At 35.9% G+C, this 71034-nt stretch overlaps 10 protein-coding genes and 2 pseudogenes across 12 annotated transcripts; 8 read left to right on the top strand and 4 right to left on the bottom strand.

Moving 5' to 3' along the window:
- The first annotated feature begins 292 nt into the window (after nt 1-292).
- Nucleotides 293-3617, top strand: LOC125187751 (mRNA-decapping enzyme-like protein). 2 transcript variants are annotated; one of them, XM_048084385.1, is made up of 8 exons: nt 293-544; nt 653-693; nt 863-912; nt 1260-1404; nt 1990-2046; nt 2118-2241; nt 2783-3250; nt 3396-3617. In XM_048084385.1, exons 1-8 carry the CDS (start codon nt 386-388, stop codon nt 3453-3455), a joined length of 1104 nt encoding a protein of 367 aa, XP_047940342.1. In that variant the 5' UTR covers nt 293-385; the 3' UTR covers nt 3456-3617. The 2 variants fall into 2 exon arrangements, with proteins under 2 accessions (XP_047940342.1, XP_047940343.1); XM_048084386.1 differs by having other exon boundaries at nt 2118-2205.
- A 237-nt stretch (nt 3618-3854) lies between these two features.
- On the bottom strand, nt 3855-8725 carry LOC125187750 (nicalin-1-like). The gene is made up of 14 exons (XM_048084384.1): nt 8382-8725; nt 7561-7727; nt 7161-7264; nt 7018-7084; nt 6795-6887; nt 6556-6720; nt 6333-6473; nt 6171-6248; nt 5636-5748; nt 5476-5536; nt 5206-5373; nt 4875-4976; nt 4415-4504; nt 3855-4203 (listed from the first exon to the last, which is right to left on the bottom strand). Exons 1-14 carry the CDS (start codon nt 8674-8676, stop codon nt 4141-4143), a joined length of 1707 nt encoding a protein of 568 aa, XP_047940341.1. The 5' UTR covers nt 8677-8725; the 3' UTR covers nt 3855-4140.
- A 318-nt stretch (nt 8726-9043) lies between these two features.
- Nucleotides 9044-11998, bottom strand: LOC125186943. 2 transcript variants are annotated; one of them, XM_048083430.1, is made up of 9 exons: nt 11813-11998; nt 11548-11729; nt 11187-11282; nt 10987-11043; nt 10666-10746; nt 10237-10271; nt 9992-10081; nt 9758-9914; nt 9044-9627 (listed from the first exon to the last, which is right to left on the bottom strand). In XM_048083430.1, the coding sequence occupies exons 1-9, from the start codon at nt 11934-11936 to the stop codon at nt 9508-9510; spliced, it is 942 nt and encodes a 313-aa protein (XP_047939387.1). In that variant the 5' UTR covers nt 11937-11998; the 3' UTR covers nt 9044-9507. The 2 variants fall into 2 exon arrangements, with proteins under 2 accessions (XP_047939387.1, XP_047939386.1); XM_048083429.1 differs by having other exon boundaries at nt 11548-11732.
- A 1798-nt stretch (nt 11999-13796) lies between these two features.
- On the top strand, nt 13797-15032 carry LOC125187254 (photosystem I subunit O-like). The gene is made up of 4 exons (XM_048083809.1): nt 13797-13954; nt 14365-14437; nt 14534-14713; nt 14808-15032. The coding sequence occupies exons 1-4, from the start codon at nt 13864-13866 to the stop codon at nt 14896-14898; spliced, it is 435 nt and encodes a 144-aa protein (XP_047939766.1). The 5' UTR covers nt 13797-13863; the 3' UTR covers nt 14899-15032.
- Nucleotides 15033-17986: 2954 nt separating this feature from the next.
- On the top strand, nt 17987-18451 carry LOC125189491 (germin-like protein 8-11). The gene has a single exon (XM_048086763.1). The coding sequence runs from the start codon at nt 17987-17989 to the stop codon at nt 18449-18451; it is 465 nt and encodes a 154-aa protein (XP_047942720.1).
- A 249-nt stretch (nt 18452-18700) lies between these two features.
- On the top strand, nt 18701-19564 carry LOC125189492. The gene has a single exon (XM_048086764.1). It carries the CDS (start codon nt 18701-18703, stop codon nt 19562-19564), a length of 864 nt encoding a protein of 287 aa, XP_047942721.1.
- A 12495-nt stretch (nt 19565-32059) lies between these two features.
- Nucleotides 32060-33868, top strand: LOC125188645 (xyloglucan galactosyltransferase XLT2). Its single transcript, XM_048085618.1, has one exon. The coding sequence runs from the start codon at nt 32177-32179 to the stop codon at nt 33650-33652; it is 1476 nt and encodes a 491-aa protein (XP_047941575.1). The 5' UTR covers nt 32060-32176; the 3' UTR covers nt 33653-33868.
- Nucleotides 33869-37305: 3437 nt separating this feature from the next.
- Nucleotides 37306-42000, top strand: LOC125189493 (annotated as a pseudogene).
- A 796-nt stretch (nt 42001-42796) lies between these two features.
- LOC125189494 (alpha-L-fucosidase 1-like) lies at nt 42797-43692 on the bottom strand (the record flags this gene model as incomplete). Its single annotated transcript, XM_048086766.1, has 1 exon — nt 42797-43692. A coding segment is annotated over one exon (753 nt), but the record flags the coding sequence as incomplete, so codon positions are not given.
- On the bottom strand, nt 43673-44962 carry LOC125187671 (annotated as a pseudogene).
- An 8971-nt stretch (nt 44963-53933) lies between these two features.
- On the top strand, nt 53934-56684 carry LOC125190591 (3-ketoacyl-CoA synthase 6-like). The gene is made up of 2 exons (XM_048087921.1): nt 53934-54935; nt 56065-56684. The coding sequence occupies exons 1-2, from the start codon at nt 53982-53984 to the stop codon at nt 56530-56532; spliced, it is 1422 nt and encodes a 473-aa protein (XP_047943878.1). The 5' UTR covers nt 53934-53981; the 3' UTR covers nt 56533-56684.
- Nucleotides 56685-63218: 6534 nt separating this feature from the next.
- LOC125188584 (subtilisin-like protease SBT1.3) lies at nt 63219-65878 on the top strand. Its single transcript, XM_048085522.1, has one exon. It carries the CDS (start codon nt 63417-63419, stop codon nt 65760-65762), a length of 2346 nt encoding a protein of 781 aa, XP_047941479.1. The 5' UTR covers nt 63219-63416; the 3' UTR covers nt 65763-65878.
- Nucleotides 65879-71034: the final 5156 nt, after the last annotated feature.

Consider the following 71034-nt stretch of genomic DNA (forward strand, 5'->3'; position numbering starts at 1 on the left):
GTGACTCTTAATCGGGGACAGAGGGAGTATATTTTTGTAACTACTATACTTTTATTTAACTAAAATTAATTAATAAATTTAAAACAATTTCGTTAATATAGCAAAATGGATAATAATGTAAGAAAATCTTCTAATGTAATTTTTTTTATAAACATTTACAAAATATTTGTGTTATGGAATAAGGAGAAAACTCAAATTGGAAAAAAAAAATAAAAATAGCGGAATGACCGATATACCCCTAACCCAACTTAACCGACTTTAACAAAGCCTGCTAATTGAGAAAATCTATTTTCACAAGAGTAGAATTTAGCTCTGCTGCAAAAAATAATCTAGGGCTCTCTCTCTCTCTACACACGCAAGGAGGAGTGAGATAGTCCCTGAAACGATGTCGCAGAACGGCAAATTGATGCCCAATCTCGACGAGAAGACCACCAAAGTCCTCAATCTCACGGTGCTGCAGCGGATCGATCCCTTCGTGGAGGAGATTCTCATCACCGCCGCACACGTCACCTTCTACGAATTCAACATCGACACTAGCCAATGGGTACGCTGTCTGAATACATTACTCCAGCAGCTCTTCAATTTGATGATTCGTTTAGGTTAGGGGTTTCTGTGTTGTTAATTTTTGTGATTGTGGATTTTGTGTTGGCAGAGTCGGAAGGATGTGGAGGGTTCGCTTTTTGTCGTTAAGAGGTGAGGCGTTCGTTGTTTCAGTTCCGTTTCCATTTTCTGGTAGATTGAATTGATTTAATAGGGTATTTGAATGAAATTTGTTGTTTTTTTTGTGTTGGTTGGGGGATTTTGTGAGTTTGTTGTTTAATTCTGCTTGTTATTTGATGTTTGGGGTTTTTTGTTTGTTCAGGAATACCCAGCCTAGGTTCCAGTTCATAGTAATGAACCGTCGAAATACTGGTTAGTCACTGATTTTATCTCATTCTGTAATTACTTGGGGTGCAGAGGGGGGGTTTTTGCTTCTAGTCTTTTAAAAATATCTTTAATCTTGGTTTTAGATCTGTATGCTTATATATTAGTACTAAGTTTTTTGATGTATAACAAATTGGACTAGTTGTGTTTTCAGAATTAGAGTTCTCAATATCATGCTATACAAGAGTGATTGACAAATATAGGATCTCCATTTATACGATTCAGTGACCTGTCTGATAAATAATCTTGTAGTAATATTATGCAATAGTTTAACTTTTTAAGCTTACCATAGCTATATTTGGATGCTTAAGGCCTGTATTTTCTGTTTTAAGCAGATAATCTGGTGGAGAATCTCTTGGGAGATTTTGAGTATGAAGTCCAGGTTCCATATCTTCTATATCGAAATGCTTCACAAGAAGTAAATGGAATCTGGTTTTACAATGCACGTGAATGTGAAGAGGTTGCGAATTTGTTTAGCAGGTGTGATATCAAATACTATTTGCTAGTGTTTTTGTTTGCATCTGTTACTGTGTAACTCCATAGAGTATGGTTAACATGCTAACTTATAAATATTTGTTCTGGTTTTATTATGAAAGGAACTATGTAGCTGTCTTGGGACATTTATCTAACTGTTTTTAGTTATATGCTTATTATGGATTGTCTTGTAATATTGTCTCATCACTAACTTGGAGTACAGTGCGACTAGCCCACATGCGTGTATTTTCTTAATGGTATTGAACAGTAGCTTATTCCCCCTGTACTTATTTGGTTAGTGTAGTAACTAAATGGAAAAAATGAGAAATTATTAGATTAGAGTATTGATTTAGGAGCATGTTGTTGGAAAATGCCGTTTCAAAAATTTGTTGACTCTAAGGCTCTTTACCATGAAATGTTTACATTATATATATGTTCTCCTGCGCGAGAAATGCACTCTAGTGTTGATGCATGTGTATGGGTTAGGGGAAAGTTTTATTGGCTCATGTTGCCCATTCCTCAGGGCTCAGGGTGACTATTTTCTTATCTTTGTCTGCCTTATCATGTTAATGCTCTGTTTCCTTTTTCTAGGATACTTAATGCATATTCAAAGGTGCCTACAAAGTCCAAAGTATCTTCTGTGAAAAGGTAATTCATGTTTATCTGTTCAATTCCTATTGACCATTGAGGTGCCTACTAAGTCCAAAGTATCTTCTCAGTGAATTTGAAGAACTAGAAGCAGTTCCAACACTGGCAGTAATGGATGGTCCCTTGGAGCCAACATCTTCCAATGCTAATGCAACAGAGGTTTCTGAGGATCCTTCTTTTACAAACTTCTTCAGTGTACGTTTTCTTTATCTTTATAAATTCCCAATGTTTGCTGAGTTTTGAGCATTGGGAAATAGGGATTAGTTTAGACTTAATGAGTAAGCAATTTAACACATTTCTTTTTGTTGTGTCTTTGATTAAAAGATGTGAGAGAACTAGTTTTAACCATGAAATACTTCAAACATATTTCCGTATGTCTTTCAACATGTAAGCGAGCTAGCAGCATCTTCTAACCAGGTAGGTGTAGACAGTGTAGTTGAGAGATAATTTTATTTTAAATTGGGGACATTTGTTTTATTTTAAATCTCAAATTAGTCTCTTTAGAATATTTTCAAGTTTTATGATTCTTTGGTCAACATAACTCGCCACTCGGGATCAAGAATCCCTCTGTAGTGATACAAAATTGAGAGTTAATTCTTCATATAATTTAAAGACTAATCTTCTAATTATATATTTAGTTTCAGTATTAGAGATAATTTACCTAACAGTTATTGAAATGACCCATGTGTTGAAACATATGGGGATAAACTTGACTGTGGAAGTTATAAATTTGCAGAACACTATGAACATAGGATCTGCTCCAAATACAGCAATTTCAGGACAGCCTTTCAACCCTTCAGCAACTGCTATTCCCACATCCCATCCACAGAATGTTACTCTGCCCACTTTGGCAACTGCTCAGCCACCATCTAATTTATCTGCTTCTACCCCTATAATGTCTATTCTTGAAAATACTGAACGTACCACATCACAACGCTCAACTGATCTGGTGAAACCATCAACCTTTTTCGGACCTCCCCCTTCCTCTTCTGGACTGGTAATACCTCCCGTATCATCAACGGTGCCAACTGCACCTCCATTGAATCCTCAAGGAAATTTACAGAGACCTTATGGTGCGCCATTACTCCAGCCATTTCCACCACCAACACCCCCACAATCACTCACTCCAACTACTCCTACACCAAATTACGGGCCAGTTATCAGCAGAGAAAAGGTTCGGGATGCACTTCAATTGCTTGTTCAGGTATGCATTACGATTCACAGATCTCTTTTTACTAGCAAAGTTCTTCCATGTGCCTTGTAGATTATATCTGCAACAATACTATAGTGGAGGGGGTTTTTGTCTGTTCCCTTCTAACACCCGAATGGTCGGGTATTTGTGCTCGCAGGACAATCAATTCATCGACATGGTTTACAGAGCGATGCTTAGTTCACACCAACAGTCATGATATAAGTCTGCTGCTTGAATTTCCATATCCTGCCTTAATATCAGTAGAAGGAAAGTGTACAAGTCGTTGTTCATTATGTAGTTTTGAACGTACCATAAATGTTCCTATACAATCCTTGTATAGAGCTTGCGTTATTTAATAGCAGTATACTAGTTGTTTTTATGCGCTACTTCCTTTTTACATCGTCTCGTTTTCACATTTTGATCAATACTTATTACCTTTGTTAGCTCCCAAAATTGATTCCAACCATGTTAAGTCAAAAATGTTGGTCTTAAGAACGTTGGTTTTGATAACGAGTGATTGCTCGTTTCCAACCGTTACTTCCCAACTTGAGAATGGCACACTTCCAAAGTCTTAGAACTTGTAGTGATGAAATAGTTTGGTGTTAAAAAAGAAAAATAACATGAAAAATATCTGCTCCATTTGCATCAAAATAGTCTAAAACAAAAATATTGAGCACAAAGTTGTTACATGCGAGCTCCTGGATTTCTGTGTGAACAAAAAATTTCTACCTTAGTAGTCTATCCCCTAAAAGAAACGATTGAGGGACGAATTAATGAGGGATGCAAAATATGCCGGATTGCTCTAAGGCGTGAACCGTGGAGTGAGCTCTGCAGCTCCTGTCTGAGATCTATGCCGCATTAATCAAACTATGAAAGGAACAAACTGCCGGGATTTAACCAAGTTAAACTGACTTCACTTTGCGGGAGGTGGGGCGACGGAATAGACTGATCAGATCATCAAGACCCTGCGGAAAATATATGAAATCAAATCAAATCAAATCGAGAGCGAGCCCAAATCTACAACAATCTGACAAGGTAAGCAAACGAAATTAGTTTAACCCAAGATATGGTCGTGTTTCTTGTTATCATTCGAGTTATGTCGATTTGTGCTCTATTTTGTGTCAGATGTCTTCGAATTATAAGATGTTTGGGTGGAGAAAGACGAGGCTGGCTTACCCTTGTAGTTATAACCAAAAAACTGAATAGAGTAATAAGGTAAGACCCGAGAACCAGCAGCAGAAGTAAGTCGAATGTCACACTTGCAACCTGCAACAAGGAGAGTAATTATGATCAGCAGATTTTCACAGAAATAGAAAAGAACATCGTATAATGCGGGGACTGGGAATGCTGCCTATAAAGTGACTTAGGATGCTATGTGCACAACTGGTCACGGGACTATAAATGCTATGTTTGGAGGCAGAAGTTCCCGATGAAAGTAAGTACCGTAAAAATGGAACATGGATGGCAACAAATGTTCTTTTGCTTGCAATATTAACCAACATAGGAAGACATGACCTCAAGAGAGAAGAAAATAACAAGAATCGGGAGAAGAAAGTTCCAAAGTGGCGGTGTGGTTTTTCAATAGTGATGATCAATATGGATTAGTGAATGAGATTCCAGACTTTCAGATTGGCACCTGATAGATGTGTAAGCTGCCGCTTGTTGAGTCGTAAAAAGTAAACATCCCATCAAGTACTTCATGTTGCACTCTCACGTCAGCAGTGTGATCTTCCAATTCCTATCAGAAATTTTTGAGCAGCAGTTATAAGTGGATGTCCTATAAGAAAGGACACGATACCAACAAAAGTACAAACGACAATTTGCAAGGAACAATGCAACCATGAACTGCTCTTTGAAGTAGAAAAATATACACCACTAGTTCTGATTAGTTGATGAAAACAATTGAAAATACAGATCATGTGTGTTTGACAAGGAGTCAATGTAAATTAGACTAGAGTGATATATACCTTTTTCAGTGCCATGATAAGAGGATCATTCTTGGAAAGGAATGGAGCCACTCGAGGTGTTGTTGACAAATATAGTAACCATGAACGTATGTAAGAAGGATTTACTGCTAAGCTACTATCATCTGCAAATACATCAATGTTTTTGCCCTCCTGGCCATAAATATGCCTCTGTTAATGAGAAATAAACATTTGTGAGAGAACTGAGAAAATATTACAATCACCTCAATAGAAAAATAAAATTCAAGCAAAAACTAGCTACAAGGGTCTTACTGCAAGACTTTCAGCAACTAATTTTGCACTTCTGATTATTGAATCTTCATCAACAGAATTCCTGCAGAGGTGACCAGGGTTGACTATAGAATGATTCATACAAAAAGGAGTTTTAAATTCAAAAAGAAAAATAAGTGATTCTCATTCCTCGAGTAACAACCTGGTATCTGACAGACCTCCAACACTTTCTAGAAAATCAGGTGCAACAGAAAGCTCAGACAGTGTAGCTGCAGTAACTCTCAGCCTCGAAAATTGTTCATGCTCCCACGCAACCTAGAATCATAAACAGCTTGAGCATATAAAACCTCGGAAATTGAGATGAATAGAGAAACAGATCAGCAAAATAATTCATCTTTTAAAGATAAAGACAAGCCTCTTGTGTCCTACTGCTCACTGAAACATAGCAGTCAAACTCATAAAAAAGCACAAAATTACTAATTAAGATTTTACACCCATCACACAAAAAATAGAAGTATAAAAGGTGCAAGTTAATTGACCAGCCACAAGGCAATATCAGGAATGTTTAAGCTGACACAAGAAAAAAGCACACTTCATCTTAGAACACTACAAACAATTTTTTAGATCATTGTCTGAATAAATAAAAGGCTAGTCAAATATAACTCACATAGACAAGTCTTATAATATTTTCAGTACGCATATTTAAAATCTTGCAGTTTGGATCTGATGTTACCTACCCGAGGATTAGAAATGTTAATCTTCTTGTGCTTCAGCCCAACTTTAATCCCAAGTTCTTTAGACACACTAGAGAAACCCTGCAACAGTGCATTTGTAAATAATGCAGGAAGCACTTGAGCAAAGAACAGCTGTTAATCCCTGTCTTATTCTTAGAGCCATACCTCAAATATTTGTTTAATGTAGGCATTCTCTGGAGGCTTAGACACATGGAGATATAACTCATTGTGGATAGAACCAATGCTATTCAAGCAAATAGAATAATCAATTGTCTCACGCAAGCGTTGATCCAACCCATGGAGCCACTAAAACGGTGAGGTAAAATGTCAGAATATTATAACAATGATCCAAGTGTATAAAAAAGGGAATAAGGGGAGAAGTAAGCACCTTATGAGTCCCATTGTAGTTATAAGGCCCTCCAGATGTCAGTGCAAAGAGTAAATTATACCTTCCTCTTGTCTTAGGATTTGAATATAAAATTGAGAACAATCTAGCTATTTCTAGGAGTGCTACAACACCACTTCCATTGCTGTCACTTCCCACAGATAATCCCTGTTAGCATAGAGATGCATAATTAGATACCGAGCTTCGAGCAACAATCCGATTTAAGTAGGAAAGAGATTTACTGGTGCGGCCCCAAATGTATCGTATGATGCCACTACAGCTATGGTAGGAAGTTGATTTGAATCTCCATCAGCTCTCAATCCTGGCAGCCAACCCTGAAAAAGTAAATATTTGAAAAGCTTACAAATAAGTTGAAGTCACAAGGGTAGCTCAAAGACACATCAAACAAGCCACCAAGTTCATGCCCTAGATACCCCAATATAAAATATCAGGAAAAACTAGAACCTGGATATTTGATACAGTTGGAGACACAATTTTCTTAGGTTCAGGTGCAGCAACAACAAGCTTGTATCTGAAACATGTTAATAAAGGAATCAGCTACGATAAGATTATTTGAAAAGGATTCCCCAACAAATATATCAACTAACCCGCCAGTTGTGGCAGTCGCCAGCTGACCAGTAGCATCATTCTTCTTGACATCAGCTAGGACAGCATTGACATGGTCATCCTCAAAACCGAAGTACACAGGATACTGAAAATTGTGATAATTATAATCAGGCAACAGATAATTGCTGAAAATTAGAAAGTAATTTATTAAACATTAAATCAATTAATCAAATAACAAATAGCTACAAACATGTTAGCAAGAAGCTAAGCATGTGATAGAAAACCTCCCTGGCCTTTCAGACACAAATTTATTTTGTATGTACAAGCTAAACTGAAACTTCATTTTCTTCCATCGAATGAAGAAGTAGAGAGATGAAAAACATGAATTTGATCAAATAAATACATGTTACATAAGTACATCAAGTAATCTATTTCACTCACAGGGATGCTTGCATGTATAAGCAACCGTTCCAGATCAAGCAACACTTCCTTAATGCCTACCGCAGGAGCATGACCTGCTTCATCCTTGCCACCTAACATCTGTGGATTGAGAACCTGGGGGAGTAGAAGCAATAAACCACCTAATGGCTTCTTCTCCTCAATATATTCTGCAATGATAAGTACAAATAAAGAAATAGGTTACAGCAGTATGATTAACGAATCAACTGCAGAAGTAATTGTACATTTTTGGCGAGGATTGTGATAAACACAACCAATACTAAAGCATGTGTGGTTATTCAGTTACAATGTGCTGGAGAAAAGGAGCTAATGCGCCATTTAGGAATTGAGATTTCAAGTAGATTTAGTCAAGTAAGAAAACAAAATAGTTAAGTAAAAATGAATTCAACTAAACTGCAGTTTCATCCTAAACTAACGCCTAGAACTTCCAGATTTTCTGGATTGTTCAAGTATTCAATCACTAATGAATGTGTGGTTATCCAGTTACAATGTGCTAGAGAAAAGGAGCTAATGCGCCATTTAGGAATTGAGATTTCAAGTAGATTTAGTCAAGTAAGAAAACAAAATAGTTAAGTAAAAATGAATTCAACTAAACTGCAATTTCATCCTAAACTAACGCCTAGAACTTCCAGCTTTTCTGGATTGTTCAAGTATTCAATCAACTAAATCATCCAAAACATACAACCACATAATTCCACCGAGAACAACAATTCTGAATTCCATAACCTCGAAAATAGAGCATAACTGCTTCGTAATGAATAGAAAAACAAGCAAAAAAGCACGAAATGCAGGAAATTAGCGACCTCTGATGAAAGTGAGATTCAAATCGCGGACGGGGAGTATTAGGACGGTGCGCGAGAGATCGGCAGCTGCGCCAGCTGCGGCGGAGGAAGAGAAGAGAGAAGACGCGGCGTGGTGGTTGAGAGCGGCTAGTCTGGATCCAAACGGCACGCCGGCCAGATCGTACTGCACGAGGCGGTAGACGTCTACGACGGCGATGGCGTCACAGAGCTCGGCGCACGCCATGACTATAATCAGCAGCGCAATTGCCGACGAGTACACCGGCTCCACCAACGCCGACGACTGAGATTTCGCCATTGGTAGAGGTTTTGGAGCTTTGATCTGAAAGAGTGTGGGAAGTCTCTAGTCTATTTAGTCTTTATGTGTGTGTTGTGGGAGAGATTTTTTTTGCCATTAATATTTATTAATATGAAATTATTAATTATGCGAGCTCTAATGTTGTTATTATCAGTATTTATTACTCCTCAATCATCAATTTTACTAATTAAATTTAGAGTTCCTTTGGTAAGTTCTCTGCCGCTAATGATAACCTGAAAAAAAAAAATATTACTCTCTCCGTTCCTAGAAAGATGACCCATTTCTCTGCGAGTTACCTATGCTTCTTTGAATGCAATAAGTTCTAGTAGTAAGTTTCAAGAAAATTGCCTTCTACAAACAAACCAACTAGTAGTAAAAATAGACTTTTCTGTTGGCAAAATTAAGAGAATACAAGAAGAGTTTAATGAAACCAATCTAATACGTATAAGCGAATTTATATACATACTACATATATCTACTTCCTACTGCAAGAATCCACAATATGAGAGCCAAAACTTGGGTTTCACGAAGAATTCCGACATCTGACCTCCACGGCTCCACAGGTTGGTGAAGTAGTAGAAGATGTTGCAACATTCGTTTCATTGTCTGATTCTACTCGTACTCAGGTATAGCTACATCATCTTGTTTTTCTACTGCTAAACTTGACTATCTCCATCGTGTTATTTCTCAAAGTGTAGTTGATTGTTTGAGACGTTATCAGAACTCAAAGGTAGGGGGGCGGGTGTTATGAAGTTCACAGCTAATGTCCACGGATAAGTCCTTGTGTCTCAGTTATAGTTACTTCACCTGCTCGCATGAGATCCCATGAGTTCAGTCACTGGATCCATCTGCACTGTCGGGAAAGATAAACTGAAGGTCTTCATTGTCTCGATAGACTTGCACCAGTGCAGCAGCCTTATATGCAAACAGCCCGACCATAGCTGGCACGAGCTATGAGACAACATCAACAATTAGAAATGCTCGAGAATTCCTTGTTTGGGACAGCAGTTAAAGTAGAGGTCACTCAGCTGTGTTTTGCAAATCAAAATTATGAGTGTCGTGATCCAGTTTTGAGAATTACCTGAAAATCAAAAATGTCGTGGGTGAAATGCTGTGACAGTTCCCACAGGCCGTATATTGCAGCAGGGATGACGAGCCTTGGAGATGAAAGAGCAAGACCAGCACCCTTCAGAGTTTTCTCCAGCGAATCCTGCAGATCCTCGCTTCTTATTCCAATTCTGATATCATTCAATTACTATTAGTTAGCACATTGATGGAATAAACAGAATTGGTCTCTAGGAGGAAAAAGCTTCACTTTTTGGCCTTCTTTGTTCTGAAAATTTCTGGAACCATTTCTCGTGATACGTTGTCCGCCTGTTTGCACAGAAGTTGAAAATACAAGCAACTGCAGGAGCAAAATTACCAAGAGGAACATGGGACCATCGATATGAAGAACATGATAGGTACTGTTGAATCGTCAAATGACAGAGATGGTAACAGCACAAGGGTCCAAGAATCGTCAAACTATAATTCGTACGAAGAAATGTTTCCAAGAGTTACCTGAAAAGAACTCCTGTTGCATAGCTCACAGCAGCCTGTGCAACACAGGATGTGGTTAGCATATTTTTAAGGGAATGCTTATTTTGAGCTTGAGAAGGATTTTGATTCCTAAGCATCAGATTTTTAGGATCAGAGTAATGGTAAAGTGAGTTTGTTCTGAGATTTTCAAAAATGACTTCTATCAAAACTAAATGAGAAAAACAGAGATAAATGAAAAAGGAATAAATTGGACTCTGAGGATTTTGAATCATAAAACAAACATGGATTCAGATCCACATCTCAAAATCAACAAAGGCCAAGGTTGTGAAAGATACCCTCAGACAAAATATAGATATGACATTTACTTCAGAGCATAATAATCCTTTTTTTCTAGTTTTCCAAATAACATGTCTTGAGCTCATAGAAACATGTACGTCTTGACTTATTTACCTGGACTGATAAAGTTACGAGACAGTATCCACTACAGGCAGTTCCAATGGCCACAGTCAAAAGAAGCAGCTCCCTTTTTAGCTGCATTCAAAATGGCAAAAGTCCACATATTACCAGACTGGAGAAATCCTATGATGCTTAAGATTGTCTTGTCACACCACTTAACAATATAGTTGAAATAAGTAATGAAAATGCATCTAAGTTGATCATTTCCCCCACACGATCTACCAAGATTCAGTCACTCTAATACTTAAAGCTATCCTAACAGTTGAGATGAAATGAAACCAGTGGAACTGATAAATAGAGTTTCAGAGTCCATACAGCTTCATATCTGAGGAAATTCAATCTCTTCCTTCTCTCACTCTCGTCTGCTACCTCCTATCATCGATTCACCATCAGCAGAAGCAGTGTAAACATCGTCAGTGAATCATCTTAACAGATAACAAGAACTGCACATTCTATAATTTTGCTTGTCTCACAGAGAAACCAGACAATAAAATCAACGCAACTTAGTGTACAACCTTCATGGTCATTTTCTTATTCATTGGCGCCGAGTCAGTGTCTCCCATCAGCCATTCACTAGTTTTCTTCAGTTTCAGGAACCCACCTTCACTTCCCTGTCCAAAAATCTAAATTGTTGGTAATGCAAATAGAAATTTTCTTTATAAAATTGCATAGAGAACTAATCATCATAAAACCTTTACATAACAAATAGGTACACACACACATTTATGCTGACAATCTAAAATATACATATACATGTAAGGCATCTACCTCAATTGCATAGAGAACTGCAGCTATAATGCAAACAACACTTATATGCAGAATGCTTTAAAAAGCAGAATATTATTGAAAAAACTGAAGAGGCAAAATGTTATATACCTCTTCGAAAGCCTGTTGCGCATTGAAGTTCTCATCATCAGCAACCTCCTCAAAATTTCTATAATTTGCATTAGCACCCCTTAGCCAAAGTTCATCGCAAATTCTCGCAATAATATCGCCATCGGATTTCCTCTCTCTGAAGAAAGCTTGCAAGACATCATCTCCAATCAATTCATCCACTTCTACTATCAAAACAATAACAAAATCTGTTAGCATTCACATTTTCAATAATATATAAATAAACCTAAAAATTTGGGGCAATTACCGGGAGTAGTCGAAGATTTGAGGCTGGAGAAGACGGCCGGCATCCTGGAGCAGAATCGACGACGATTAATGCAGTGAATGAGTGGATAATTTGGGGAAAATCCAGTAGCTGAGAGAGAATTCATTGTTTATTTGCTTTTTTTTCTCCTTGAATTTTGCAGCTACTGAGATTGAAGGTTGCCGTCAACAGATTACAAGATAGACTGAAGATAAATCTTCTCAAGTGGAGAAGAAACCTTTTATTAAATGACGGATTTGCCCTTCCAAATAACGATTTTTTAAAATGTATTGGGAATTTTTTAATGTTAAAGTTTTTTTTTCCTTTTTTATTCTTATAAGAAAATGTTCGAATTACATAGAATATTAAATAATCATATTTACTAACGGAAATGTGACGATCAATTGAACAAGTACGAGTTTTTTAAGTACATGACTTTCTCTTTTTCGTTTGAGGCAGCTACATTGGAGATGAACCCACGGGCCCTTGCCGATGAATGTCGTCATCTGACATTGTTGATTGACTCACGGCAATCGCCCGTTGCTCGCCTACTTTCACGACACCATCCGGCATCCGATATCGAGTGTAACTTGTGTCAATATATATAAATAATGGTGATACATGAAACAAGACTAAGTAGAGCTAAGAATAAGCGCAAAGACGAGAAGGGAATAAGAGTGTTGCATGAGCGCATGCAACAACACGTGGAAATCGTGTTTGAACACCGTGAGCGTGACCACAGGGGATTATAGCTAGTTAGTTGTTAGTTGAGTTTGTTATCTGAGTCGTTATTATGTAACACACAGTTTTATATAAGTTGTTATGGCATTGTAACTGATTCATTCGACTGATTGCAAAGAACTTTCTCTTCTCCTTCTCCCCCTTCACCTATCTCTGGCAACTCTCTGCATATCGGTGGGATCCCGGTCACTGTCTCGACTATCGGAGGCCCCGGTCTTGCACCAAATGGTTAGTGACATTCTATTTTCTAGGAAAAGAGATAGATGATATAAAAGCGAAAAAATGGCATGTCAAAGAATATAGAAGGAATGGCTAAGACGAAGGAAAAATTTAGTGCTAAATAGTCATAATCAAATATGAAGAAATCAATTTATAGATCTACAACATATTTTTTACTAGTATAATTGATTGGATTTGAGACAAAAATTATTTACCTAACCATTGGTTAGTATAGTATTTGACTTTGGCTGTATATCTAACTATCTATGGATATTTGAACCTTTTCCGATGTTCAAAAAGGTCATTTTGTTCAATAATAAACTTTACAAAACCCAGAAGTCATTGAACAAATAATACAGCATTATTCCAATGATTAATTATCACTTTTCAAATTTTCGTATCACAATTTTATAACTCCATCTTAATGACATTTTGGAACTACAATATTCGTAATTCATTTATTCGATTGGAAAACTGGATGGATGTATAAGTGGAGAATATTCTATCCATGTCACATCAGATAGTTGGATTATTTTTTTTGTAATTCACACAAAATTGAATTGGTGTTATTATTATTATTTTTTTATAATAAGTCCATTATATACTCTAATAGACTAATACTATCATATATGATCAGGAGTACATGAAAAAGGAGACTATTCATATTGAACAACAATATGTTGATATTTCATGTAATCATAAAAATTGATTGCCATTATATAAACCAATGAAATCATAGCCAAATTAAAAAAAAAATACTTACTCTCTCCTGCCAGAAAATAGAGTAATTTATTTGTCATTTTTAGCACGTATGCAAGTTTCATATTCTGGTTTTAAAAACTATACCCATTTCATTATAACTCTCAATGTAACCTTAAATCTACATCATCAAACCTATCATCATCTATTTTATCCACAGAAATCCACGTGGCAAGATACCATTGTCCAAAGGCAATCCATGCAATCACAGAATCAACCAATCACCACATCATTCAAATCCCACCACTACTATTTTTGCTCTATGCTTAAACTAAGATACTCTGCCTCAAGTATTTGGCTCAATCACACACACACACACATAGTGAGAAAGAGAAATGGCAGCAACAACAATGGCTACCTCTTCAACTGTGGTTGGATTGGGCACTTCCACTTTGTCTTCTCCAAAGAAGATAAACCTCTCTTCTGGTAATTACTATTTCATTTTTCTTTTTTGGGGTTGTCTCTGTTTCAAGAATCTCATGTCTTAATTAATGATATTATTTATTGTTATGTGTAAGGATACTTTAGGACATTTAACATAAAATAAAATTACAAATTAGATCAAATTTGTGTTTTATTTAACCATTTACATAATTTAGAAGTGCAAAAAGTTAGTAGATCGTGAGTATCACTTTTATATATGTTGTAGTTATTAATGACACGTGACTATAATGATTTAGTGGAGTGAACTATTCATTTATATAAACAAAAAGAATGGAACTTTTAATTGCGAACATATGAAAACAACAAAATAACACTTTATATAGCTTAAATGAAGGAGTAGTATTACAAACTTTTTATTTTTCTTAGTTTCTTCTAATTTTCTTTTGTCTTAGGGTTTCTAAAGTCTCCCGTGGTAGCAAGGAACCCACTAAAGCTAGCACAAGCCTCAGGAGGAAAATTCACATGGTAATATAATTGCAAAAATATTTCTCTTTTAAAATACCATAAAATTTAATTTGAAACTAACCGTTACTATTATTATATACTCCATATATGGTGAAGCTTTCAAAGAGATTGGCTGAGAAGAGACCTAAACGTGATCGGTTTCGGTTTGATCGGTTGGATTGCACCATCGAGCATTCCGGCCATCAACGGCAACAGCTTGACGGGGCTTTTCTTCTCAAGCATCGGCACCGAGCTCGCCCACTTCCCCTCGGGCCCGGCCCTCGATTCCCCTTTCTGGTATATTAAAAGTGACAAAACGAGACTATTTTTTTATATGGAAATTTTATCAAATATTCTGATTATGTATATTGTTTTTGTGTTATGGTAACAGGCTATGGTTGGTGCTGTGGCATTTGGGACTCTTCTTGTCCCTCACTTTTGGTCAAATTGGGTTCAAAGGAAGGACGGAGAATTACTTTTGAGTTGTTTTTATTGACATATTTATGTTGGATTTAAGTGTATGGTATTATTATGATCTTGTGACTGATTTCCCCTTTCAGTAAATTAATATTGTATCCTGTATAATAAATAATCCATGCACTATAATTCATATAAACCAATCTCGATTGAGAAAATCGTTTCCTCAAAGATAATATTTTTTAGAGAAATTTTGCGAGGAGAGAGAATACATAGGAAAATTACTCAAATAGAATAATTAAAAAGCTATTTTAGTCCAAACAGATGTTAGAAATGTAAAATGACCTTACACGATATTGAATATCTATGTCAATAAATTAGTATAGAACTGCAGAAGTGAACCCCTGAAAATATTTAGAGACTGTGGTCTGTGTGTATAGTTCACTCATTTTTAAAAATGATTAAATCAAACAGCCAAATTACCCATCTATACAATATATAAAAGATGAGTTTTGGGATATTTAGGAAAATATACATTTAAAATAGATATTATTATTTAAATAAAACTATACGATTACTTGGTAGTTAAATTAGTGAGTAATTATTTAAAATTAGTGGAGAGTTATTTGACGTTAGTGGGAGAGTTAATGGGTGATTATTATCTATAGTAATTTATTTATATTTACCAATTAAGAAAACTTAGAAAACAAGTGTTTGATAGAAGGAACAGAGATCTTACCGGATCAGCCCATTTTGCAGCTATGGCCTCTGATATCTTCCTCTTCTGCTCCGCAGATTTGGGTTCTCTTACTTCCATCGGTCTAGGCAAGCTTTTTCTTTTTTCTACACTCTGCTGCCATCGCTGTTGGAGCTCTTTATCCAAGATCTTGTACGAGTCCCATTGCAATTGTTCCTCCCCTTGAAGACCCTTCCATGCAGTCTCTACAATTAGGTTTTGCCAGCTTTAGTAGCACGTGATTTTAATTTTAAAGTTAATATAGTGTATAATTTTTTTTTAAAAGTGATGAATAATTATCCATTGTGTTTAATTCTTTATTGTGAGAGAATTTTATCTTCCTATTTCATGATTTAATGTTTATACATTATATTATGTGATTTGTTCCAAATTTATTATGCTTCAATGGTGATTTGTATAGATTTTTTATTCTTATATAACTAAAATTGTTGCTCATATTGTTCATTGTTAATATTAATTCTAATTTTATTTAATTAATTTAAAATTTTATATTAAAAATACATTAATCTGATAGCACAGTTGTGATACTAGTTTGATTAATTTAGGATCCAAGCCTTTTCTATATCACCATTCTATTTAATTACATAAGAGAAATCTTCTCTAGTACTACTATTATTTTCCAAGTTTGTGACAGTATTATAATAATCTAGACTCTGCTATACGACCTTATTTTACTGCACGTGAAAGAAATCCAAAAAAGAGATTTAATAAAGTCAAAAGATTTAATTTTTTTGTAAAATTTCAGCTTAAGTACATTCAGCATTAATTTGATAAAAATGAAATTAGGCTATTGTCACTTTCGCCAAATTTATTAAAAAATAATTAGCTAGATTTTCGTATCAGATTTCGTTTTCATTTTGGCTCAGATTGATTTTTTACAATCGGAGTAAAATATTTATTTCAATATTTTTACCTTTATATATGCAATAATTAAAAATTTTCATGATTCTTGGAATTTTGGACTACTGTTGATATTTCAGGTTATTTTTTTCGGATTAGTTAAATTTTTTTTGGATTTTTTAATTCAATTTTAAGACAATTCAAATAGGTTCAGATTTATAAATTTGTAATTAGTTCAGATATAAACCAATCGATATCTAAATGTTCATCCCTACCCACCAATTTTATTTTCTATGCACTATCTTTTATTAAAATTAAATTAATGTTAACTCTGTGAAATTTGTCAAATAACAATTTGTTACTTACAAGAACTAGTACTACAACAGAGTTGACAAATATAAATAGCCGAGTTAATTATAGAAATAATTAATTTTTGGAAGATAATGTGACATTTTGCTTACATTTCTAAGAAGAATCAAAGTTGATAGTACAACGTTATGATCTTAGTAAACAGTGTGAACACCTCTATAAAAGGAGGTTGTTTTCTTCAATGCTAAACAAGCAAGCTTTCTTGATTTGCATTCATTGCTTCCAGTGCTATCTTGTTCATCACATTATCGTTCCTCAATTCCATTCACCTCTCTTTGGCCTTCGACCCTAGTCCTCTTCAAGATATCTGCGTTGCACCTCCCTTAGGACTCGGTACCTACTTTCTTAGTTCTTTTTTTTATAATTATTTTATGATTTTATGGCGAGCAGATTTATTCCATATACCTCACATCTGTTGTGCATGCAATTAGGGTAAAATTTATAGCTCAAATGAGCCTTGTCTCTCTAATAAGTGAGTCCTTTGCGATGTGTTCTCTTATTTGATCTGTAACATTGATACTTTCATTGAAAGATCCAACAACACAGAGTGTGGTCTGGCTAAGGAACCAACCGTAAGCAACAAAAATGCATAGGAAGGTCTCTCTCCTACTAACATATACTCCCTCCGCCCTCAATAATTGTCCACTTTAGTTTCGATACGTGTTTTAAAAAATATTAAGGAAAGTGGGTTAAAAGAATTAGTGGAATATGAGTCTTACTTTTATATATTGGTTTTATAATAAAATGTAAGTAGAATGAGTTAATGAAATGTAGGACATACTTACCATTTATGGTAAAAAGCGAAAGTGAACAATTAATAAGAGACGTCCGAAAATAACAAAAGTGAAGAATTAATAGAGGACGGACGGAGTATTCAGTTTATAGATCAAATAGACATTTTTTGGGAGAATTCTCCTATTTGATCTACTAATCTAATGTCCCAATTCAGTGTCCAGTTTATAGACCAAATGATATCTCTCTATATTCGGTATGCAATCTAATATTCTAATGTCACGCATCAGTTGTCGCGAAGCAATTGCTAGAATATTCTAATATTCTAATGGATTGATTGACATTCTCTTCATTAATTATAAAATTATTACATTTAAGTATCGATCATATCTATTTTTTTTCCAGCAACGTCAATATGCAAGGACCCAAGACTTGTCACCGCAAACGACTTCTTCATGACCGGCCTGGACCGGCCGGGACCCTTCAACTCGTACGGCGTCACCTTTGTCGTTGCATCCGTGCTCACAATGCCGGGGTTGAACACCCAAGGCCAGTTTCTTATACGCGCAGAGCTTGCGCCAAACGGGTACTTCCCGCCACACACGCACCCTAGGGCGTCAGAGCTCACCTACGTGATAGAAGGCTCGATCGAGGTGGGATTCGTGACCTCGTTCCCGGAATACAAATACTACAGCAAAGTTCTCAACAAAGGCGATGCGTTTCTTTTCCCGGTCGGCCTCGTCCACACCGTGCGGAATGTGGCTAGAGGGAAGAGCGTCACGACTTCGTCTCTCAATAGCCAGAATCCCGGGTTTGTTTTTCACCCCGACTCTCTTTTCGCGGCCAGGCCGCCCCGTCCACAGTGGGGGAGCCGTGGCTCTCGGCCCGAGCTTGGGCAGCCCGCGGCCCCCTACTACTGAGGCGAGGGGTGCCCGCGGCTCGGGGGGGTGGACGAGAGAGAGCCGAGCGCTCGGCCAGGCCGAGGCTCTTGGGCAGGCGGCTCGGCCCGCCACTGCAAGGGCCAAGAGTCGCGGCCCTGCCCACCGAAAATTAATTTTTTTTTTTTTTTTCAAATTTTTTTATATATTCATCCATTCTCCTCCAATTTTTTTACCCCAAACCAAACTCTACTCTTTCTTTCCACTTGATTTCAATTTAAGATTAAAAACATGGATTCCGACGATGAAAATTTTCAGCGCTTGGTCGATGAGGAGTTCGAAGAACTCGTTGCAGCGGTGCAAGATGAAGCCGACGAGGAGGAGGCGGCTTTGGCGGCGGCGGCGGCCATCCCTCGGCCGAGATACCGTCGCCGGTTTAGCAACCGTGACCATGTCGGAGCCGACCAGCGGTTGATGGAAGACTACTTCGGCGATAACCCCCGTTATACGCCGGAGATTTTTCGTCGGCGATTCAGAATGTCGCAACGACTCTTCATCCACATTGCGGATTGTTTGTCTCGGCGATACAGGTGCTTCACCTTGCGGAGTGATGCCACCGGTCGACCCGGATTGTCGACATATCAGAAGTGCACGGCCGCAATTAGGCAGCTTGCCTATGCCGGGCCTGCTAACATGTTTGACGAATATCTACAGATGGGAGAAACGACTGCCCTCAAGACGCTGAGGCAGTTTTGCAAGGGTATCAAAGAACTCTTCAAAGGGGAGTACCTACGGAAACCGACGGCCGAGGAATGCCAGAGACTGATAAATATACACGGGACAGTGCATCATTTTCCGGGCATGATGGGCGGCATCGATTGCATGCACTGGGAGTGGAGGAACTGCCCGGTGGCTTGGAAGGGGCAGTTCACTTCTGGTTTCAAAGGGCGACATCCCACAATGATTCTTGAAGCCGTTGCTGACTACCGCTTGCGAATCTGGCATGCGTATTTTGGTGTCGTTGGGTCGAACAACGGCATCAACGTTCTACAATCATCGCATCTCTTCAATGATGAGTCCCGGGGTGAGGTCCGCAAATCAGCTTCGTGGACAATGGCACGCAGTACAACAGGGCATACTATTTGGCCGATGTAATATACCCTCGCTGGCCCATGTTTGTCAAGACGATCCGACAACCTGTTGGGCCGAAGCAGACCTATTTTGCAAAAAAACAAGAGGGTGCTAGGAAGGATGTTGAGCGGGCTTTCGGAGTCCTCCAACCGCGATGGGCCATTTTACGGTGTCCGGTTCGACAATGGCACGAAAATGATGTCGCGGACATCATGACTGCGTGTATCATATTGCACAATATGATAATAGAAGATGAAGGCTTTACTACAGAGCGTTGGGCACCGGAAGATGGTGCTAGCACAAGTCACGGTATTGCAACCCCTCCTCTGCAGATCGCAGTAATGAATACTTGATTCAGCGCTTCACCAATATGCGGAGTGAAATATCACATTCAACACTGCAGGCTGATTTGGTTGAAGAGGTCTGGAACCTTAGAGGAGGGGGCGCAGCGTGATAGGGGTTCTCTTTGTTGTTCGCGTTGTATCAAAAATTTTCGTTGTGTAATTTTCCCTTTTATTATAATACAACGAAAATTTTGTTATAATGTTGTTTAGTTTAATTATTTCTATGTATTTTAATAATTATATGCAAATAATTTTTATTCTAGCTAAATTAAAATATATCAAAAAAGTTAAGAAAATAATTTTAATTGGTGGCCCGGAGGGCCACCATTGTGGTAGCCAAGTTTTGAGGGCAAGGGCCAAATTTGTTGGGCATGCCCAAGAAATGGTGGCTTGGGCATGCCCAAGAGGGCCACCATTGTGGACACCCTAAGTAATATTTCCTCCGTCTCACAATAAGAGTCACATTTTACTTTTATCATAAATAATAAGTAGATCCCACATTCTACTAACTCACTTCATTCACATTCTATTATAAACCAATAAAAAAAAGTGAGACTTCATATTCCACTAACTTTTCCAATATACTATTTTTACATTTTTTAAAATCTGTGTCCACACCAAATATGACTATTATTGCGGGACAAAAATGAGTACTTAATTATACTTTTATTGATAATTATTTGACCCCATTAATTATGGAGTATTAACTTAATATATCACGTCGGGTCATTCAATATACATATTCATAAATATCTGCAATCTTTTAGACGTTACGTTTGGACCATATTAAAAACTTCCAAAAAATACAACTAAAGCATGGATTGATGCATTATAAACTAATGATACATGCTATAAGTTCCAATCACAAAACTATGAGACGCGGCTTCCAACATAATCAACATTTCTTCATCCAAAAAATAGGTGACAAAATTAGTGTTAGCTAGAGAGAACTTGGACTGCCAATATTAAGCCCATATCGATCACCACCGGCTCCACCTTGGCTTTAATACACAACACAAGACTGTTGCACATGTTCTTTGCCAGAAATAGAGAGTGAATACAGTTATACATACATATACAATATTACATCATAAACATGCTGAAAACTTATTGGAGCCATATATTAGTAATTATTGAAGAAAAATATATAATAAAAAAATACTATTTGATTATTTGGTTTATTCAACTCTGTCGTTTTATGTTATAGTTGATAGTTGATTAACTAAGAAATGAGAAGGCTAGTTGGAAATAGACATGCTATATCACACCACATGCAATTTGTCATGCATTAATTGAACAAGGCCATACGGTTGTATTAGCATATATAGTACATATGATATTATGATTAGTGATGGGTTGGTTGGTTTATTCAAGCATATATACATAGTGAATTAGTGATGATGACCTCTTATCCTAATACAAATATAATCAATGCATCGGATTATTCTGTGTACCCTACAAAGAATTGAACAAACCAAACAAAATTTATAGTACTGTATGAGTTTATCCTGTCACTACAGCCAGCCCATATGCCATGCTCGCTCATGTCTACACACATCTAATTTCTACTCTCTAATTTCAGTATCACATTTCAGAAAGTAGTTTAAATTTTCCTTTAATACTGCACAACAGATTATGTATGTGTAGTACACTGCAAATTAGTATGCATTTTCATCTGGTATCTTTAATCATCTTTAAAAATTATGTTGATTTTTAAGAAATCATCAAAATTTATATGGTCTAGACAGTACATGACAGTTTATGTTGCAGGTATTTAGAAGCTAACCATTAGTATATGTTAATTACATAGTAGGAGATTTGATATGCCGAACGACAATTTGTGAGCGACATTTGAGCGCCCCTCTTCCACATCACTTCTCTCTCTATATTCTGTGAAATTATCACATCTCTCATTCTCAACCAATCTACCGATCTGAAATTCCTCTCTATAATCCCTTCAGTTTTTAAATTAATTGCAAATTAAGATTACGATGCTCAGAAGAATGAGAGAAGAGCTCTAATTTCAATTGTTACTGGTGCTGAAGATTACGACACCTCAAAAGGAAAAGAGCTCTGATTCCATTTGTTACTGGTGTCAATTGAGAAGTGCAATTTCTAGGAGAAATTTGTTAATAAGTGATTCTCTTCTTACTTCTTGCCATTTCTCTAGTTTCCATGAATATCAAAACCCATATGCACATTTTTTATGGCATACAAACTCATTTGTGAAATTCCCTCTCCATCATCCGGATTGAAATTCCAAAGTATATCATCATCCGGATTGAAATTCCCAAGCATATAATTGTTTTTTCTAAATTGAAATTCTAAATCATAGTGGAACCGATTTCTTTTCGGCAATTTTGATTTTAATTAGTAGAATGAAGGATGGGAAAAGTTTAGACTTTTTCTCCCTGATAAATTACGCCGCCAATTGACGGGAGTAGCAATTGAATTACACCTATTTTATTCTTCTTTCTCTTTTCTGTGCTATCATATGTGTTTATGGATTTTAGCATAGGTTTTGACTGTCACAAAAATATGTAGAATTGAGCAAGAAGAAAAAACATGATAGAGAGTAATTTTGAGTTTTGCAGAGGCACATAGAGATTGTTTTCTGTATATTTCGCCAATAATAAAGTTGATTTTAGAATTGAAGAAGAGAGATAAATGTGAAAGAGAAACAAAGAGAGATGAAATCGCACGGAGAGAAAGAGGACGTGAGAAGTGATAAATAGAGAGAGAAGTGACGTGGAAGAGGGGCGCTTAAATGCCGCTCACAAATTGTCGCTCAGCATATCAAATCTCTACATAATAGTACATTTATTTACCTTTAGTTAAACAGATTAAACACTATCCACTTGCAGTTTTATTTAATAACTGATAAAAAATGCATCAATTTTTTTAGGCCACTTTCGGAAACTAATTTTGGAAACTAATTTTTGGTCTATTCTCATGACTTAGAAATCCCATAAAAGGGTCATCAGAGTACACAAGGTTAAGCTTAGCATTCAAAGACTTAGTACACACTCTTACATATCCACAATTTCACAAGTTATAAAACCATCACTATATTAGTATCTCAAAATCGCTCACATTCACATGTTTCATCATGGAACTCGCAAACTCAGGGTTCAATACCCAAGTTGGTGACAATCCTCCAGTGAATCCACTTAAACTTATGCATCTGGTTTCCTGCATCATAAGCTCAAAAATACTACTCCCTCTGTTTCATACTAGTGGAGACGTTTATTTTCGGCATGCTATTTAAGAAAAATTTTATTAAGTGAGCTAAGTAAAGGAAGAATAATGTAAAAAATGAAAGAGGTAGAGAGGTGAAGAGAGAATAAAGTAATAGATGGCAAAGTAAAGGAGAAGAAATGTGTTGAGTTTTGCTAGAAAAAGAAATGACTCCACTATTATGGAACATATCAAAATGGCAAAATGACTTCACTACTGTGGAACAGAGGGAGTAGAAAGCAATACACGAATACTGCTAGTAAAAGGCAGGAGCTGAGTAGACGGAAGAGGCGCAGTCTGCGGGGGAGCCGATCCAGACGTGGCTGCCTTCACCTTCCCTTTGGTCTGGGCTTTGGCAGTCTTGGTGCCAATGGGACGTCTAAAAGTAGACGTAGGCGTGCCGGAACTAGTGAAGATTAAAACAACAAATGAAGAGACTATCATTGTCCTCGAAATCAGATGATCAAGACTAGGTCATGTTGTTGCATCCACGGCAACTCTTCTAGGTTAGGCAGTGCAGTTGCTGCCGGAATGAACTTAGAACTTCCTGTCATTACACTCCACTCGGTAGTTTGGCAAAAACATGACTGGATAATCGCTGTCAGTGTGTGAGCTACGGACTTGGAAATCACGGGTTACTGCCTTCCCCGCAATAGGTATCTTCCAAACTCATTCAAGCTCTCTCGTTTGTCATCTCAAATTAATTCTTATTTTTCCTACTAAACCCTAAACACAATTTCCTTTTTTGTTTTTGTTGAGTTTGTTAGTTGGTGACTTCATTTGCCAATGTGGGATAAATATGAAGGAAGATTTGTATTTTCCCCTAGAACTACTTACAAGCATATGCAAGTGCTTCTATGTAAATCTGTTAGAATATATAAGGTAATATGTTGGAGGAGTAATTTAGTTTGGAGGAAATATTTGAGAAAGAATGGGTGGAATGTATGGGAAATGATTTATGAGATGTTGGTATTGTAGGAAAACTAAGGAACACTTTTATTCTCAAACTTTCTCAACTTCTACAAAATGGTACAACTATCCCATATTTATATGCATTCATTTCATATTCTATAATTCTCTACTAGATTCTTTAATATTTTATATCTAGACAAAAATCTAGATATTCTCCTACTTAATTCTAGAGAATTCTATAATATCTAGATATTTCACTACAAAAAAAAAACGGTTGTTAGTGACGGAAATTAGTGACAGCGAGGGAAATTTCAAGAATTAATGACGGATGTATGACTGAAAAGCGTCAGTCACTAATTGGTGACGGAAAAGTCCGTCACTAATCCGAATTCACCAAGGGAGCCGGTTGATTCCGTCATTGTAACTTTAGCGACTAAAAAATCCGTCCCAAATATTTTTTAGTTACAAGCTTCTTAATGACGGATTTGTCGATATTTAACTGTCCCTAAATCCTTTAAGTGCCTAAATTTCGCCGTTTAGTGACAAATAATTTTGTCACTAAATTGTGAGTTTTTTGTAGTGATATATAATTTGCATCATATCTAGATAATTCTATTGCAAAAATCAAATTTATTTTAATTCCAACAATGCTCTCTCCTAACTACGATATAGTGAAGACTGGTCCGCTCGTTCTCAGAATGATACTAAAGTCATACAAAATGACCTTGGATGCTTCGTTTGTCAATGATCACCCACGAGCCGTGGCGAGGACTCGGGTGATGGTGTCCAGTGACTAGTAAAAAAAATGTGAAGATCTCCTTTGATATATGACAATATTAGTAAATCTACTCTTTAATTTCAGGTTTTCATGACTGTAATTAATTTCAGGTTTTCATATACTACTCCTTCCGTCCCACAAAAGATGTCACACTTGTGGGACGACACATGATTTTAGGAGGTTTTGTTTTGTGTGTTAAATAGAGAGAGAAAATATAATTCTTATATTCATGTGAGAGAGAACTTTTTTCAAAAGGGGAAATGTGACATCTTTTGTGGGACAAACTAAAAAGAAAAGTGTGACATCTTTTGTGGGACGGAGGGAGAGTAGTATATATGTTCCTCGTCTTCGTTCACTGATTGGATCGGTGAGGGATTGCATATTTTCATGTACTATTTGGGTATTCTATTGTAAATAGTTGAAATTTCAATTTCAATTTCATTTACTTTTACGACAGGACATGCATAAGTTAACATCTATACACTCATGTATATTAGAAATCACAATCTCAAAAATCATAATTCTAGAAATCATATTTTCTGATAATTTTACTTTTCTAGGAACTTGCAGTTTTCTAATTGAACCAAACCAGTACATAATTGACATCAAATCATGCCAACTTCTAATGGATGGTCATTGAGAAAAATTGACATACAAACTGTACTTTCCTAGGACCGTGTAGTTTTATAATTCATAACAACATCGCTCGAGACAAGTTTCTCATCCCCAACCTTGGCCCGTGGGTGGTCATTAAGAACTGATGCACATAATGCGAATTTGTATGCGACTGTTTTGTCTGTGAAGACCATACCGACACACTCATGCACGTACACATAGGCTATTTCAACATGATAATTACAGTTAGTAGATAAGCTTTAAACTTGAAATCATGGTTTATTGTCTTCCCTGCAAGGTGATGTGCCTCGTCGACTTCGAACACAACGATATGTTCTAGTTGAATAGTTTTAACAACGGTGAAGTCGCTTGTGCAATGATCTTCGGAATAGTTACCGACATGCGAGACTTGACTTTGAATGAGAGAGACTATTTAATTTCCTTAACACTTAATGTTGAATATTTATGGACTAATTGGTATTGTACCTATGTATTTAATTTATTAGGCTGACCTTGATTATTAAATGTTGCGGCCTGATTCCTTGTGTGGGAAGCCCATTTGCTTGCCCAGCTAGGTTACTTACTTGGTCTCCTCGATGGTTGCCACGTGCCTCCTATCACTCGGATCACATACCACAGCCGTTGGATCATGGGTTGTGATTGTGATGTGTGTTAAGTGTCATCTGTCTCTCTCTCACTTCGAATATTCAGTTTCACACTCTCTTTTGCTCTGGATATTTTTCCTCAACATTCTCTCTTCTCTCTCTACATCCAAGGTGGTTACCGCCGGTCATCTCCTCCGATCTTCAGTTTCCTCCGATGAATCTGTGTTTTAGTTGATTCTATCGGTGAAGATTCAGAGTTAGGTTACCTTCTCAGTTTCCTTTAGAGTTTGGTGTTGGATCTGACCTTGGGTTTCAGATCTGACTGGTTTTGGTGTTTGGTGTGAAAGATCTTGTGAGATTCTAGTAAGATCTGTGAGATTTGTGATGTTTCTGAGCCGCGGTGGGTGAACTGGTGGTGGCAGTTGGTGAGACTAGGGTTTCTGACTCCCGTGTTCGACGATTTCTCACCTTGTGACTTGTGGTTGAAGCGTGCGGGAGGTTCTTGGCCTGGTATTGTCGTTGTTGTGACATGAGCCACATTTCTGCTTACTTCTCCTTGTTTTAACACTCGGTGATTTAGTTTAGATCCTTCTCCTTGTAAGTAACCAAGTCTGGTGGAAGACTTGAAGCTAGCTAGGGTTCTGATTAATTTGTAGCTTGTACTTATCCATTGGGCTTGTTCCTTCTCAGATTAGCCATCTCAATAGTAGTGTAATAACAAAAGAGGTCCCATTAATTAGTGTCCATGGTGGACTTGAATTTGATCAGGAAAAGAGAATAAAATTAAGGAACGAGATAGTTTCTTTAATTTCCTTAACATTAAGAATTCGAATTGGTGTTGGCCTGTTGGGTGAAAGTGAGTTTATATAGAGGCATTAGATTGTAATCAGTTTGTTGATTTCTTCGCCCTTTATTCTTTTTTTTATAAAATTAGATAGATTTTCAACCTTTTCTATTAATGTTTGTGTTAAAATTAACAAAATAGTTACACACTTATGACCTCATTTAATTTCCATGATATTATAGTTCAATGTTTTTTAATTACAAAACTAGAGTTGTCAAATGGGTTGAGTCGATTGGGCTATAGACCAAGCCCGCCCCGGGCCAACAACTTAGGGGCCCGGCCCAGACCCACCGACAAAGTTGAGCACTTGAGCTACTACCTCTTTATGTGTCTCCCAAATATGATCACTCATCGATGTCACATCTTGGTTGAGCATTTTGCACAAATGAGATTTCAGTGCTCGGATATATCTTTGCTTTTCTTTTCATCGTCTTAGATTTCATGGGACGACTTTCAATATTGAGGGACAAGACGAAGTAGAAATTTCCCTTGGTCGTCGTGAGCAGATCAATGGATTCGTCTCCGCTCGTGGAGTCTTGGCCAAGAACTAGAATCTAGAAATATTACTTACAAATGAGGCACCTCACATAGTTCAATTTTATTTTAAAGTGGTCATGGAGAATTTAATTAAAGTCCAATTAGGAACAACATGCCAGGTCTCCGAGTAATGGGCTTAAACGTTTTTTTATTTGAGTCTTTCATGAATGTGTTAATTAGGCTACATATTTAAATTTTAATTGACTGTGTAATCAATAATTAAGATTAGATGTGAGTGACTAATTGAATAACCAATATACTAAATAGGATTATGCTTTAGGATTGTTTAAATGGTTTGTTTAAAATACATGCACAAAATTAACGTCGTGTGAACTTATTAGACATTTCCGTTGTGCCCGAGAATGTTTTATCCACATATTTTAAACCGATTGCCCGAGAAGACTCTTCTCAACATTGATCTCTCTCTTACTTTACCATTTCTCCACTTTAACTATTTATTATCATTTTTACAAAATGAGTGCGCAAAAGTAACCGGGACTCCTAATGGCAGACGGAGGGTGTACCGCCCAAGGTTGAACCTAAAAGCTAAACAAACACTTGTGATTGTGGTTTTTGTCTCTTTTGGTGTTTTGATTCTCTCACCCCACCACTCTCTCTTACCTTTTTCACTTCACATTCTCGCATTTTCTCACTCTCTTATTTTTTAGGCTCATTTTGATTCTCAACCTTTTTTTTCTCTCTCTTGGTCCCTATATATTTCTTTCTTCCGATTGATAATCAAGGTTCTAAAGTCTTCAAGTAGCTTGTACTTTTTCTCGACTTCAACTTCACTAAAGACGCCAGTGTGGATAACAGGGTATGTGTATTTCTTCCTCACAAGTGGCCGTGGACTCTCTTTCGTCCTCACTTTGCACATCATCACAAGAGACACCAATCTATCTTTAACCATTAAGGATCCATTTGATAGTTAAACTAAGATATGACACAATAGAAGGGAAGTTGAAAAAAAAATTCTTTGACCTTTATTTAATCATTGGATAAACCAATAAAACAAGGCCTTTATGTACCCTTTGTTCCGCATTAACGAGGCGTTTCATATTCTGCACTCATTTTGAAAAAAATAATACTTCCTCCATCCCAAGGAAGATGACTCATTCCCTGGGCGGTACGAGAATTCATACGACTTTATTTTGTATGTGAAGTGAAGAGAGTAAAATAAGAGAGAGTGTAAAATGGACAGAAAGGTATTTCTATTTTTAGTAATTGGTCATTTTGGTTGGGACAAACCAAAAAGGTAAATTAGTCATCTTCAATGAAATAGAAGGAGTAATAAATTTGGAGCATTGTATATGAATTTTGAGTTGTGTTTTATGCTTTTAGAGCATCCACTCTATCCACAGTCGTAATAAGTAGTCATAGGCGTCATCTCTCTCCTCTGCTACGTCGCCAAAGATAAATAGCACGCATCAGCTAAAGATGTACCATAGACGAGCCGCAATAAAAATAATTCAAAAACAACTACATTTTACGAAATAAAATTTACGATTAAATTACGGAATTAAATTTACGAGACATATACGGAAAAATTCATTCATTTTCATTAAAAAAAAAGATACATAGATTAAAAAAAGAATACATGATTTTTTTCAAAAAAAAGGGCTTCCACACACGAGCCCCACCACTCTCTACTCCTCGTCGTCGCCGCCGGCGAGTCGCCGGAATAGTTCGGCCTCGCTTCGGCCACTACGTGCGCCCCGCCGGAACTTCTCGAGTCCTTCGGCAACACTAGCATTCCCGAAGAGGAACTCCTTATACTTCCCGGCAAGAGGCTGACTGACTCGTTGTTGTTGTACATCGCTCGATGATGCTCTTGTACAAAAAGTTAGAGAGAGAGAAAACTCGTTAAAACAAGTGGTGCAAATGAAAATGAAACTAAAATCGCGTATATATAGGTTTTCAATTTTTTTTTTTAAAAAAAACGAAAATAGGCGCAGTTGGCCGATCGGCACGCCACAATGGCGGCCAGCGCCTCTGAATCGGCTAGCCACGCCGATTCTCTGGCCGATTCGCCGCTGGCCGACTGCAATGGTTCGGCTAGCCGATCGGCTAGCGACGCGAATCGGCTAGCCGGCATTGTGGATGCTCTTACAAAGATTAATATCCAGATTCGAATTTAAACCCAATTACTTGTTAATCCTAAGATATCAATTAATCTCTCAATTCCACAATAATTGTCACTCTTATTGTGGGCACGAGTTTTAAGAAATATAAGAAAAAATTGGTTGGAAAAGTTAGTGGAATGTGATACCCACTTTTTTATATTGATTTTATAATAAAATGTGAGTTAAGGGCATAAATAACGCTTCGGGCCGGACCGCACTTGGGTCCCGGCCCGCGTCACCGAGCGTTGGAGGGGAGGATTTTGCGGCCTGGCCTAGGGTTATGGGGTGTTCGGGTCGGAGCCGAAACCCCCAAATCTTTTTTCTTTTTTTTTTTTGAATTTTTGCTTATTTATATACCATTTGTTCAACATTCTTCCACCAATTTTTCACTTTATTCTATCTCTATTTACAATATTTTATTTTCTAAGATTTAATTTTTAATTTATAGGATTTGTAATTTTTTATTTTCGACTGAACAATGAATTTTCTGTGTTTTAATTGTTCAACGTTTTCTATTTTACTAGTAAAATATGTTATAGTTGTGAATAATGCAATTTAATAGTTGTGGCCTGGGATAGAGCCTGCAGGGTTAGAGGAGTTGTGGCCTGGGACTCAAATTTAAGAAAATGATGACGTGGGGGGGACTTGGGACCTGAATCCGGGCTAGGGTTGTGGATGACCTAAGTGAGTTAGTGGAATATATGACCTACTTACCATTTATGGTAAAAATGAAGTGTGACAACTATTGGGGGGTGGACCTTAATAAAAAAGAGTGATAATTATTGTGGGACGGAAGGAGTATAATTTATTATCTTTCCATTAAAAATATTTGTTGTAATTATAATCACTATACATCCTAATGTTTATTGACGTGGTTCCTTATTCGATCGGCGGAGTGGATCTCCTAATTCATTTTTTCTAAGCAGTAGAAAGATTTGAACAAATTCTGGCTTAAATTTTGATTCAGCTAAACCAGAAGACAACTAAGATTAATTGGACGTGTTATTTTGGTCTGATGATAGAGTGGTAAATGCTCCTAGATAAAAGTTTGGTCATTGTAACGTGTTTTTTAGAAAATTATGTTTATTTATTCTTAAAAAAGAAGTGTAATTATTTTAATAATTACTCCATATAGTAAAAACGTCTGTTCCAGTTCCAATAATGTTACTACAGCCTAACTTCAAAATCGGTGGCTTTTGGTGCCTACACGTATAACGATTCATAAATGGGTATATGACATAAATAAAATACACTACTTTATTCCAATTATTTATGAACCGACGAAATTAAAGGTAGGACTGCACTGTCTTCCAAAATTTACAACTTCAGTTTAGGCTGTCTTCTATTTCACTCATTCAACCAGTATCAATCGATATATCATGTCTATTTTTAGATCTTTCATTCAATTTTTACTTTTTTGCAGTTGAAAAGGAAAATATCAAGCCATATTCTGCGTTGTATAATTCAACTTAAGAAATGTTTGGTTAAATTCAAACTTGATATAAAAATATAATCAGTATGCCATATCTAGAGATCTGAACCGTAATCCTTACAAATATGGTGCAAAATATGGTATTTGCACTAAAACTTAATTCCTTAATTGATAAAACTGCATTGTGGTTAAGCGTTATTGTTCAATCATTTATATTGTTTTAATCTGCCAAAAGATGAATCATGGATCCAATTAATAAATGGGTTAAAAGCGTTATTTTGACATCCGGGAATGTTCTTATAAGTACTAGATTGCATGGATTATATTAATTTTAGTGATTTGTCAGAGTCGATAGAATAGTTTAATAAGATTGGAACTGACTAAACCCAAGTCCTGCCCGCCCTTCAAAGTACTATGAAATTATAAAATTAATTAATTCAAACTTAGACGAAACAATTTCAACATACTTCGATATGAATTTATATTAATAAGAAAGTTAAAGACCCGTTTACTATCTGAGAGAAGAAGGGAAGAGTCAAAAATCAACTCGGTGCTATTCTTATTAGTTATTACGAATATGACCATTGACCGCTAAAACAATTTTTTCAAATTCTAGGATTCACAAATGCACTCTGGATTATTCGATTAAAAAGCAGCTGAAACGTTTCTTTTTACACAAAATTTATGGAGCAAATTGAGAGAAAATAAATTACTAAAATAGGAAAAATAAAAATAAAATAGAGTATAATGAAGAATAAAGTTTTTTTTGCAAGTATTTTGCTAACAAAAGAATAAAATAGATAAACTACGCTATCTGATGAAAAGATATAATCGAACTCAAGTTATATGAGTTGGGTAAGCTGTATAGAGGTATATGTCTCATGCCTTCATTTACCCATTAAAAAATATTAAGCGGACTCACAGTAATTCTATATTTAAATTCACACATTAAACAAGGTTTAGGAATCTAAAAAAACAATTACTACTAAAAATTTTAAGGTTTAGGGCATTTAATAATAAAAAAAAAGCAGAAAAAGTGGGCGCGTATATAGTTGTCGGTTCGTTCGGGATAAACCCAATTTGCACGCGTCCACACAACATTTGGTCATCCCAAATCATACTCACTACTCACTACCTTCATTTTGTGCATCTAAGAAAAATCCATTTTCCCTCTCCGCCGCAACCGACACCCCTCCGCCCCCTCATCAAATGCTTCCCGCCACCGATTCACCTCCCTTCAACTCAAAACCCAAAACCCCCGACATTTTAGACCGCAAAGCCTCCTCCTACCTCGCCTCCCTCAAACCTTACCTCTCCCTCCACCACCGCCGCACATGGTTCTTCCTCGCCGTCCTCCTCCTCCAGCTCCTCCTCCTCCTCTCCGCACCCTCCCTCCCCTTCTCCCTCTCCCCCTCCACCCCCGCCCTCAACTCCACTTCCACCCTCACCGACACACTCCTTAATTCCCCTCCGCCGACCTGCCCGCACGGCAAACTCTACGTCTACGACCTCCCGCCGCAATTCAACACCCAAATCGTCAAAAACTGCGACCAGATAAACCCCTGGTCCTCCCGCTGCGATGCCCTCTCCAATTCCGGCTTCGGCAAGTCCGCCGCCGCCGTGATCTCCAAAATCGCGCCGCCAGACGCGAGCTCCGCCTGGTTCTGGACCGACCAATTCTCCCTGGAGCTCATCTACCACCGCCGGATGCTCAATTACCGCTGCCGAACATCCGATCCCCAATCCGCCACCGCCTTCTACATCCCCTTCTACCTCGGCCTCGCAATCGAGAAGTCCATCTTCAACAAAACCTCCACCGAGGCGGATCGCGACCACCACTGCAAGATGCTGCTCAATTGGACCTCCGATCAGCCCCTTTTCCAGAGATCCGGCGGCTGGGACCACTTCATCACCCTCGGCCGCATCTCCTGGGACTTCCGCCGCTCGCTCATCAGCGACTGGGGCTCCAGCTGCTTCTACATGCCGCAGATGCGTAACATCACGCGCCTCCTCATCGAGGCCAACCCCTGGGACTACTTCGACGTCGCCGTCCCCTACCCCACCGGCTTCCACCCCGCCTCCACCGCCGACGTCCGCTCCTGGCAGGACTTCGTCCGGAGCCGCAACCGCAGCTTTTCCTTCTCCTTCGCCGGAGCCACGCGCGGCTACATAAAGAACGACTTCCGCGGCGTCCTCCTCAACCAGTGCTACGCCGAGCCGGCCTCCTGCCGCGTCGTCGACTGCAGCGGCTCTAAGTGCTCCAACGGGAGCTCGGCTATCTTAGAGGCCTTCCTCGACTCGGATTTCTGTCTCCAGCCGAGGGGGGATAGCTTCACCCGCCGGTCTATTTTCGATTGCATGCTAGCCGGTTCGATACCGGTTTTTTTCTGGTACCGAACCGCCTACTTGCAGTACAAATGGTTCTTCCCGGGTGAGCGGGAAAGTTACTCGGTTTTTATTCACCGAAATGAGGTAAAAAATGGGACAACGATCATCTCGGTTCTTAATAAGATTAGTAAGGAAAGAGTGAAGGAAATGAGGGAAAAGGTGATTGAATATATTCCGAAAATTGTATATGCCAATAATAATAAAGGATTGGAGGGCATGAGTGATGCATTTGATGTGGCTGTGGAAGGGTTTTTGAGCAGAGTCAAGGAGCAAGATCAAGGCTACAAATGGAAATGAAGGGGAGGTATTTATTTTTTGTTACAGAATTGCAATGATTTTTGGTACTTCTACATTACTATACTCTTACTCACTCTAGATTAGAGGGAATTTCGAACTTTGAGGGGTGTTATTTTCTGGAGTTTATTCTATTGTATATAGGGGTAATATTTTTTGTATCACTACATAATGATACGATTATATTTAGAATAAAGATGCATCATGGAATTATTTATATACCTATGGACTTTATATTCAAATATGGCTTGTTAGATTTTTATTTGGGTTTTATTTTTAAATTTATATCACTATTAGGAATTTGTTACTCTCGTCTAGTATATAGTTATGTTATGTGCCTCACTTCATTGGGCAATTTAATCACACGTGGTTCTTTTCTTGTACTAGGATTCTTGTTTTCTTAATCGTGTATGATTCATGGTTGATGATTTTGTTTGCTCTGTTTGTTAGTATTTGTTTTGGGTTGGTAACTATATACGTAACGTTTTTTCTAATTTGTGGCTATTTAGAGCATGATCCGCGGCATTGAAGCCTATGATCTTTGATTATGAAAAATGCAGAATAAAGATATAGCATTCCACTCACATTAATAAATTTTCGTTAATTTGAAATTGATTTTGCTTTGAGTTGTTTTGGGAGTATAGTTATGTTATGTGTCACACACTTCATTGTAGACGGACAATTTAATCACACTTGGTTCTTTTCTTGTAAGATTCTTGTTTTCTTAATCGTGTTTAATTGCAATAATTCATAATTGATGATTTTGTTTGCTCAGTTTGTTATTTAATTAATTGTTTTGGGTTGTAAGTATATAGGTAACGTTTTTTTCTAATTTTTGTGGTTATTTAAAGCATAATCCGCGGCTGTGGTGAAATTAAAATTCCATTGAAGTCTAAGATCTTTGATTAGGACAAATGCAGAATAAAGATGTAGCATTCCACTCACATTAGTAGTAGTAGTTAATTTGAAATTGATTTTGCTTTGAGTTGTTTTGGGATTATAAACATTAATTATTATTCTCTTTGTTCCACTTAAGATGTTCATATTTTTAGAAGTTGTTAGGTGGTGTAAGTATTGAGAAAACGTAATTGAATATTTTAATGAGAAAAGATATATTTATTTTTAGATATAAAATGTGGATATACTGAGTTAAGATAGAGGGAGTACTACTAGTATAATTCTAGTTTGTTCTGGTCTTCTAGGTTGGGAATGGGTTTCGGTGATTGAATTATTATAAAGGAGTGCATTTATGATTGTTAGATGAAAAGGAAAATAGCTATGGTTGTGACCACACACATGTAATTCTATGTTATGTGGAATATTAACTATGAAAATGAAAGTAGGTATCATTGTTTATTAAAATTTTGTCCAGCTTTCAACCACTGCATCCATAATACTGCCCTGGGCCTTCAATTTTGCTTGTGTCCTTTTTATTGTTGGGAAGCTTTACTGACACTTGTAACAAAATTTAGTAGGATGGTGTAATGTGTGAATTGAATCGAGTCAATAATCGAGATCGGACTTGTTTATAATGTTTAGTATATTAATATTACTGGTCATGTTTATAACATATACAGTACTTTATTTACATGTAGTAGAAAACTTTAAAGACCGTAACATAAATGATTATTTAAGTATTTTCGTATGCTGTATACAACCTCTGTCCCCTAAATTTTGACACAGTTTACCTTTTCGGTCCGTCCCTGAAATTTTGACACACTTCATTTTTACCATTTTTTATAGTGGACCTCATATTTCACTAACTCATTTCTACTCACATTTTATTATAAAACTAAAAAGTAGGATCCACATCCCACCTACTTTTTCAACTCACTTTCCATTACATTTTTTAAAATCCGTGTCGGGTCAGAGTGTGTCAAAATTTGGGGGATGAAGGTAGTATAATTTTTGAGTGACGGACGGTCATACTCATTTATCTTGAATAACATGACAAATTATAGCATTGAGACTATTGGTGATTGGCTGCATAAACAGAGTGTTAATCAATATAGATTAGCAGATACCTAATGACAGATTATGTTTGTGTTTGTAAGTTTTAAGTTTTGCCCTTGCTCTGTCCTTTTTTGTCGAATCTTCTTTCTATATAATGTTACTACTTGCAAAGGATTTTCATTCTTGTAAAAAAATATTGAAATCCTAACCCCACGGGTCCTCCATATCTCCTGGTTCGATATTATTGTGAGGGGTTTTCACTTAAGGTACGTAGTGGCCTACTAAGGGAAAGTGTCATAAAACTATCGCCGTGCACCCTCCGTGCCCACAACTCTTCAATTAGATCCTTCTATTAATAAAGAGCATCCACTTGGCGCATGTTGGCAAATTCTTGTGAGGCGGCCGGCTTCATCGAGAGGTACCCCGTCGTACACTAGGGGTGGCCGTTCGTGGCTTGGACCCCTTCGTCATTGCCCAACTAGTCGGTGTCGCCTTGTCTTCGACGTCAGTTGGTAGGGTAATGCGGGTACATTATTTGGGATACGCATGTGCGATCCCACAAGGCGCGTTGGGCCCAATTGCCGCCCATCGAGCTGAGCACACCAAATGCCCCTCCCCCGTCCTGCGCGCCACTCCTGTCGTTCCAAAGTAGCCTTCCTTTCATCACTTGTTTTTCCCATCGTCTTCCAAAGACAGCCCAGGAAAATCCCATCCGCCAGTAGAGCCCTATCATGCGGTTGACGTTGGCTACAAATGAGCGGTGGACAGCCCGCACTTCGTTGAAGAGGAGACAGTTCGGACTAGCCGGTGGCTAGCCTACTATTGGAGATGCTCTTATTACAAGCATGTGTACTATTGTTTCAAAAACGTCCCATGTACACATTTCAGTCTGCTCAAATAAACGCAATAGACCAATAAATTGAGCTTTTATTTTTATGAAATTATAAAATTAGAAGTGTCAAATAATTTTTTTTAATGTATTAAAATCAAACTATAAAACATAACGAATGACTCTAACATTTGAAAAAGTATTTTAGGTTTGTTTAAGTGTAATAGTGAAGATAGATACTATTCCCTCATTCCCATAAATAGATATTGCACTTTCCTTTTTAGTTTATTTTACAAAATATGTCACATTTCTTTTTAGAAAAAGTCTCTATCACATTAATATAAATATAATATTTTTTTTCTCTCTCCATTTAACACACAAAACAACATCTCCTAAATTCTCATGCTATTATCAAAATATGTCATCTATTATGATTTATGAGACGAAGGGAGTATATTTTATTCAAAAATCAAAATAAGAATAGTTTTGAAGTATAATTTAATTTAAAACTACTTATTTATTCCATTCTAGATTATAATATACCGTTAGAGATGATGTAATCAATTTTCTCGATATCAAAATGTTGTATAGGCAATTGGAAATTTATATCGCAAAATTTGTATTGACAATTAGATATTTTCATTTATCGATAACAAGATACATTACCTAAAATACAATCAAATTAGAAAGTGACAATTACATAATTTTGATTTTGGTTAGCAAAGAGTTTAGTGATATTTAATCTGTAGATCTAACGGTAGCTAGCAAGAACGCATCTCCATCGTATGGCTAAAGTCAAACGCTTTCCCGCCAATTACCAAGCGAGAGTATGCTTTGAATGGGAATATGAATATCATCTGAAATCAAGAAGAAAATGGAGAATGCTAAAGTCAAGGATCACAGAGAAAAAGTCAAGGAAAATAAAAATAAAAAGAAAAGGAAAAGAAAAACTACCTAAATTAGGACGAGAGAGAGATTGAGTTTCAGACATCGAGGCATGATGCTGAAGAAGAGGAGAGGAAGCAATGCAGTTTCGAGAAGGGCGAGGCCATGAATTCAGTGAAGAAGAAAGGATGAGCTTCGACAAAAATAGCGAGGGGGAGGAAGATCTTAATGCGCTGACGAAATTCCGGATTTCCAAGGCGTTGAGGGAGACCCTCAAGGACAAGGGAATCGAGTCCTTGTTTCCGATTCAGGCCATGACCTTCAATACCATTCTCGATGGTTCTGATTTGGTCGGTAGGGCTCGCACTGGTCAGGTTAGATCATTTTTTATTCATCATTGATGCTATTATGCAATTTACTTTTGCAATTAAGATTTCCATTTTTTATTGCGAATTTAAGCTCTCATTCTCCGAATCAAGCATATGATCAACTGAGTCTCAAGCATTATTTTACTTGTTTTTAACTGTTGGATCAGTAAATGATCAGATTATTAGGCATCCTCGATTAGGTAATTTATTGCTTCACAATATATGCTTTGGAATCTTATCAGGGTAAAACATTGGCTTTTATGTTGCCTATATTGGAATCGTTGACGAATGGGCCAGCAAAAACATCAAGGAAGACCGGATATGGAAGGCCACCAAGTGTTCTTGTGCTTTTACCCACTAGGGAGCTGGCCACTCAGGTATATAATCATCCATTGTTTCCATATTTCTAGTTATCCAATCCTTTGTCAATGTTTTCTTCACAGTTTAAACTTTGCTTCTGTTTCTTGATTGGTTGATCCTGAGCCCAACTTTTTCCTACATGGACATAGGTGTATTCTGACTTTGAGATATACGGCGGATCGTTAGGGTTGAACTGTTGTTGTCTGTATGGGGGTTCACCATACCAGCCACAGCAGATTCAGTTGAAAAGAGGTGTTGACATTGTTGTTGGTACTCCTGGTCGCATTAAGGTTGGTTTTCTCATAGGAGTTGATAGTAAGGTTGAAAAGGGACTTAGTCATTATTTTATACTACATGCTATTGCTTCCACTAGAGCATGTGGCTACATATGGAGCTTGTAAACTCGATGTGCAGGATCACATAGATAGACAAACGATTGACTTGAGTGCACTAAAGTTTCGTGTACTTGATGAGGCTGATGAAATGCTGAGGATGGGTTTTGTTGAAGATGTTGAGCTTATCTTGGGTATGTCACAAGTGGATATATCATAAAAATGTATGTGATGTATATTTTATTACGCTAGTCCTCTGATGTTGATGCTACATAAGAGATGCAGTACTTGGCTTATGTTTTTAAGAGTGTGGCTTCGCTTATGCTTAGTTTGTGATTTTTTTAGTGTAATGTTATTTTTTGCTCATTCACTTTTCATGATCATATTGTTTCTGTTATTGATTTGAAGGCAAGGTAGAGGATGCAAGTAGAGTCCAAACACTTCTTTTTAGTGCTACTTTACCAGAATGGGTAAAGCATGTATGTCTTTTACTCCCATTCTTGCATCTTTCCTATTCTCGCTATATTGTATCTCTATTTCATCAGAAACTTTTTCAACCTTACTTCGTTGAGAATTTTAAGTACTCTCAATGCCAGATTGCAGCAAAATTTCTAAAACAAGATAAGAAAACTACGGATCTTGTTGGAAATGAGAAGATGAAGGCTAGCACCAACGTGAGACATATCGTTCTTCCCTGCTCTGGCTCTGCCAGATCCCAAATTATTCCTGATATTATTCACTGCTATAGTAGGTTGGTAGCCTCTTATCATCCTACTAAATTTGTTAATATTTTAAAATTCTATTATTTCATAAGCAACACACTCTCTTTCTTTTTCTTTCTCATTCTCCCTCATGGTTCTTCAGTGGAGGCCGCACTATTATCTTTACGGAGACAAAGGATTCTGCTTCCACACTAGCTGGATTACTACCTGGAGCACGTGCTTTGCACGGCGACATACAACAGGCTACACGTGAGGTAGAAACTTATCCTGTAATGTTATGTCTACTATTGCTCGTTTTCTAGTAGTAGAATTGTTTTTTGGTCTTTTATCAGTAGATATTACTAGCATATTAGGAAAACTTGTGCTTCTATGACGAATTGATACGTATGCTTCTAGTAGTAGAATTACAAATTTAACTGATTAAGCAAAAATCTAAATTGCATTCAGGTCACACTTTCTGGATTCAGATCTGGAAAATTTTCAACCCTTGTGGCTACAAATGTAGCGGCACGTGGGTTAGATATTGATGACGTCCAGCTAATTATTCAGGTGTTTTTTGCCCTCCTAAATTTGTCTTGATGCACATACATACTTCTTTTTGGTAATTATGATCATGTTATGTTGCTTTCTGCCTTGACATGTTAAATACATGTGTTTTTGTGCTCTAGTGTGAACCACCTCGCGATGTAGAGGCATACATTCATCGGTCTGGAAGAACGGGAAGAGCAGGTGATTTCCTGATACATAGGAGTATATCCTATGCATCTGAAATTTACATAATTATCTACAAGTTTCCAATATAGAAAGCATAATGATGCTTTAATTAGGGAAAACTGGCATTGCTGTAATGCTTTATGATCCAAGGAAGTCAAACTTTTCAAAGATAGAAAGAGAATCTGGGGTGAAATTTGAACATATGTCAGCTCCACAGCCAGCAGATATAGCTAAAGTTGCTGGTGCAGAAGCTGCTGAGAAAATAGCTGAGATATCTGATAGGTATTTGTGTATCTTTTATGTCATTTTGTCAGGGAGTAATGAAATAACCTAAGATATTTCTACTATATCGAAAAACATGTAGAGTCATACCTGTATTTAAGGATGCTGCTGAAGAGCTAGTGAAGTCATCTGTTCTGTCCCCAGCAGAATTGCTAGCAAAGGCACTGGCGAAAATTGCTGTAAGTCCTTACTTACGTCGATTGTGGTCGAACATCAAGTTATTTTAATATTTACAGAAGGCTTCATCTTTTGCAGGGCTATACTGAAATTAGGAGTAGGTCACTTCTCACTTCAATGGAAAACTATGTTACCGTTCTTCTTGAGTGTGGAAAGCCCATTTACACACCTTCGTGAGTTCTTACAAGTGATTATGGTATACTAGTATTCATTTGCGTTATTTGTGACATTGATATGATTCTGTATGATATGTTAGCATGCTTAATCCTTTACGGGGCATTGACACTACAGCTGACACAAAGCGGCGAGAATAGATAGCACTGATGGTGGTTTGGTTAGGCTTGTTGGGTGCATAAATCCTAATTTCACTAGTAAGAATATAAACAACATTTTACATCCGTAGTTTGAATACAAACTCATCCAATCTGGTGTCTTCTGCAGTGGAATCTGATAAGTAAGATTTCAATTAAGTGTTTTCATAATCTTCTTCCATCCGAAGAAATGATTCATTAAAAAAACATTCATGTCCACTATTATCAGCTGCAGAAAATATAACAAGGAGAAGTTTTTTCCCCCTTTATTCTTGTAGAGTCATTTGAGTCTTTTACATTCATTTGCTATAGAAACTTCTTACCTGAATAAAATTCAGCATTGTAACAATGACATCATCCATTTAGATTAAGAACCTAATTGTTTCGAAGGTATATCAAAACATGTACTCGTTCTGAGTTATTTTAATTTCTGAATTTCCCTCTCTTTTCTCGCGTCTCTTTTTTACTTTGCTAAAGGGCATTCATACCCTTGATAGAGAAATTATATTGCAAGAAGGCTTGAGTCCATGTGCAATTTTGGTAGAACAGTAAGCTTAGGTAGACATATAGTGGTTTCCTTGGTGGGAGGTGTTTGGTGAGCTCTCTGCATTAATATTATGTTTGTGTGTGTGAATTGTTCTCTTCATTATCACTAATCACTTAAAAAATGATGATTTTCCAGCTTTGTCTATGGTGTTCTCCGAAGATTTCTACCAGAAGAGAAAGTCGAATCAATCAGGGGCCTTTCGTTGACCGCTGATGGAAAGGGTGCAGTGTTTGATGTGGCTACTGAAGATCTGGACCAGTTTATTGCCGGTTAGTTACTGCTGCATATTGAGAACTTTTTTGTATATATCATGGACTCTCATGACATAGCTGCATCATGGGGTTGCAGAGCCGAAAAATCATTCTGGGGTAAGCCTGGAGGTCGTGAAATCATTGCCCCGATTGCAAGAAAGAGAGCAGGTAAGAGGAGGGGGGAGATTCGGAGGTGGAGGTGGAGTTGGAGGGCGTGGTGGTGGTTACTCGGAGAGACGAGATGGTAGGTTATCTAGTGGAAGAGGAGGCGGGAGAGGAGGATTTCCAGATAGGAGGAATGAAAGATTCGCTAGAGGTGGTGGTGGAAGAGGTCGCGCGAATAACAACCGTAGATGGTGAAGCATTCTGCATTTCTCTCTTCCAGATCAAACATTGCTGAATCTGAGTAAAATATGGCATGTCAGGGGAATATAAGTTTTGGTCATTATTGACATTTTTTAAGGGAAAGTTTTGGTGATCATTATCAAGAGAATAACTTCTTTTCCCTCCATTTAATTTGTAGTATATTTTTCATTGTAGTAACATAGTTAGGTCTTGCTCTTCACCTGTATGCAAGATTTATGGATATATGACAATCATAACTACAATTAATTATTTGGTTGGTTTACTCTATCATTCAATATACATTTATAATCATTACTCATATCAATCAATATTCATTTACGCTCACAGGCTACTTTTCTTGTATGACACTTAATTATTTCTTGTATGACAGAATTATTCATTTACTCATATCAATCATAACTATAATTAATTATTTTGTTGGTTAGTAGGAGTAATTGTCGTTGAATGTGTATTTTCATATCTTGTATGACACTTCAAAGAATCCCTATCTAAAACGAAACTGCAAGCATCAACCTCAAAATCATAGCAAGAGCCAAATTGTTAATAGACTACGTTTACTCAAGATTTTTGAAGTTTTTATTTCGCTCTTATTTTGTTGACTAGTGAGAATTTCAAATATTGATTGACTGAATTATACTCCATCCATCCCTTAAAAATATGAACTTTGGCTCTCCCAGAACTTCATACTCCTAAGTCCTAAAAACATTATCTACCAATACATGTAATTTTATATTAATTAAATACTACATTCATTGATATCATAATAATGTAATGCTATTTTTAGTCAGAAAATGCATGAGAGACGAGAAAAATGATGGTTTCAAAAGAATCTAATATAAGCTTGAAAGCCCAACAGCTCATTATAGTATAAGATGCTTCACCTCAACTCAACTAAAAGGATCACATTCCAATTAAAAGAATCAAATTTGGACTGGGGATGATAATGCATGCGTGTAACAAAATGAAGAAAGGATAAATAACAGAAATTGAAAACTAGCCAAGCATCAACGGATTTAAAAAATAAATACTGAGTCAACGTAACAATATATGTTCTAAACTAAGAAATCATGATGAGTCTTTATTCCACTTGAGATGTTGTAACACAACAACGTTGTTGAATTTTTCACATTGTGTGCGAGCATAAACATTAAAAACCGTAAGGATCAAATCAATGTAGAGAAAGTGGTAATTAATTAATTATTAATGGACCCATTAATCCCTTGATTAGGGTTCCAAAAGGGATCAAAATGTAGGCCAACAGAAGAGATCAAAGGAAGTCCCTTTGCTTTCACAATCTTGATCATAACACTATATCCATGCACAACTCCCTTTTCCAATCTATGAAGCCTCTTGTATCCAATTGTAGTTCCTTTAGCAACCCTAATCCCGTCCACGTAAATTTCGTGTTTCTTCACCCTTTGCCCTAGTCCAATAGCTTCTTGTATCCTAATCACATTAAACTTGATCTTTTCACTTCTTGATTTAAACTCAATCCAATAATCTCCCTTCTCCTTCTCACTCGGGGCCCAATATGTCCACAAATGATCGTCGTCCACCACATTTTTCGCCTCAAAACCTCCATTCTTACCACCTCGTTGGCTACTTGCTTTGACCAAACAATTTTGAGCCAAATTTGAGGAAAATATGGTGTCAATTGCTTCTCTAAATTGTTTCAATCTTTGTATGTCGCCTTTGGATATCAAACCGGTTGTGTTTGGTGGAACGTTGATTAGTAGAACGCAATTTCTACCGACGGATTTATAGTAGATATCGAGTAGTTCACTAAGCTTTTTTGGTGCTTGTGATTTGTGCCAAAACCAACCTTTTCTAATCGAGACGTCGCATTCCGCCGGCAACCAGTTTGTCCCTTTGGAGTCGCCGGAGTTGAGATAGCTACATAGTACATATATATGTTTGAATAATTGAATTGCTAAGAAAAGAACATTTTGATTAGGTTACATAATTTTTAAGATGAATGTGACATGGCCTCAAAATGGGCACTAATAATGGAGAATGAGAAAATGTGGCCACTAGTAATAATGTTTACTTTTTCGCTTATATCTAAGAGAAAGATCCAAAATGAATTATGCAACGTGGAGATAATGTTAGCTTTTTATTGGTACAAGCACTATCCATCCATATTATGAATGTTGCTTTTGGGATTCTAAAAAGAAAATGAATTTTGGAGTGGGAAATCTGTGAAATTGATCTACTTAATATTGAAAAGATTTTTATGGGTAAAATCATTTAATTTTGGTATCAAACTTTGACCCTTTTTATATTCTGGTTGACGAATTAAGTTCATGAGTCACAATTTCACAATCACAAAAAAGGTTCACGAGTTATAAATTACTTAGAGTAAGTTTGAACCACAAATACAAAAGTTGGAGGAATAAAAATCAATTTTTTCCTAGTGCACATATATATTGATAGATAGGAAGTCCCAATTTATTTTTATGGAGTTAGATGAATATGAGAAGTTCCTGCAACTGAGCCATGTAGTACTCATTGTAGAGCTTCTCATGTCCCATATCTAGGATCGTGGCATATCCCACGGCGAGAGGTAGAAGCCCGCATCAATTCCCCGGGCTTTGGCCGCGTCGACAAACTCTCTAACCACGTCCCCCCTCCCCGTTCTTCCACGGGCTCCCGATCACTGAGTGATCGGTGTATTCTGGACGGCCACAAGCAGAATCCATCGTGATGCTTGGCCGTCAGAATCATCAACGAGATGCCGGCTTGAGCAGCTGCATCGGCCCATTGGCTGGCATCGAGGCCCGTTGGATTGAAGACGGACGGGCTCTCCTTCCCGGTGCCCCATTCGCGGCCCGTGAAGGTGTTCACGCCGAAATGGAGGAACATTATGATCTCTCTCTGCTGCCATTTCAATTGGGAATATGATGGCAATGGAGGGATTGGAAGAGGTGGTGTTGCTACTTTAATTTGATCACTCCATGAGAGGGCTGATTGGAATAACAAAAGCAATGTGGAAATGTGATAGAAATTGTGAGGTTTAGTCATTATTATCATCTGGATAGCTAGTTTGATGGGATACTAATTTATGATAAATAAAAATAGAATTTGTGTGGGTGGGTGGGTTATGAAAATGGGGGACCAAAAATAAGAGAGATTCCTAAAGTAAGCCATGCCAAAAAGAGTGGCTAGATTGTGATTTGAGGTATGTTGTTTTATTATCAGCTAAGATGAAAATGTAAGGTCACTACATACTGAATGTTACTGTCATTCAAGGTCACGGGGAAGCCTTTACTACTATGTCACTCCATGCATATTCATTCTTGTTTCAAAACCTTCATCTCACATTTTAATACTATAGTAGTACAAATATAAATCACATGTTGGTTAATAAAGCTAGTCTATTATCTCTAACTTTTGTGTACTTCATCGGAAGGCGTAGCCACTAATTTTTGGTGCACATTTGATATTATCTTAATCTAGTTATCCATCAACATAATTTCTATAAAATTTGAAAATTTGAAGGCAGATAATGTGAGAATTGATGGTTAAATTAATATACGCATTGATGGCTCTTTAACTCCATTTGGCTATACAACATGAAAATGAAGGCAGATAATGTGAAAATTGATTGTTAAATTAATATAGCAGTTATGGCTCTTTAACTCCATTTAGATATTTAACATGAAAAAAAAGTCAATACCAATTAGGACTATTGAAATTTGACTATTCAAAAGTGGGATACAATTTTTGAATCTTACCACTATACTCAATTTTGAAGTATGTTAATTGAAAAGATGATGTGAGTTGGGCTACAAGGAGATATTATTTGTATTGTGGACTTTTGATCTTATTGGGCTGCATTTAAAAGTCAGGAAAATCTAAAATTAAATTTATCATTATCTCTATCTGTATCTCTTAAACAACTTTTTATTTTGAATTATATGATTGATTAAGAAAATAATTCCAAATATTCCTCTTAATGTTATTTATCATTTAAACACTTTATAAATATATCATATCATCCAGAATAAATCCCTAAGTACGAATTGTTTACCGACATCGTCAACCATTGGTATTGTCGGTATTGTCGCCTTCTCTTCGCCATATAAATGTACACCAACACAACACACAGATCCCACTTTAAAACTCTAGACTCGTCTTTGACTGTTTTTTTCCGGACTCAAGACATGCATAGTATGTAATTGTATCAAGAGGCAGGGCCTTTGGTAAGTATGTCATGGTAAATTCTAAATTCTAAAATGTACTCTCTTCGTTCCATAAAAGTCCGCATTCTTTCCTTTTTTTGTTGATTTAATAATTATTCTTTGATTTTAATTTATTTGTATTCAGTATAATAGTTTTTTATGAGTTTGATAATTTTCTTGGTTTTTACTTTAGTTATGTTAACATAAGATTTCGTATTTATTTAGTGTTTATCACTTTGGAGAACGATTTACAATGCTAATAAAATTATACTCCCTCCATCTTTGAATAGGAGTCTCATTTTTTTTATTTTAGTCTGTCTGCGAATAGGAGTCCAATAGGAGTCCCGATTCACTTTTACCATAAATGGTAATAGGGCCGCACCCTCCACTAACTCATTCCACTTACATTTCATTTAAAACTAATATATACAAGTGAGACCTTAATTCCACAAACTTTTTTCCACCAACTTTTCTTAACATTTCTTAAAATTCATGCCGCCAAGTAATGAGACTCCTAATGGCGGACGGAGGGAATATAATCCTATGTGATTTTATTTAATAATTAGTGAGTTTTACAAAAAAAATTTCTTTCTCCTTTGTGATCTTCAGCTGATTTCTTTCTACACCCCTCCTCATTAAAGTGACCGAATTTTTGATACTTAACTTGTCTACTAATACTCTGAAAACTTTTGAAGCTTACTGTTTTAGTTAAGATTAGAGATGCCCAAGATTTACGGTTCGTACGGTTAATCGCAAAATCGTAACCGACAGTTATGGTTCCGAACAGAAACCGTGATATTTAAATGGAATCGAAACCGTCACTTTTGAAACCGTGGACCGGTTCAAGTTCCAAAATTCAGAAACCGTAACCGTGCCGGAACCGCCGGTTCCAAACCAGAACCTTGAAATCGAGCCAAAATTGGCGGAAACCGTGATTCAGAATCGTGAAAATCATAAAAAACCAATGGATCAAAACCGAAACCAAAACCAAAACAAAAACCGGCGGTGTTAGAACCGGATCCGTAATTGCGAAACACCGTCGCGGTTCGGTTCCGGTTTGACAATTTCTAAAATCGGAACTGATTGTTCGGAACCGTAACCGCCGGTTCCGAAACCGTATGCATCTCTAGTTTAGATTTTTGTTATCTAGCTATCTTATAGTTTGATGAATGGAAGTTCTATAATTGCTTCAATGTTATCGTTTATAAAGTGTTGATCTACTTCAACGTGTTTAGTGCAATCATGTTGAACCCGATTTTCTGAGATACCAATGAGAGTTTTTCTGTCACAAAACACCTACACGTCTTTGAAGATGGAGGGCTCAATTTTTCCATCAATTTCGTCAGGCATGAGACTTCAGTTAGACCATTCTTGATCCCCTTTAAATTATGCTTCGGTACTTGATAAAGACAACAATCCTTTGTTTTTTCCTTCTCCATTTTACAAGATTGCCTCTTACAATAGTAAAGTATCTAACTGTCAATTGGATTTATGGCCCAATCAACATCAATATATCCATGTATCTCCAAGTGTCAGTGTTTATCAAACAAGATATCATATCATGTTGGTGTAAGAAAATATATTTCTAACACATTAATGTGAGAGAAATAAAAAAGTAATTGGAGTAATAATGGAGAGAGAAAAAGAGTAATTGAATGTATTAATAGTAAATTATTTTTTTTTGAAAAAAAAATATAATATCTACTTTGTGACTGAAAAAGTGCATGAAAAAGTGCATGTAAGCTTATTCTATAAAATTTGATTTAGTAATAATATGGGAAAGCTTTGACCAAATCTTCTTCCTTTTCTGAGTTTTCTCCTTCTTCAACATGCATCCTTTTAGATCCTCGTAACCAGTGGCGGACCTAGTAAGTGCCATGGGGATCCATGAAACCTCCAAAAGTTTTACGTATTAATATATATATATATATATATATATATATCCACCCATTTTAACAAAAATCGTAGTGGTGCAGTTGGCTTCTTCCTCGGCCTTAAGAGCGAAGAGTGGTGAAGAGTGGCGAGAGTTAGACTCCCAGCTAGGGCAGTTTATTTGCTCTCCATTGAACTTTTTGATTAAGAGTTTATTCACTCCATTTTCACAGATTCTTCCCATATCTATAAATGTCCTTATTTTTTTTTATTTATATTTGACTTGAGTTTGATTCTTACAAAAATTTTACTTTTTAATCAAACATTTGAGAGTTCGATTCTTACTATAAGAACAATTACTATTTTTTTTTCATTTTACATTGATTTTTCTATTTTATATTTTATGTGTTTCTATTTATATCACTTTTTTATTCTACTTGTTATATCGCTAATATTAAGAAATTCAGTTTAAATCTATCTTTTCTTAATAATTTATGTTTTATTTTATTTTTTTTAAATTCTCTCTTTTCAACAATCACCTTACACATCCTCTAACTTTTATAACTGGTTCTCTTAGTCATCGGTGCTAAAAAATACCACGGTACTAGGAACACTGGTTTGGAACCCCCATCATAAAATTCATGCGCCCGCTACTGCTCGTAACTTTAGTACTCCCTCACTTAATAATTTATCACCATTTAACTACGTATAATTTGACTTGAATTATGTGTCCTATTTTCATATTTTAGTTTATAGTAAATGTAAGTGAAAATGATTTAGCTAAATTATTCAAATTGAATGTGGGGTACTCTAAAAAAATATTAGTAACAGTGAAATATGATAAATTTTTGAAAATGGACGAAAATAGAAATATAAATGATAAAATTTCAAGGACGTATGAAGTATTTAATTCATTAGATATTTTCTATTTTAATACCAATAATCCTAGTTTATTTTAAATATTTCAAAGCTAAATCTCTACTCGGAGCGTCAGATTAAATACTCGTATTAAGTAATTAATTACTATTCCCCCCATTTACGATTAAGTGTTTCAAGTTTCTTTTTTTCGTCCGTCCATGATTAAGTGTTGTTTATGTTTTACTATTTTTGATAACAGACCTCACATTCCACTTACTCATGATTACATTTACATTTTATTTTATACTCCCTTCATCCCAGATAATGTCTCACTTTGACCGGACACGGATTTAAGAAATGTAATGAAAAATGAGTTGAAAAAGTTAGTGGAATGTGAGTCCTACTTTTATATATTAGTTTTATAATAAAATGTAAGTAGGAATGAGTTAGTGAAATATAAGGTCCACTACTAAAAATGGTAAAAGGTGAAATAATACAAACTATTTAAGACGAAGAGAGTAATAAATATGAGTATATAAAAGTAGAACTAACAATCAATTTACATTTATTAAAACTCAAATCAAGTCAACTTAGAACACTTAATGGTGGATGATGGGAGCACTGAAAATACTTAGGACTCTGTATCTTGTCTTCGAAACTATTGTTTGCATGCTAACTAGGAGTAGTTCATGTACATAAAATATTTGGTTAAAGTTATTTTCTTCTTACGCGTTGTCTTTTCTATAATTTAATGTATACATTTATTACTCTAAAGGACGCAACGTAAAGAGAACTAGAGAAGTGTTGTTCAATATAATAAATCAGAAAAATAAAACTAAAAAAATATCACTAAACCAACGTCCTAAACTACATAGTAGTACTTAATTGAGAGTATCATCATCCAGGGACGGATCCAGAAATTCTTTATAGGTGGGGCAAAATTCTATACAAAAAGATTTTAAGATTTTGAGAAGGGGCATTTATAAAGGTATTTCAAAAAAAATTAAAAATAGTCATTAAAATAGCACAAAATAAATTTTTTTGAGGTGGGGAATTTGCCTCTTGTTGAGAGCACATAGATCTGTCCCTGTCATCACTGGCGGAACTAGTATAGGGACAAACCCCCACTCCAGCGGGGGCTTGCCCGGCGCCGGTCGCTCATTTATAGGTAGGAGGAGTTGAAGAGGTTGAAGGGGAAGGGAGAGAGGGAACACAACGGTGAAAGAAAGAGGAGGCGGAAATGGGTGTGGTGAGACGGGCGCAGAGGAGATAGGAAAGGGAGGGAGAAAATGGGACAAAAAAGGGAGGGAGAAAATGAGAGAAAAAAAGTATTTTCGTACTACTACTTCACTGTTTGTCAGTTGATTTAGTGTATACACTCACGAAAGACTATGAAAATTTTTATTTAGAAAATTTTATTCATTCTTAAAAAGATTTGGTACTTTTATAAAATCTTTAAATTTTTGCATTTTATGTGATAAAATGTCATACTATTATCTTCTATTTGTAATTAATTATTATATGTATACATAAATCACTTGTATTTACTTATGTTATTTTCTAATTATCTTATAATATCATAATCTATGTATATTTTTATTACTCCCTCCGTCCCCAAAGGATATGCACTTTGGGTTTGGCACGGGTTTTAATGTAAAATTGGTAAAGTAAGAAAAAGGTAGAGAGAAAAAGTAATTAAAGTATTGTTAGTGGAGAATGAGTCTCACCTCATTAGAGAGAAAAGACTTTCCAAAATTAGAAAGTGCATATTCTTGTGGGACGAACTAAAAAGGAAAGAGTGCATATTCTGGTGGGACGGAGGGAGTCATATAAAAAGTATTGTTTTCTTTGTCTACAATTTAAAGTTACATTTTGACTCATCGTGAGTTTTAAAAAGTTATTTGACTTTGTAAAAGAAATGAGTGAAAAAGTGAGTAAAATTTTAGTCTTCTTTTATATTCTATAAATTAATTTTATAATAGAATATGATGGTAAATAATTTGTACCATTAATTGACAATTCTGATATTGTGGCACTAGTAGAATAGGCTATCCGCTCTTGGAGATAATTAGGATATTAGTGCCACGCTGGCATATTTTTAGTTAAAATTCAGCACCGACTTCTTTAAGTTTCTGGTTGCGCCACTGTCTGTCATCATCCGATCCCAATAGTGCATCTACTTAAAAAGAAATCTCTGCATTCGCCCCTCCAAACCCACCACTACTGAGATGATGCCAAGAAAATATTGAAAACTAAACAGTGGATTTCACTATTTCAATTCAAAAATGGTGATAAATCGTACATTCATTGTTCCTGCACCAAAAAAATTAAATATTTGGTTTGACATTCAGACTTAAGCCAATTCGCAGCTGCAAAGCATTAAATGTTGAAGGTTGGAAATTGGTGTTTAAAGCGGGAAGAAAAAATACTGATAAAATGCAGACAAAATTGGGACATGCTGCTTCACGATGCATTATTTCCCTCCACCACTTGCCGTAGTTCTTGTCTCCCTCATAACCATTTTTTACACTCCATACACAATCATATTCCACGTATTTCCCCACCAATATTTAGAAATATTGTATGCCACCTTTATCCTCTCGTATTTTATTTTCTATATATATATATATATATATATAATGATTGTGTGTTTAATTCCGGAATAATTCCTTATTCATTAGTCAGATAGCTCTTTCTCATTCTTGTTGTTCCTTTATACATGAACAAAAAGTGAAGCACTATACTGGTAAAAAGATGGTGTCATGTTTTACCGAGTGGATAAATGTGAGTTGAAGCAATGGATCAGAAATTGACTTGCTAGTCAATACACACACCACTTTAATTTCAACCTGTCTTGAAAACCGTACATCTCATGTGAATTAACACTCCCCACCTACAAAATCCTCACCAATATTGACCAATTCTACTACTATTACTTACGTGGTGGGGCTCCCGGGGCATATGTTGCACTTAAACTATTATGCGAAGTAAATGTTTATCACGCAAATATGTTTTGATGGGCATTGGGTAAACTCTCTGCCATATTTAGTTTAGAGCTAACAATTATATTCAGTTTAAATACATTTAACTAATTAAAACTGAACAAAAATAAATGATAAGGAAAGTTTTTAATGCTATTAAGGATATTAATTTGTGTGTCTAATTATATCACCAACGTTTCATAAAGTGTTCCAATTAAAACTAGAGGACACAAATAAAAGAATCCTACGAAAACAAAAGATTAAGATAATTTGCTCTCAACTTAGGGACGCTTTCTTTTGCGTCCTAAATTTTGGTTATTTTTAAAAATGTCCAAACTCTAGTAAATTTTTGTATCCTTAAAAGATAAGTTTTTTTTACCGTGGTGGGTAGACGAAATTGAAAAAGTCACAATTGTAGAATGGCTTGAAAATTGTACAAATATGCTGAAATACTTCAAAATATTAGATTTCTCGTAACCTATTTAATTTAAATTCTTGTTTTTATTATATACTTTGTATGGATTAAAGATAATTTTATAAGAATCTTAATAAAAGACGACTTTTTTTAAAAAAAATATATAACAAGCTCAATTTGGTTGAATTTTTTTATATATAGTAATTTAGTTTCTATTATGTGCTTATTGAGTTTATAATCTATACTAATAGAGATATATATTTGTGTAGATTAAGTTTCTAAGAGCATCCACAATGGATGCCCGATCGCGCACCCGATCGGCCGAGATCGGGCTCGGGCGTGGTCGGGCATCCATTGCAGCCCTCGGTCACGCCCGAGCGCGACCGATAGTTCGGTTGCGACCGATCCCGAGCCCGATCGATCGGGCGCCCATTACAGAGGCGCGCCCGAGCCCGATCTAAAAAAAAATTATAAAAAAATTAATTTTTAATTATAAAAACTGATTTTTAATTCTAAAAAATCATTTTTTAAATTAAAAATTAAAAAATCATTTTTAAACTTGAAATAAAAAAACTATAATTTCACAACGATCTGTACTAAAAGACGGATCCGTGAATTAGTGAGCAAGTTTTGCATTACTTGAGTAAACCTTTTATAGATAGGTTTTCAACTCTAATTTTCATTGTAACTTCGATGTGGGACAAATGGTAGTTTTATAGATAGGTTTTCAACTCCAAATTTCTTTGTAATTTCGATGTGGGACAATTAGTTTTACACTTAAAAGAGAGTTTTTTTTTGCTTTATGTAAAAATTTGTTTGATTTCATTATATAATCTAGGTTAGCCTAATGATAAATGTATCTTGTTAAATTATAGAGTTTGTGTGTTCAAGCCCCAAACTCAACATATTTTTTTTATTATACTTTTCTCATTTTATTTGATTAATGTAAGTGTTTTATTTAAATTTATTGTGTTCTATAATAGTAAATTTATATTTTTCTATTTTTTATTTGATTAAAATTAAATATGAAATTTATAAATTCTTTTTTTAAAATTAAGTAATGCATGATTTTCATTTAATTTAGTATTTAATTCTTTTATTTATAATATATGAAAATATAAAAAAAATAATATTAAAATTGAAATGAGAAATGGATAAGAGGTAGGGCATCCACTAGGGCTCCACTATTGTAGAAAGATAGGGCATGCTGATGTGGCTTCCACTAGGACTCTCACTGGGGCTTCCACTAGGGCATCCATTGTGGATGCTCTAATACTCCATATAATATACCGTCAGCATGTGTAATGGATAAATTATGTATACTTAGGTGGTGTTCGGTTGTCAAGATAAAATAATATCAAGATATAATCTAGGATTGAGTTGTGAGATTATTTAAGTCATAGGGGGTTAGCTAAGACTAATTATCTCATGATTATCCATCTAAGATTGAGTTGTGAGATTGAATCTCATGAACCGAACACACTACAAATTTAATCTCGGATACAATCTTGCAAACCGAACACTCCCCTAATATACTCAGCATATCCTTGATCCGTCTTATTTATTTCCAATTTTACCCTTCCACATAAATTTGTATTCAAAATTTCAAATGCCAGTTTTGTCACCTTTTTAATCTGGACCGTTTACTAGCTAAATCTAACGGTTTACAATCGGTTTTAGTTAAATTCTAATGGACTACTTGCATGTGACTATGTATAATTGTATCAATCACCTATCAAGCATAGACCAAACATATTTATGACCAGCTGAATCATCAAGTGAAAAGAATGTGTAATAAAAACACAAAGATGAGAAAAAATCTCCATAGCATTAATAATTGACAACATTTGTACATCTTGCACCCTTTAAATTCAACACTCTCAACCTCAAATTCTTGCCACTTTCCACTCACCCACAATCCCACAAGCATGGCCAAAATGAACAACAACAACAACAAGATTCTACTAAACCACATCTTCTCCATTTTCAAAGAAACAATAAACCTCTCAATCCTTGCACTCCTCTTCTCCTTAGAATCCATATTCATCCTCCAAAAATGGGGGCCAATCTACCACACCCTCACCGCCCTATCCTTCCTCCTCTTCACCATTGCCAAACACCACCTCTCAAACCCTTCCCCACTCTACCTCGTCGACTTCTCATGCCTCAAGCCCCCTAACCACTGCCGGGTGCCACGATCCACCTACATCGAACATGTCAAAATGCTCGACTTCTTAGACGAAGAGAGCGTCTCGTTCATGGCCAAAGTCCTCAAACACTCCGGCCAGGGCGAGCAGACCTACCTCCCCCCGGCCATCCACTTCATCCCGCCAAAATCAAGCCACCACGAAGCCACACAAGAGGTCCACATGGCCCTCTTCCCCGTCCTCCAAGACCTCCTCTCCAAAACCAACACCTCCGCTACAGACATCGACGTCCTCATCGTCAACTGCAGCGGCTTCTGCCCCTCGCCTTCGCTGTCGTCCATCGTGGTGAACAGATTCGGCATGAGGGAGGATGTGAGGAGCTTCACCATCAGTGGCATGGGGTGCAGTGCAAGCGCGATGGCGGTTGACATGGCTGGGGACATACTGAGGAGTCGTGGGGAATCGAATGCGGTGATTCTGAGCACGGAGATTCTGTCGACGGGGTGGTATCCGGGGAGGGATAGTGCGATGCTGGTGCTGAATTGCGTGTTTCGGATGGGGGCGGCGGCGATGCTTGTGAGCAACAAAAGGGAGGTGAGGAAAAGGGCCAAATATAGGCTGGTTTGCAGCGTGCGGACGCAGAGGGCGTTTGATGATAAGGGGTATTATTCGGCTTTTAGAGATGAGGATTCTGATGGTTTTACTGGTGTTTGCCTCAACAGAGATTTACTGCAGGTTATTCTTCCTTATTTACTTTTATCAACATATTTTTTACTGTAAAAAGGATTAATTAAAATTATAAAGTTTAATCAAATTTTGGCATGTCCTATATTTTTTAAAATTTGACGGACAGGTCATCAAGTTTTAAAAATTGTCAATTGTCCAATTTGACTAATTTGTGCTATTATTTTTAGTTTCTTCTTCTAGTTGACAATTCGCATCATTAAAATTATTGGTAATACCAAAATTTTTTAATGTGTGTACCGATTTATCATCGAAATTGCATTAAAAAATGTTATTATATGACAATTGAGAACTTTAAATTTAGTGACTTATCATAAACAAAAGTTTATGAATTTATAAGCAATTAACCGAAAAAAAAATACTTTTTGGGGATAATTATGTAACATGTGTGTAGGCGGACTTGTTTATGTTGTCTTTGTATGTTGGTTGGCATGAATATCGTAATTATGATGGTTTTTGTCGCTTTCCCATAAGCATACATCGGACGAATACCATAATATGCACCTGAACTTATTTAGTGATCGAGGCACACTTTTCATGATGAAGGGCTTTTAAATTGGGAGAATGATATTTGACCACAATATTACCTAATTAGCTATAATGAGGACGCTTGTCGTAATTCACAACTAATATAACAATAACTATTCAATGTGGTTGGTGCGCTATTTCAATTTTTATACATAAGAGTATTGTATAAACAAATATTTATATACGCAACTCCTTTTTAGATACCAATTAAGTTATTTTTAGATCGATTTATTTTATAAGACTCTAAAAAGTCTTTTTTTTAGTTCATTTTAATTTATATGAATTCATGCTCCTCATATGAACTTTTTTAATCTAATTAAAATAAGTTAAAACTAGTGATCTCTATATTTTAGTTTAATAGTTGAAATTATTCTCTAGTTATGCATTATATATTAATTATTTTTTATCACTGTCCTTTATTATAACATCATTTGCATTTTTTTTCTATCGATTTAGAAAGAGAATATTTTTAGTTCATCTTTAGGAGTATTAAGGAGGTCTATTGGATTTACTTTTTCTAGATCCAATGATTAATAGATTTAGTTATTCCAAAAAAACTAATTTCAAATGTTGTTACTTTTGCTTGGCGCAGGTAGCCGGAGAAACCCTAAGATCGAACATAACAATACTCGGAAGAAAACTCTTACCCTACACAGAAATGATCATGTATACAATTTCCGTTATGAAGAAGAAATACATTGACAAATCGACGGAGATCTACGTGCCCAATTTCAAGAGCGTGGTGCAACATTTTTGCCTACCGGTGTCGGGGAAGCCGCTGATCAGGGAAATAGGGAAGGGGTTGAAGCTTGGAGAAAGGGAAATTGAAGCTGCATTGATGACATTACATAGATTTGGGAACCAATCTTCATCTTCTTTGTGGTATGAGCTTTGCTACATTGAAGCAAAGGAAAGGGTTAAGAAAGGTGACAGGGTGTGGCAGTTGGGCATGGGGAGTGGGCCCAAATGCAATAGTTTGGTATGGGAATGCATTAGGCCCATTGTTGGAGAGGCCCAAAGAGGAGTCTGGGCTGATTGCATAGTTAGCTACCCTAGATAAGTTGAATACATCTTAGTCCAATTTAGTAATTTTTGGGGTCTTGATATATGTCTAAATTGATGGATTTGATCTTCATGTTTATGTCCTACATATGTAGGTGTCTGTAATCTGCCAACTGTATTGTGCAAGGCTTTCTTTAGCTTTTTTGTTTACGGTAATTGCTATGGTTTGGATAGTTTAATATGTTTCGATCTCAAACAACCTAATTTATGAATCCTCTTCACGATTTAATAGTTGATAGATTTATTGACAAGACTAATATGGTGTCGCTTTAGAAAATGATTGAGCACATAATAGTCTTAACTTAGTTTCGCTTTCACCTGAAAGTTGGCTTTCTCTATTTTTTTTCTTTTTATTTTCCTATTCATGATTGAGGGAGGTGGACTAAAGAAAATAACATCGATCTCTTTTTGTTAAATATTATTATGGCAAATAGAGTTGTCAATGGGGTCATGCCAATTCAGCCTAGCACAACCTTGGTTGAGCTGCATTAGGCTCATTCCATCAGTGAAATAAAATAGTAGGAGTAGTAAGATTTTATTGGGATCATTGGTTGAAAGAAGATCCCAATTAAGTCATTTTTAAATCCATTACCAGCTGAACCTAGGCCCAATCACACCAACAATGAACAAATCTCAAATCTTTAAAGATAGAGGGAGATTGGCAATTCGGCCCAAAAGGATGAATGTTTTGTAGTATAAATTTATTTAAAGTATTCACGAATTTATTGATGGATCTATAATACTCCTTCCATCACATACCAAAATGTCACATTTATGGATGACATGAGATTTAATAAAGTTTTATTTTATTTGTTAAATTGAGAAAAAAATATTGGTATGAATTAACTTTTTTCGAATATAAAAATATAATATCTTTAGTAAACAAACTAAATTTCTTAATTACATAAATACGTAGTTCCTTAGTTATATATAGCTTCACTCCAATTGTCGTCAGTAGTGAAGACTCCACGAAATTCAACCTAAATAAGAAGGCGGTTTCACGATGTTTAAGAAAATCACGATGCCCATAGCACCTTGTACACTATATATAATTAAATGCTGCTATTTATTGTGAGTTACCATGCCGTTGAACAACTTTTGACCCGATACTAAATTCTCAAACATAAATATTGAGAGGTAGATATGGATATAGTAGGTTTTATTAATTGCACTTTGCTACTTGTAGTTTCTACTCAATTAATTATTTAATGAATATATCATCCATGTCAATTGTAGACATGTGGTGGTACTAGATTCTTGTCGAAATTAAGACACGTAACTGAATTAGCTTACATAATAAATCGTGATAATCGAAAAGGGGAAAAATCTTTTTTAGGTTATGCATGTAGCAGCTGCTACTGATAGGAAATAAATTTATTGCGTAGCTAAATAATGAGTTGTGATGGTTGTCTTCGACGCCTGCTAACATTGTGGGCTATCTCTCCTTAGATTTGTCCTCGGTGGCCTATATCATAAACTTTTTATTTAATGTATGTCTCTGTCACCCTTATAAAACTAGTAACTATATAAGTATAGACTGAATTAGGGGATCCACAGAAAAATATCTTACATGTCCGTAGGGGCAGAGCCAGTGAGAGATTTAGAAAATAGTAGTCCATCCGTTCCATAGTAATAGACACATTCCATTTTGCACACTCGTTTTGAAAAAATAATTATAAATAGTTAAAGTGGTGAAAAAGTAAAGTAAGAGAAAGAATAATGTAGAGAAGAGTCTTATCTATAATATTCTCTCTCTTACTTTACTTTTTCTCCATTTTAACTACTTATAATTATTTTTTCAAAACGAGTGCGCAAATAAAATGCCTCTATTACTATGGAACGGAGGGAGGAGTAGATTTTGAAGGAGACCAAATTAGTAGAAGTAAACGAACTAAGGGGAATTAAGTTTTTCTTTTTCATATTAGTGATGGATATAATTACAATTTTACAAATACATTAGTTATTTATTCATTTTCATAGTATTGGTCATATGTTACTAGATTTGTTAATATGTGCAGATTTTTCGCTTAACTCATTATTCATGGAACCATGAGTAGTGGTGAATAACACATTAAAATAATTAGTATTGTTACTTTATATAATCGTGATTTGGTTCTGCCAAGTTAATATTATCCTCAAGAATTTTTCTGATCAAATTTATTTTGTATAGAAACCTAAACTAATTAAAATTTATTTCAATACAATATATAAGGTCATTTTAGAAATCTTGGCATTCCTTAGAAAAAGAAATTAATTAAATTGAGCTAGCATCGAGTTCAATTAATTGATGAACATAGAATATTAATCACGTTAGTAACACTAGTTAGTAATAATGAAACTTTAATTAAATTGGATTCAATTTAATTAAGCAGATGTCTATTAGAATAAGGTCTACCTAAATCTCCCTGGATCGACATCAAAATCCAGCAAACATATAAATATAGGAAGAGAATCAGATCACAAAGACTACTTCTAGTGCTTGTGATTATAGTAATTTCAAAATCTTTCAAGAAGAATTTTGACTTTTCTCTCTTTTAATGAAAATTTAGTGTGTAACGTTCAATTATAAAAATAATAACCGAGCATATTCGGCCAGTCTGACTTGATTTTGGGCGGGTTGAACCAACATCAATGTATGCGATGCACACGAAGGCGTGCCACTTATTTTAATCTAAAATAAATTAATTAATTGAATTTACATTCTCAATCAAGATCCTCGAAACAATTGAGTTGTTAAGTTACAACAAACTGTAATACTAACAAAGTCCAAAAATAATTGTATTTACATATGCAGATGCCAGTTCGACTTTCACATGAATTTGCTGCGGTAACTTCTACCTAACATATAGACATATAGTACTCCCTCCGTTAGATGTCACACTTAGAGATGGCACGAGATTTTAAGAAATGTGATTTTATGTGTTAAGTGGTGAGAGAAAATATAATTTTATATTTAATGTGAGAAGGAACATTTTTCAAAAGAAGAAATGTGATGGGACAAACTAAAAAGAAAAATGAGACATCTATTTTGAGACGGAAGGCGTATAAGACAGTAAGAGTGATGGAGGCTTTTCCACTCACAAAAAGACACTTCGCATTGAAGTATAATCAAGTACAAATTTGTCATGATTTATTTAATAACATAGGTCTATAGTCAATATATATAGCTTATAGTATTATTGAGTATATGACAGCCTGGTTCCCGCCTAAAACTTTAGGAATACAAATTGTATTTTAAACTTCATTTGATATTATAGAAGCATGCATCTTGTACAATATACTTACGTAAATGATTGAATGAGTGTAAAAGAACTAGTATTATTTAAACAACAAAGTTGGTAATTAGAAAAGGAGGTTTGTTATTTTTGGTACCTGCAGTAGGAAAAATCATATTTTAAATATCTAAAAAGAATTTTTTTTTATAAATTAGGTGTCTTAACTGACCATGTAAAACACTGGTATGCTCTTATGGCCACATAGACAGAATGGTTAAACGTGGCACCTAAAATGTGATTATCCATCGTTTTGGACCCTAAATGTGATTATTTGAATATTGAGTACCAAAAAATGCGAAACACTACTTTGTGGATACAATTTCTGTATTTCACTCTATTTTATATTAACACATAAATTTAAAAATTAAGTATCAAGTTAAATTTTCTTATAATTAAAACAAACACACATTATAATTTGAAATCCAATTAGAGTCTAATTGCACAATCTCTTCGAGAATGACAAAAATATCTACTTCTATTTATATCGGTGGGTCATATATTACGAGCTCATTTATTATCTTATGGGATCAAGCATTCATATTGCTTACACAAGTCAATTTTAATTTATAGCTTTGAATTGTGATGTCGTTTGCAAAAATTGTGTGTTTAAAAAATTCAAAATAATCGTTTTCTTTATAAATACTATTCCACTACTACTACTATATGGATAAGTACTAATTTGTAACTCAACGACGGGAACAGCAATGTTAATTTCTCAACTGACAGAAAATATTGCATGAATTTTGAACTAATATTTTAAAATGATCAAATACCTAGAATTTGATTAAACTTCCTAATTTTCTTGGCAAATTATAATTTATCCTATAAAAAATACTCTAAATATTCACAAGACTTGTAAACATACCCCCAATCAATTAAAATGCTTTAACTATAATGAAAATTGTAAAACCGATCTGAGCTTAAAAATACTTCATCCGTCCATAAAAATAATTTCATATCTTGTTGGCACTAATTTTAATAAAATTAATAGTAAAAGAGAGAAAGAGAAAAAAGTAGGTAAAGTTTGAGAAATGAGATAAATAGGTAAAGTCAAAGAAATTTTCCATTTGAAACTATGACTATTTTTTTTGGATATCCCAAAACAAAATGAGACTATTTTTACCAAAATTCGTAAAATTTTTCATGAGAATGCATTTTATGGAAAAATTATACTCCCTAATTGAATTAGACTAGTTTTATTGAGTGTAATACTCTATGCATGTCAACTTCAAAAATTTCACTTCATATTGTTAGGCCAAAAGTGACAATTCAGCTTTAGAAAGTCAAACAATTTAGTAAACTAGTGCTAAATTAAAATTAATCTTTAAATGATGGACGGAAAGAGTATTTTGTTATATGTTGAATAATTTTACAAATTTCAAGAAATAACGTATTTTGTATTTAATTTTCCTGTTTGTTCCTTTTATGAAAGTTTAAAAAACTATTTTACATTTTTAATTCAACTTTCATTAAAACACAAATTATTCTTTTGTAATTTTTAAAGTTCAAGCTATTTTACAAATGACTCAAAGTTCGATTCATAACTCCCACCGACACTTATTAGACCATCTCCAACCATACATCAAATCTTATTTTTTGTGTAGAAAACCTTTTAAACTATACTGTGATCCATACCAATTTTTGTATTTTTCTATGGAATAAAATTTAATATGAGTGCACTACAAATTTTTGTGAGACTTACATTAAAAAAAATATGAAAAATTTAAAATTGGAATAGATGGTTAAAGTAAAATTGCTTTTTAATATGACATAGGAGTATATTCAAAGAGGGGTGTGATCAATTGCTAACTTTCTTAAGTTGCTAACTTGTTAACTCATCAACGCAGTGTATTAAAAATGTCAACACGATGACATTAAAATGTCAACACATAATTTTGTTGAACTTCAATATAATGTGTTGATATTATGTGTTGACATTTTAATGTCACCGTATTGACATTTTTAAAACACAACATTGATGAGTTAGCAGAGTTAGCAATTTACATAGTTAGTAATATAACGCACCCCTATTCAAAAATTGGTTTAAGTTTGGTATAAAAGATTGGAGATGCCTTAGTTTTAAGTCCCAGTATCAAGTTTATGTTAGCTTTTTAAGTATTTTTTTTATTAATTAATATTTTTTTTATCTTTGTACATCTATTACAAGGGAATACTTAAGCAACATACTCCTTTTATACGGAGTATGTAAATCACAAACAATGAAGTTGTGAAACATTAATGAATTTATTGAGTAAATATATTAATGAATTTATATTCGTCTCATATTTGTGAGACGAATATATGACCATGAATTTATATTCTATAAGCTGTTTTTATTTTAGTCGTATCCTCTATTAAAATATGTTAACGGTATGTTTAACATTATAAAATAGTAATTACACAATATCCCATCATTTATAATTTATAAAAAGAAAATTTGTGTATTGAGGAAGCTTACCATCTTTAATAACAGCACATGTAATAGTAATAATTTGCAACACCATTGATTAAATTTTATTCCTACTAATGAAAGGCAAGTGGCATAACTGAAGCATGCATCATTCGTCCTTATACACATTTCTGACGTTAAATCAAATTTTTACACGATAGTTTTTGCATTATTGGCATTCCAGAGTGACTGAAAGCAAAAGAAAATTACACAACAATGATTTTAGTTTTTTTTTTTTCAAATAGAGGCTGAAATATGCAGTACAAATGTACAATGATGGTTTCTTTATAGGAGAGAAAAACAAAGTATCACATTGTACTAATTTTGCAATTATATTTGCATAAAGCTAAACGTAGATTCGAATTTATCTCCTTTATCATGTGATGCCCTTTCACGATATTTGTAGCAGACATCTTGTGAAAATAAGAAGGGTCCACCTTTTGATCAAATATCCAATAAATTAAATGTTTAGAAGAAACTATATGAGAGAAAAGAAATGGTCCAAGAGAAGGCCTAACTAAAGCATTTAGGCAAAATTACCAAACATTTAGGGATGAGAATTGTGCAGTAAATGTAATCGTGGGTTTAATTATGGCTCCACCAAAAATAAATTCAGAATGGCAACCCATATCTACCGAATGTGTTGCCTGCATTCAATTCACAGCGCCTGCATACTACTTTTTCCTTTTCAAATAAAGTTAAATAAGTATAAGAAAAGGAGTACTATCAATCTTGATTAGGAGAAAAAAGGTCTATCTCTTCTCCAATCAAGCCATCATTAATTAAATGAATGTAAACATCTTACCATTCGTTTGAGACGCGTTCTATTTAGTTGTTATTCGTATACCTAAATACAAGGCCGTACTGAACTGCATGTTGCAGTTTTGATGATACCTTGTGCCAGAATAGTTGTACCTTCAAATCTAATGACTGAGCGCATTTTGCACCCTCGCATTGGTCTGTAAAGATACCTTAATAACTCAGTGTTGCAACCTAATTCTAATCATGCATTGATGATCCAACCACCTCAATTTACTACCCTCCAACAACACACACTTCACTAATAGGACTACCTCCCTTTTCTCTCTCATCTATCTCTCCAAGTTTCACTTCCTTTGCTTCTTTCCAATTAACAAAACAAGTTTCTCGCCATTGAGAATGGCAAATTTTCCAGCAAAATGGTGGTTCCTTGTTGTTGTCTTGAGCTGTGTAGGAACCACCATTGTCAGCTGCACCGACAGCTTCCCACCCACACACAAAACATACATAATATACATGGACAAATGGGCAAAGCCGCAAGAGTTCAACGACCACAATCAATGGTATTCCTCACTGATCAAATCCGTAACATCAGCAGCAATCAACCCACAAGGCGAAGAAGCCGGAGATGACGACAGGATCATCTACACCTACGGGACCGCATTCCACGGCGTGGCCGCCCGGCTAAGCGGCGAGGAGGTGGAGAGGGTGCAACAGCAGGACGGCGTGATGGCGGTGTTCCCGGACACCATGTACCAACTCCACACCACCAGAAGCCCTCTCTTCCTCGGCCTCGAGCGCCAAGACAGCACCAGCACACTATCCTACAACCCGTTCGACTACGACGTGGTGGTGGGGGTTCTGGACACGGGCGTCTGGCCGGAGAGCCCCAGCTTCAACGACACCGGCATGACGCCCGTGCCCGCCCGCTGGAGAGGCGCCTGCGAAGTCGGCCGCGGCTTCACCAGGCGCCACTGCAACAAGAAGATCGTGGGAGCCAGAGTGTTCTACAGGGGATACGAGGCCGCCTCGGGCAAGATCAACGAGCAGGTGGAATACAAGTCCCCGAGGGACCAAGACGGCCACGGCACCCACACTGCCGCGACCGTCGCAGGCGCCCCTGTCCGCGGCGCCAATCTCATGGGCTATGCCTACGGCACCGCGCGTGGGATGGCGCCAGGGGCGAGGATCGCCGCCTACAAGGTCTGCTGGACCGGCGGCTGCTTCAGCTCCGACATCCTCTCCGCCGTCGACCGAGCCGTCGCCGACGGCGTCAACGTCCTCTCAATCTCTTTAGGCGGCGGAATCTCGTCCTACTTCCGTGACAGCCTCTCCGTCGGTGCTTTCGGCGCGATGGAGAAGGGCGTTTTCGTGTCGTGCTCAGCCGGAAACGGCGGCCCTGACCCCATCAGCCTCACGAACGTCTCTCCCTGGGTGGCCACCGTCGGCGCTAGTACGATGGACAGAGATTTTCCGGCGACAATTAAGCTCGGAACAGGGCAGTATCTCACCGGAGCTTCACTCTACAAAGGCCGCCGTAATCTCTCCCCAAACAAACAGTATCCGTTGGTCTACCACGGCAGCAACTCGACGAACCTAACACCGAGCTCAATGTGCTTGGAAGGTACTCTCGACCGCCACTCCGTCGCCGGAAAAATCGTAATCTGCGACAGAGGAATCAGCCCAAGAGTAGAAAAGGGGCAGGTGGTGAAAGACGCCGGCGGAGTAGGCATGATCCTGACCAACACCGCCGCAAATGGAGAGGAGCTAGTCGCCGACTGCCACCTCCTCCCGGCCGTGGCAGTAGGCGAGTCAACAGGTAAGGTCGTAAAACAGCACTACGCCACCCACCGTGGCGCCACCGCAACACTCTCATTTCAGGGAACAAAGCTCAAAATCAAACCATCACCAGTAGTGGCAGCATTCTCATCAAGAGGCCCCAACATCCTCTCCCTAGAGATACTAAAGCCCGACGTGGTCGCGCCTGGAGTCAACATCCTGGCAGCCTGGACCGGCGCATTGGGCCCGTCCAGCCTGCCCACAGACCCCCGGAGAACGAAATTCAACATACTCTCCGGCACATCAATGTCTTGCCCTCATGTCAGCGGCGTGGCAGCCTTGATCAAATCCAAACACCCAAATTGGAGCCCCGCGGCAATCAAGTCCGCCTTGATGACGACAGCTTACATCCACGACAACATGCAGAAGCCTCTCAAAGACGCCTCCTCCGCCACTCCCTCCACCCCTTACGACCACGGCGCCGGCCACATAAACCCGCTCAAGGCCCTCGACCCCGGCCTCGTCTACGACATCGGAGCGCAGGACTATTTCGAGTTCCTATGCGCGCAAGGGCTGACCACGTCGGAGCTGCTGGTGTTCTCCAAATTCGCCAACAGAAAATGCCGCCACAGCCTCCGGAACGGCGGCGATCTCAACTATCCGGCGATCTCGGCGGTTTTCCCGGAGAGCACGAACGTGACGGCGGTGACGCTCCACAGGACCGTGACGAATGTGGGCCCTGCGGTGTCGAGCTACCGCGCGGTGGTGTCGGCGTTCAGAGGCGCGTCGGTGAGGGTTGAGCCGGGGAGGCTGGAGTTCAGCAGCTCGGTGAAGAAGATAACGTACAAGGTGACGTTCGTGAGCAAGTCGAGGCAGTCGACTCCGGAGTTCGGAGCTATTATATGGAAGAATGCGGTGCATAAAGTTAGAAGCCCGGTGGTGATCACGTGGCTGCCGCCGTTGTGATCAGATCAGCCAAGCATGGATTTAGCAATAAGGAGACTTTAATTTGTTCAAATCCAATCCCCATGTTTTACTCCTTTTTTTAATTGAATTTATCAAATTTATGCAAGATTTTATCATTCCAAGAGAAACGGAAGATGGATGGAGAAAGCTCGTTTAATTGACCTGCTTTTTGTTGAACCTTGTGGAAAGATTGGAAGCTGTGAATGGAGTTGCTAATGTGTGTTTGGTGGTGGTGTCAGTAAAAATTATTAGGAGCAAATTATAAGTAAATTATAAGTAGTACTCCCTCCATTCCACAGTAATAGAGACATTTCATTTTCTGCACTCGTTTTGAAAAAATGATAATAAATCGTTAAAGTAAAGAGAAAGTAAATTAAGAGAAAGAATAATGTAGAGAAGAGTCTTATCTACAAGATTCTCTCTTTTACTTTACTTTTTCTTCACTTTAACTATTTATAATTATTTTTTCAAAACGAGTACGCAAAATGAAATGTCTCTATTACTATGAAACGGAGGGAATATTTAACTGAAACTATGGGCATAGAATACTACTCCCTCTGTCCCCGATTAAGAGTCACACTTTGACGGGGAACAAGTTTTAAGAAATTAAAAGAAAAGTTGGTTAAAAGAGTTAGTGGGATGTGTGATCCATTTTTTAATATTAATTTTATAATAAAATGTAAGTGAATTGAGTTAGTGAAATATGAGACATACTTACTATTTATAGTAAAAATAAAATGTGACTTTTAATTGGGAACAGACTAAAATGGAAAAGTGTGACTCATCGGGAACGGAGGGAGTATTCAGTAAGGTAAGAAGAGAGCATGTTGATAGATTAGGATGATTTGCTTTGTTGTTTTGTGGAACTGATTTTTTGGGTCTACAATTCCTCGTGATTATTTTGTCGTTTATTACGAGAGAGGTATTCTTTGGATATGAATTATATCATCCAATCATTACAAAAAGAATTTTATCAATATCTATAGTTAGGGGAGTGATCAATTGCTAACTCATTATTTAAGCGATAACTACAACTAATTTAAGGCCATAAGATTTTAGAAAATGTGTGGTCTATAATTTTTCACATATAATTTTCATTTTTATTAATAAAATAAAAAAATATAAAAGAAAAACTCTAAATTAGGATTTTGGATGAAAATGTCAATATAGTGTTTCAAAAATATCAACACAATGCTTTGAGAATGTCAACACAATGCTTTAAGAATATTAACTCATTACTTATACCGACATTCTACATTATTATATTGACATATTTTATATAGTATGTTGACATTTCTGCTGTACGAAAAAATTAAAAAAATTCAAATATTTTTTCAAATTTTGACGTCGGAACATATGCATGTAGGATATCGTTGTAATCCTTATGAAATTATCCTTAATTTGATATATGTTATATGAATTTAAAGTTTTGTGATTTCTTTTAAAAGTTAGTCATAACTAAACATGTAGTTAATTGACATTAATACCCCTATTCATATTTTTTGGAATTAATCATATGACCTTATTGACGTTTTTCGTTGATCGTATTGACATTTAGGAATTGATGATCTAAGCCCTTAATTTGAATATCTAATGGCTATTATTTAATTATAGTTAGCAATTAAGTTATGAGTTAGCAATATAACACTCCCCGGCAATATAACACTCCCCTTTTTTATAATCATGGTAAGTAGTAGTAATATTTTAAAGTACACCAACTTTAATATGCCTGGTATTTTTACAATTGTTTTCCCGTGAGATTGTTTGTGGAAGGTGATCAAGTTAGTACTGCAAAAAACTAGCTTAAGCAAAATGAAGAGGATATTAGCTGAAAGTATAAAATAAATGGGGCTACATCCTAACCCCTAGTTCTACATTTCGTTCGTGCATTTATATTTACACGTAACGAAATGTTGTTGATAAATAGAAATCCGTAGCTTTTACTTTTTTTCTAAGCGTTGTATTTGAATAGGTAGATAGGCCCATTTAGAGTCCATTTAAGGGCCCAATCTAGTGTATGATTTATTGGTTAAATTTTTTTATAATTAATGCTGAAAATTACTGTTTTATTATCATGAAAAATTTAGTGATAATAATATGTGCAATACTATTTCAATCTTAGATTACCTAAAATTACTAATATAATATAGAAAAACTCAGATGATAGTTTTGGAATTTCCTACTATAATATGATTTTAAATAACAATCCAAACATGTGTTATTAAGGACTATATAATATATCATCTATTCAAACACCACAAAATAAAAATGGAAAACCAAGAAAAGCATTGCTACAAAATGGTTGTGTTATTATCTAAATGAAAGGTAAACTCCAATTCGAACACATCCTTAGAGTATACTGCTGTTGATGTTGATTTGTAACTTAATTTCTGCCTATTTAAGTTGTTGCTTTGATTTTATGTTGATTTATGCTCACCAAGTTGTTTATATTCTTCGTATTTTGATTCTATACCATCATCTAGGAATGCAGCTGTTCTTAATTCTCTTGCCCTCTATGTTGAATTTTCTTTTGTTTGATGGAAATAGTCATATTTCTGTAGTGTTGGCATGAAAATCGTGTTACCACTCAATTCCCAGCATGTTTTTAGTGTTAGAATAATAATCACTGCACTAATTGTCGTTTTGTACTTCTCACTTCTCAGTAGACAGTATGGCTTATGTTAAGTATCTGCACATACATATGGGTTAGGTAGGTTAGGTAACTTTATTTTTTCATGTCATACTTCTTTTCTTGTGTACTATTAGATCGAGTTACTTTCTATCATGCTCATTTAGTCATTTACATAACTTGTCCAAGTGGTCTATCTGTTTACGTTCGTACTTATTAATTGTTTGACATGTCCATCTCTTTTAACTTACCTTTAGGGCTCGTTTGGTAGCTATGTCATGTTTCGACTAGACATGATACCATTATGATAGTAATCATAGTTTCGATTAGTTAATTTACATATATTGGGTGTTTGGTAGATTAAGATAATTATGAGTTATGTTATTATAGTGTTTGGTACATTAAGTCACAAGCAAGGATTAAAATTATGATTGCCAAAATTATCCTCGTTAATTTAAGTTGATTGCTAAACTATCCTCATTTTCCCCTAATAATTCCTATAAAATTATATATTTTTGCTTAAAATTAGCATCTTTTCAAGCTAAACTCCTTACAAAAGTTAGCATATTTAAATCCTTATCGAAAAATGTATATTTATATTGGTATTCTATTTTTGTGAGCATTGATAATTTTGGACAAATTTTATTAATAATCACTTATTATTTTGGATAAATTCTATATGAAAATATTTTATCAGGTGTCAAATTTTATACGTTCAAATTTTTTAAAGTTTAAAGCGCTTGTGGATTGAACAAAATAGTAGGAGTATATTTTTGTTTAAAACAACAGCAATTGCCTTAAGTATCACGTAATTACCCGAAATTAAACTCCAATCATGCGCAGTTTATACCCTGTGTACAAATTTCCCACAATGATAATTGATTTGAGTTTTTTTCGCGTGATAGATAGGATTAGGAATATACATACTTTTAAATCACCATTCCAATTTTCTATTCTTAAAACTATATATCGTAAGATTGATACGATATATCGAAATATCGTTATCGTATCGAATACCTGTATATCGAAAAATATAATTTCAAAACTGAAAAATAACACAAAAATTAATAAAACTTCAAGACAATAAAATAAATAGTGTTCTTATTAGGGTTTCATATATATATTTTCTAAATATACGAATGAATTAAATGGATTTATATATATTTATAATTTTTAAACTTTCAATATGTAATGAATTTCAATATGTTTCGATATATACAATATATATCGTATATTCGATATGAAACGATATATCGAAAATATTGATATATATCGTATATTCGATATAAAACGATATATCGCGATATAAGGAAATTCATATCGTTATCATATCTAAAACTTACGATACGATACCGTATCGTATCGAAAATTACGATATACCAAAAATTCGATAATTTTTCGATATTTTTCAATACGATACGAGCGATATATCATTTTTTCTGTATTTTTCCCCCACCCTTTATAACCCACTCAATTTAAACTAGTAAAATATGTTATTTAACCCATTCAATTTTGAATAATACGTGCATTATATAACCCACTCAACTTAAACTGGTTGGGAGTATAATCGTTTGCACATAGTTGTTGTTGAGTTATGATCATTGGTGAACCTATTGCCCACCACCACTTCCCTATACTTTACTTAAAAGTATTATATAAAGTGATCTTTATTTATTTTTGTAAAAAATTTTAGGTATACTATCAGAAATATGCATACGTGTATTGAATTTATTCTCAAATTTATTAAATTTATTAGTAATTTTTTCTATACTTGAATTGTGTTATACACATATATCATTACTTATATAATGAAATTATTCCACTTATTTCCACATCTTAAATAATTCTCTTAAAATTTGAAATGTATAAAGTCGCATAATCTATTTTAGCAGACAATTTTATTTCTTTATATTTTTACTGAGTTTACTGAGAAGTGATCAATGTTTAACTAATTTTAAGGGTATATTTTATTCATTTCTGAGTAATAAAGTGAGATCTTTGCTTATTCATAAAGCTGAATTTCTATTTTCTTTTCATGTGTTTCGTAATTTTGAATTTAAGAATGATCGTCGTATTTGTGAATTATAGTGAAGCAAATATGCTATATAGTGAAATAAATATACTCTACAGTGAAGTAAATAGTTAACAGAATATTGAATTTAATTGAAATGGATGAGCTTTATATTGAACTAAATAACTCACATATTATGAACTATATAAATTTTATACAAATGGTCATGAACGCTTAAAGTTTACAATCATATTTTTTCACATCTATCTACATGTTGTTGCTACATTTTTTATAATGCTTTGATGTTGTCGACTAGTTATTTAACGACTTGTGGTTTGTTTTCGACAACTTTAATGCACTGCAATACTTTGCTCTTAGCCTTTGTAATATTCCCTTGATGCTTCTTTTCGGCAATTAACATTTCCAATCATGTTCCCGCTCACCATAGTAACATTCATCATATACTTCACTCTAAGCTCTATACACTTCACTGAAATCAGAAAACACATAATACTATTAGACATGCATCGTATACTCCACTCTACATAAATTGATTCCCTGCAAAGGTAAAATACTTCACTATTAGCATTTAATAGTTCACTGTAATCTCTATATACTTCACGAAATTAAAA

This window comes from Salvia hispanica, chromosome 5, assembly GCF_023119035.1.
Source record: "Salvia hispanica cultivar TCC Black 2014 chromosome 5, UniMelb_Shisp_WGS_1.0, whole genome shotgun sequence".
Classification (NCBI taxonomy): domain Eukaryota; kingdom Viridiplantae; phylum Streptophyta; class Magnoliopsida; order Lamiales; family Lamiaceae; genus Salvia; species Salvia hispanica.

Coding starts and splice junctions, on each gene's coding strand:
- LOC125188584 (XM_048085522.1), top strand. CDS start 63,417: ATGGCAAATTTTCCAGCAAAATGGTGGTTCCTTGTTGTTGTCTTGAGC.
- LOC125188645 (XM_048085618.1), top strand. CDS start 32,177: ATGCTTCCCGCCACCGATTCACCTCCCTTCAACTCAAAACCCAAAACC.
- LOC125187750 (XM_048084384.1), bottom strand. CDS start 8,676: ATGGCGAAATCTCAGTCGTCGGCGTTGGTGGAGCCGGTGTACTCGTCG. Junction 6,249..6,332: donor ACATTAAACAAATATTTGAG/GTATGGCTCTAA, acceptor GCACTGTTGCAG/GGTTTCTCTAGTGTGTCTAA. Junction 4,204..4,414: donor TTTTGGTTATAACTACAAGG/GTAAGCCAGCCT, acceptor TATTTTCCGCAG/GGTCTTGATGATCTGATCAG.
- LOC125190591 (XM_048087921.1), top strand. CDS start 53,982: ATGGCCAAAATGAACAACAACAACAACAAGATTCTACTAAACCACATC. Junction 54,936..56,064: donor TCAACAGAGATTTACTGCAG/GTTATTCTTCCT, acceptor TGCTTGGCGCAG/GTAGCCGGAGAAACCCTAAG.
- LOC125189492 (XM_048086764.1), top strand. CDS start 18,701: ATGGATTCCGACGATGAAAATTTTCAGCGCTTGGTCGATGAGGAGTTC.
- LOC125186943 (XM_048083429.1), bottom strand. CDS start 11,936: ATGAATTCTCTCTCAGCTACTGGATTTTCCCCAAATTATCCACTCATT. Junction 11,044..11,186: donor ATAAGAAAATGACCATGAAG/GTTGTACACTAA, acceptor AATCGATGATAG/GAGGTAGCAGACGAGAGTGA. Junction 9,628..9,757: donor ACGACATTTTTGATTTTCAG/GTAATTCTCAAA, acceptor GTTGTCTCATAG/CTCGTGCCAGCTATGGTCGG.
- LOC125187254 (XM_048083809.1), top strand. CDS start 13,864: ATGGCAGCAACAACAATGGCTACCTCTTCAACTGTGGTTGGATTGGGC. Junction 13,955..14,364: donor GAAGATAAACCTCTCTTCTG/GTAATTACTATT, acceptor CTTTTGTCTTAG/GGTTTCTAAAGTCTCCCGTG. Junction 14,438..14,533: donor TCAGGAGGAAAATTCACATG/GTAATATAATTG, acceptor TATATGGTGAAG/CTTTCAAAGAGATTGGCTGA.
- LOC125189491 (XM_048086763.1), top strand. CDS start 17,987: ATGACCGGCCTGGACCGGCCGGGACCCTTCAACTCGTACGGCGTCACC.
- LOC125187751 (XM_048084385.1), top strand. CDS start 386: ATGTCGCAGAACGGCAAATTGATGCCCAATCTCGACGAGAAGACCACC. Junction 2,242..2,782: donor CTTTTACAAACTTCTTCAGT/GTACGTTTTCTT, acceptor ATAAATTTGCAG/AACACTATGAACATAGGATC. Junction 3,251..3,395: donor CACTTCAATTGCTTGTTCAG/GTATGCATTACG, acceptor TTGTGCTCGCAG/GACAATCAATTCATCGACAT.